At 42.9% G+C, this 68314-nt stretch overlaps 8 protein-coding genes and 1 non-coding gene across 9 annotated transcripts; all 9 read left to right on the plus strand.

Moving 5' to 3' along the window:
• Positions 1–270: 270 nt before the first annotated feature.
• On the plus strand, positions 271–5149 carry LOC128399394 (angiogenin-like). Its single transcript, XM_053360802.1, has 2 exons — positions 271–445; positions 3677–5149. Exons 1-2 carry the CDS (start codon positions 341–343, stop codon positions 4133–4135), a joined length of 564 nt encoding a protein of 187 aa, XP_053216777.1. The 5' UTR covers positions 271–340; the 3' UTR covers positions 4136–5149.
• Positions 5150–10715: 5566 nt separating this feature from the next.
• On the plus strand, positions 10716–11450 carry LOC128399402 (ribonuclease pancreatic-like). Its single transcript, XM_053360812.1, has one exon. The coding sequence runs from the start codon at positions 10837–10839 to the stop codon at positions 11266–11268; it is 432 nt and encodes a 143-aa protein (XP_053216787.1). The 5' UTR covers positions 10716–10836; the 3' UTR covers positions 11269–11450.
• A 1836-nt stretch (positions 11451–13286) lies between these two features.
• On the plus strand, positions 13287–20775 carry LOC128399392 (uncharacterized). The gene is made up of 3 exons (XM_053360800.1): positions 13287–13304; positions 14348–14429; positions 18962–20775. Exons 1-3 carry the CDS (start codon positions 13302–13304, stop codon positions 20002–20004), a joined length of 1128 nt encoding a protein of 375 aa, XP_053216775.1. The 5' UTR covers positions 13287–13301; the 3' UTR covers positions 20005–20775.
• A 2589-nt stretch (positions 20776–23364) lies between these two features.
• Positions 23365–27404, plus strand: LOC128399393 (uncharacterized). Its single transcript, XM_053360801.1, has 2 exons — positions 23365–23483; positions 25955–27404. The coding sequence occupies exon 2, from the start codon at positions 25966–25968 to the stop codon at positions 26995–26997; it is 1032 nt and encodes a 343-aa protein (XP_053216776.1). The 5' UTR covers positions 23365–23483; positions 25955–25965; the 3' UTR covers positions 26998–27404.
• A 2403-nt stretch (positions 27405–29807) lies between these two features.
• LOC128399401 (ribonuclease pancreatic-like) lies at positions 29808–34873 on the plus strand. Its single transcript, XM_053360810.1, has 2 exons — positions 29808–30000; positions 33480–34873. Exon 2 carries the CDS (start codon positions 33496–33498, stop codon positions 33928–33930), a length of 435 nt encoding a protein of 144 aa, XP_053216785.1. The 5' UTR covers positions 29808–30000; positions 33480–33495; the 3' UTR covers positions 33931–34873.
• TRNAK-UUU (transfer RNA lysine (anticodon UUU)) lies at positions 30143–30215 on the plus strand. The gene has a single exon. It is a non-coding gene; the product is annotated as a tRNA-Lys (tRNA).
• Positions 34874–38590: 3717 nt separating the features above from the next.
• LOC128399400 (ribonuclease pancreatic-like) lies at positions 38591–43003 on the plus strand. The gene is made up of 2 exons (XM_053360809.1): positions 38591–38686; positions 41200–43003. Exon 2 carries the CDS (start codon positions 41216–41218, stop codon positions 41648–41650), a length of 435 nt encoding a protein of 144 aa, XP_053216784.1. The 5' UTR covers positions 38591–38686; positions 41200–41215; the 3' UTR covers positions 41651–43003.
• A 3239-nt stretch (positions 43004–46242) lies between these two features.
• Positions 46243–46686, plus strand: LOC128398913 (ribonuclease pancreatic-like). Its single transcript, XM_053360179.1, has one exon. The coding sequence runs from the start codon at positions 46243–46245 to the stop codon at positions 46684–46686; it is 444 nt and encodes a 147-aa protein (XP_053216154.1).
• A 14719-nt stretch (positions 46687–61405) lies between these two features.
• Positions 61406–63443, plus strand: LOC128398914 (C-type lectin BpLec-like). Its single transcript, XM_053360180.1, has 5 exons — positions 61406–61433; positions 61492–61583; positions 61862–62002; positions 62230–62344; positions 63376–63443. Exons 1-5 carry the CDS (start codon positions 61406–61408, stop codon positions 63441–63443), a joined length of 444 nt encoding a protein of 147 aa, XP_053216155.1.
• Positions 63444–68314: the final 4871 nt, after the last annotated feature.

A 68314-nucleotide genomic window follows, 5' to 3' on the forward strand; every position in this document is an offset into this window, starting at 1 on the left:
ATGGCGTTTCTGTGCACTCTGGCTCCCGTCAAAAATTTATTGATTAAAATAAATCTACATTGAAATGCTGACAAATTTTCATGAGATTAAAAAGGCTAAGAAATGTGGGGAACGACATTAAAGAAGGAGAGAATGAGAACTGAAAGAACAAAAATTGGCAGATCCTTCCTTCCTTAGTTGAAACAGAGTAAAAACGGGTTTGTTATGTAAGTGTGTGTGTGTGTGTGAGAGAGAGAGAGAGAGAGCACCAAAAAAGCAATATGATAGCCAGAAGGGAGAGGCATGGTTTATATAAAACCCAGTCTGGCACAATCCATGGATTTCTTCCTAGGAAAAAGTTATGAAACTTTTGGCAAACTTTTCACTGGCTCAAAAGCACAACAGAGTGGTAAATCAGCAGCTTGATCTGTGTGGAGCTGAATCCAATACTGTCCCCCTGGAAAACGTGAGTCCTTTGCATTCCTTTCTCTCCTTCCCTCTGCTGTTTTGCCTTTTCCTCATTATCTGAAGGAACCTGATTTGCATCTTTCTTCCGTTGTCGTGTGGACCAGTTCTTGGATTCCTGTCTCCTGCCACACCCAATTGCTGCTGTTTTCTTTCCTAACTGGTGAAAGAGAAAATGGAGGATGAGGCACGGTTAGACCGCCATAAGGATTCCAGGGACAGCACTAACTTTTAACCCCTCTGCCTATTTTCATCAGAGCACCAGGAATACCATGTGATTTAAACACACCGTGTAGCAAGAAGACCAAAGTTGATTCCACTGTTTTCCAGTCCTGTTTTCCTGCAATGGACTTCAAATTCACATTCCTAACCAACAGAAACAGGTGTGGGTCAGGCATGGAGCAACCAGGATGGCGGTAGGGCTGCCAATTTTTCAACCAGCTGCTGCAGCTGTGCTTGTAAGAAATATTTGCACGTGAACTGTTTAACCCCATGCCTAAAAACACTTCATATGCAGATTTTGGCTTTTGTTCAAATGTTGAAAGAGCAGATCAATCCATTTCCACTCACTAGCCTGTCATCCTGCCCGGGGCAATTAGCGATCCTTATGGGGTGATATGCAAAACATAATTTTGGCTGCCTCCAGAATGTCAGCACAATTAAATTCATACAAGGCACGCTGCAACCATGGTGCTGCAAATCTACTTCAAACACAATAATGCACTTTTGTGCTTGTGGAAGAGAAGGGGAAATGCACCAAAAAGTGTGAAATGAGTGGGTGAGTAATGGGAAGTTGTGAATTAGGGTGGATTCAGGAGGAATGCTATTTGCCATTTAACCCCCTCCCAAATAAATCAGAACAAATGCTCAATAAAGTAATAAAGTTCAGGCATAGTGTTCCCATTACCACCTTAGAGAACAGTGAAGCTGTTTTTTTTAACTACTACATTTCACAGTCTCCCCCTTTGCTGTTCACATAGGCTGTTCATTTCTGTTTGTGTACTAACCAGGGGGTATTGATGGGGGTAGGGAGCGGGTGGCGCTATGCTCTAAACCACGGGGCCGCTTGGGCTTGCTGATTGGAAGGTCGGCAGTTCAAATCCATGCAATGGGGTGAGCTCCCTTTGCTCTGTCCCAGATCCTGCCAACCTAGCAGTTCGAAAGCACGCCAGTGCTAGTAGATAAATAGGTACCACTGCAGCGGGAAGGTAAACGGCATTTCCATGCGCTCTGGTTACTGTCATGGTGTCCCATTGTGCCAGAAGGGGTTTAGTCTTGCTGGCCACATGACCTGGAAAGCTGTCTGTGGGCAAACACCGGCTCCCTCGGCCTGAAGTGAGATGAGCAACCCCATAGTCGCCTTAACCGTCCAAGGGTCCTTTACCTTTACCTTTTTTATTATTGATGGGGGTGAGGGATGTTATTCCCTTGGCAAACATGTTCACATTTTTGCTAGAGAAAAATTAGGAGTGACTTAAGGACTCCTTTTGGCATCAAGCTGGATTGAGAAACAACACCTCAATTTATAACAAAGTGCAGGATACACACTGCATTTTGGGTAACGTCCTGTGAAAACACAATAAAAATGAGACACTGGTAACACAGTGAATGCACAGTGATTGGGAGTGTGACCACAGTCTTGGTCTAAGCATTGTGCCAGCAAATCAGGATGAATTCTCAATAAACAGGTCATCTGGAAGAGCCCATGGTGTGAGACCCCTATTCATTTCTGAAACTCAGGGCTGCCAGTGGAGCACCAGACTCCTTCCTCCTGTATCATATGCCCATCCTCCTCTGAATCACCTATAGCCTTACAGCAGGGGGAAGGGGAATGACGTGTTCAGCTATCAAAGCAGTACCCCTCTCTTCTCCATGTCTATGTTCGATTTATATGAATGCTTATTAGAATTTGCACATCTCATCTGTTCTGGGCACAGAGGGAGAGGTTGTGTTCACTGTGCAAATGCCAGGTTAGCAATTTTGTCACCGCACTGCCCTCTCGTGGCAAAAGTAAGGACACACAAATTGTCCTACTAAAAACTGTGTATACTGTATACGCTGCACTAGTGGGATGCTATATACAGGCAGTACCACTTGTGCAATTAGGACCAGAATCTCTGAGCATAGGTCCAAAATATATTACATATGTTTAGGCGCCCCATTAGTCCAGCATTTTCAGCAGGCAGCCCATACAGAGAATGATCTGAGTTTTTTTAAGTTGTGGACCTTTAAAAAACAACATTTTAGAATTGTAGATATTCGAAGAGCCTTGTTACAAAAGGAGTATAAATTAATATTTCAATTAGGAACCTTATATCCAAAGGGTTTGAATACTGAATTCGATCTGGAATGTTATGTATGAGTTAATATGTGTACTGTTGTTTGGTTGTAACAGAAAAGTGATGCTGCACCTTTAACCATGTAATCATGTGATGATTGATTCTATACTCCTGTATTGTATTTAACTGCTTGTTATGAGTCTGAACACTAGTTGTGCCTGTGAATACTTTCTTTATCCTGAGCAAACCGTTTTGTATGATTGGGTAAGGTATAGTATAAGACTGATCTTTTCTACTTTTTATGGTTTACCACACATTGTAACTGGAGTGCTATTTTGTATCATGCAGCTTTTCGGACTGATGAAGCGTGTAGCGAAACCTGTAATAAATCTGGAGAACAGGTCTCTTTTTGCCCACTTGCGTTATTCTCACCAGGGTGGTGGCTTTGATTTGATTTGATCCATGTACCCGGCTTTGTGTTTCCAACTCAAGACCCATTGAAGAACATCTCATCCAGTTCAATCTTTGAAAAACAGCTTTGAAAAACTTTTTCATATTCTCCAGTGTGCTACCCTTGCCGTTGTGGCAGTATGGGGTTGCCGTTCCATGATTGGTCTTACACTACTTGTTGAACGGTTCATTTATCCAGTCTGTATAACGTTTACTGCACATGTAACTTGTTAAGATAGAGTTGTACATTTATCCACTCCATGTTTACAGTATCTCCAGGCTTGGTCTTGCACATGACACCTTAGTATGTTTGTTTTTTGAATGGTTATAAGTCTATCTCTATTCTAGCTATTATTCTAGTAAATTTGGTTTTATGCTTATAAGCCAGTTTGTGGTGTTGTTGTTGTTTTGTTGTTTCTTTATCTGCTGCCATAACTTATTTTATGCATTATAATATGTATTATGTATTATATTATGCATTATAATTTATATTACAATCCTAGGTGCTAGGAAGAATGAGGCTGTCCGAAGACGTCTGTTGCCTATTCCTTGTGGTCCTGCTGGTTGATCTACTCCCTGAGTCATCCTGCGGCAACAACCCCCGCTATGAGAAGTTCCTGAACCAGCACCGAGACGAGCCCAGGAGCCGCTTCCACGGCCGATACTGCAACACCCTCATGGGCAGCCGTGGCCTGACCAAACCCGAGTGCAAGGAGGTGAACACTTTCATCCACGGCTCCAAGCGGCAGATCCGGGCCGTGTGTGCCGAAGGAGGGCTTCCCTCGGGGGAGCTGCGGAAGAGCCGGCAGCACTTCAGAGTCACCACTTGCACGCTCCGGGGGGGCTCCACTCGCCCACCGTGCGAATACAAGGAGAACATTTCGCCCAGGTACATCGTCATTGGCTGCGAAGGCGGCTGGCCGGTGCACTATGACGAAAGCCAGATTGTGACCTCTCTTTGAAGCACCATTGGTAGACCTGAAGGAATCTCTCTTCCCTGTGTATTCATCAAATTCTGTATCCCAGTATCCCAGTCAAAACAAAGCCCAAGTACATGAAATAGCTGTGTTCACATTAATCCATTGAAACCTTCCCTTGCCTCGACTTTTCCTTCCCTCTTTATTTCTCACCTCCCCCATTCTCAAATAGATTGTAAGCTCACTGGGGCAAGGAGTTGCCTTTAATGTTTGTTGCTCTGCAAAGCGCTGTGTATACGGATGACACTGTTTCAACGCTAATATTGTCATTGTTAATCATGGCCACCACCATGGGATCAATATTGAATCATATGCAGATTAGGCCCACTGAAATCAATAGGGCTTCACTGAGTCATCACTGGTATTCCAAACAGTAAGGAGACTACCCTAAATATGAATGAGACTGAATCTGATCCAACAAGTTTACACAGTGGTACCTCGGTTTTTGAACGTCTCCGTTGATGAACATTTCGATTTTCGAAATGCTTCACTTTTCGGATATGCCTTGGAAGTCGAACATGCAACACAGCTTCCACTGAATGCAAGATCCTGTGGCCTAGCTGTCAGCTATTGAGTTTTTGGTTTTCGAATGTTTCAGAACTCAAACCGTCTTCCGGAACAGATGACATTCGAAAACCGAGGTACCACTGTAATATCATTTTACAGAAATAAGTGACAATGTGCTGGAATATACTATATTCAGCACATGTGATTGGGAAGTATCCTGGCAGCGCTACGAGTTACCATGACATTATTGAATCGTATCGCTTTGAAGAATTTCTTGCTGCTGTTTGCTTTATTTCTGTGCTTTTGTGTTTGGTGTTATAATGATTGTGATGTTTTATTTTCAATGCTGTTGTGATTATTGTGAGCCACTGCTCACAGTATATATATGCTACACATATATTGGCTGCACATGTAAAAAGAAAAGTAAGGACTATATAAATACACATTAAAAACCTTACAAACCTTTTTTATTCATTATCTTTAAATTAGAAGTGAATAAAACATTGCATATGAACAAATTAAAGGCTCTCAAGTTTGTTTCTTAATCATTCATTTTGTGGCATATATTTTCACCCAGATCTAGTTTTTCTTAGTTGATGACATTCAGGACAGGCATTGGTCAGGTTTCCAGTCACAGAAATCTGCTATCATCAAATCCACTTTTTCTGTGCTGGAGAACTCTCGACCTTCTTCCCATCTTTCAATGTTCTTAAACACTCCTGCTCCCTCTCGGATTTAGGCATACTAGTTTAGGAAATCTTAATTTAAACATTTTTCTATAACCAGGCTTTAGGCGGATTAACATTCTATGTCCTTTTAAATGTGTTTGTGGTAAAGGGGGTTATTGTTTTGTTTTGTTTGTTTTATTAGGTATTTTGTGTTCTCATTTTGTATCTTTATGTTGTAAACCGCCCTGCGATCTTCTGATGAAGGGCGGTATACAAATAATAGTAATAGTAATAATAATAATAATAATAATAATAATAATAATAATAATAATACACAAATCCTTTTTAGCTTTTCTTTTCCATCCATTCATCTTAGTACAGATGGGACACAACTGGCCTTCCAGATATTGCAGGACTACAGCTCCCACAATCTTTGGCCATTGGTCATTCTGGCTGGGGCTGATGGGAGTTGGAGTCCAACAACATCCAAAGAGCAGCAAGTTAGGAGAAGGCTGACTTCGTGGAAAAGTGATGCAAACTTGGCAGATGGCTTGATTGCAGTCTCCTTGCTCCCAGGAAGCAGTTCTCCCTGAGGCTGACAAGCCAACAAAGCCAAACTGTGTTGGAATTCCCTATTCCTATTTGGAAGTTCCATCCAAGCATTCCAAGGAGGTTCAAAACAATTAGTCAGAGCCCTTGGGCACTGTTGCTATTGAAAGAATATTGATTCCTGGCCCCCTACTATATGAGAACATGGGACAAGCTAGCAGCACATCACTCAATGATGAATATTTGAACGAATGTGCTGCAAATTCCTCAAATTCACATCAAAGGGTTCAGAATTCCTGAATGACAGGGAGAAAGCGAGAAACCAAGAGGGATTTTGAAAAAATCCAGGGCTTAATAAGAGACAGGGCCCATCCCATAAAAAGCAACAACACAGGAAGTTGCATTAGGCTGAGTCAGAACTCTGGTCTATCTAGTTTAGTATTGTCTGCACCAAGTGGAAGTCATTCTCGAAGGTTTCTGACAAAGGTTTCTCCCATCCATATCTGGAGATGCCAGTGAATCTAAGCAATTCAGTCTCTTAAGCTTAAGCCAAGAAATAGTATTCTCTATGAAATTCAATATCAATATACGTATCAAGGCTTTGAGTTTAGACCACTGAAGAAACCCAGAAAAATACCTTGGGAGTGTGTTACCTGCAAGCCCCAGTAAAAGGGTTGGGTAGTTCGTAAGTCTCTTTGGCTTTTCATAAGTTTTTGTATTTTTCTCAGAAGATTGATAAAGAATGGGGGGCCACAGGGGGCGCATTGGAAGATGGCTGACAATAACATCTCTCCGACCCACACGAGGTAATTAAGAGGCTGCTATGGGAAGTATGCAGCCTTCCCGGGCCCCCCAAGGGGATGGGGGGGACTGCCTTGCCAGCGGTGTCCATAATTCACCCCCGGATTCGAAAGAAGGGGGTGCGGACACTTGGCACAAGCCCTCGTGTGAAGTCGGCTCTTCCTGGCTCTGTCTCCAATCAGCGCACTGGTTCGCTTTGGCTCGAAATATATAATTGGAAATACATAATTGGAAAGAAGCTAAAGCACATACATCAAGCGAAGATCGGGAGTAAAGACTGCTGATTAATGGATCTCTGTGAGCGGAGCGACGGGCGGGACAAATAAATCAAGTGATGAATCACCATTAAAAGACTGGTATGTTTGGAGTGAAACGGAAAGGGGGTGGAGGAAAAAACTTTTCTTTTCTTTTTTTGCCTTATGTGAGTATTAATAACCCTCCACCCCAGAGAGAAGAATCACAAGCAGGAATTCAAGAACTGTGTGGAGTGAATTATTGATCAAAGAGAGGATTGGTAAACATCGGAGAACGGAGGAAAATTTTATGACGCAGTTTCAAATGGCGTCTCGCCAAGACAGGCTTGCCTAAGAAGGACGGGGGGAGGAGGACCATGGTCATCGGAATGCGAATGGTTATCGGAATGTGATCTAGACCTGGCAGAGCCCTCTGAGATATGTTTGGCAAGCCTGGGGGAATCAACGGACAGACTGAGGGAAAGTTCTTTACGGAGGTGTGGAAATGGCGTCTGTCCTTATGTGATATGATTTTTGGAGAGTGTAAAACCCACACAGAGGATGTTTGTTTTCAACCCGCTTCTGAAGATTATCGGAGATCGCAAAGAAAGGAATATATTATAAGAACAAGAAGATGAGGAAAGTAACAAAGAGACTATCTGGACAGAACTGGATAGAACTGTCTAATTAAAGCAGCAATATAAGTGATGTTTGGACCCCTTTTCGGAGCTTGAAGTATGGGTACCCCCAACAAAAATTTAAAAATCTGGCTGTATAATTTGGAACTAATGTGATTTGGAAATAATGTGATTTGATTGGCCTGTTAATAAAAATTATATTAAAAAAAGAAGATTGATAAAGAATGCATAATCATTTTGGTAATTACACTGGTACCTCGGGTTACATACGCTTCAGGTTGCATACGCTTCAGGTTACAGACTCCGCTAACCCAGAAATAGTACCTCGGGTTAAGAACTTTGCTTCAGGATGAGAACAGAAATCGTGCGGCAGCGGCACAGCAGCAGCGGGAGGCCCCATTAGCTAAAGTGGTGCTTCAGGTTAAGAACAGTTTCAGGTTAAGAACGGACCTCCGGAATGAATTAAGTACGTAACCAGAGGTACCACTGTATTGTGTGTATATTAGTCACCAATGTGTTGCATGAGTCGTACTACAAAAGGGAACACAGCTCTTTCTATCTGGGGCAACAATTAAGATGAGGCCACCATCTCATTGTGTTGTTTTGGAAAACACAGCTCTAAGACAATGGGATATCACGTTTCAACATGCCCTGCTACTTTGAATATGAGACTGTCGCTTGCCAGTAATTACTGGGAAGCATTGGGATAGGAATTGATTTCGACACAAATCACTTCCTGGTCTCTTCCCTCTGCCCTCTTTGCCCTGCCTAGCTGCTTACTGTATAGAAAGCTCCTTGTTGACCAGAGTCAGAGGCAACTAGCTCCTTCCAACCGGAGTGTGATCCATTTCTTTGACGTGGAGCTGAACCCAGTGGCAGGTAAGTGAAACCTTGCCCAGTGCTACATCCAGGGCTTTTTCCAGCCATAACTCAGTTCCGGCACCTTTCAGGTGGACACCAGAGGCGTAGCATGGACAGGGTGAGACTGGCAGGGTGGCAGGAAGATGCAACAGGCATGCACCCTTCCAATCAGTCCAACTGGGCTGATTGGAAGGATGTTTGTCTGCCCTGCTGCATCCTCCTCGACTGCTGCTGGGCACCATTGCCATTGTAAGCTGATGGGCATAGCATGAAATTTGAAGGAGGCAGGAATGTAAAGGCCAGATTGTAAGGTGATATAGGGTGAGAGGTGAACTAAGGTAAAGGTAAAGGTACCCCTGCCCGTATGGGCCAGTCTTGCCAGACTCTAGGGTTGTGCGCCCATCTCACTCTATAGGCCGGGGGGCCAGTGCTGTCCGCAGACACTTCCGGGTCACGTGGCCAGCGTGACAAGCTGCATCTGGCGAGCCAGCGCAGCACACGGAACGCCGTTTACCTTCCCGCTAGTAAGCGGTCCCTATTTATATACTTGCACCCGGGGGTGCTTTCGAACTGCTAGGTTGGCAGGCGCTGGGACCGAGCAACGGGAGCGCACCCCGCCGTGGGGATTCGAACCGCTGACCTTTCGATCGACAAGTCCTAGGCGCTGAGGCTTTAACCCACAGCGCCACCCGCGTCCTGAGAGGTGAACTACATGGGGCCAAATGAGATGTGGGAGATCTGTGATCAGGACCTCCCATGCATGTTGTTGTGGCGATCACACATGGTCCCCAGATGTTTCACCGTCTATTGATCCCTGTGCCACCACTTTATTTCTCGCTGCCACCACCCAGGCCCTACCTGGTATAATACTGAGTCCAGTCAGGGTTAAATTGGAACATAAACTTCTGTTTATTTATTGCAGTTTAACAAGCGTGTGGTTTCATAAACGGTATCAGTCAATTACAAACACGGGGTGCCTAGCCAGACCTATAACTTCCACTACCTGCTCTCACTCACTAACCCACCTCTCAGATATTTACTTGTCTTCCTAGCCCCTAAATATTTCTGACTCAGCTTATTTTGCTACACTTACTCAACCTACCCACAAACTCTATCCCAATTCACTCCCACTCCAACCAACCACCCAACTCCCAACTAACTCCTCCCTTTATCCCTCCCAAAGCTGGTTTTATAGTCCCTCTGACTCCACCACTGGGTCCTGATTGGGTCACCTGTTTAACTATTTCACCTCCAGCACTCTCATATGTTAACATCACAGTTGCTCACTTGAAGGTAACAGCAATCACTGCACCACATTGGCTCTGTAATTAGCAAATAAGAATAATAATTTATTATTTATACCCCACCCATCTCGCTGGGTTTCCTCAGCCACATTGAGTGCCTCCCAACAGAATATTATTATTAATAATAATAAAAGCGATAAAACATCAAACATTAAAAACTTCCCTAAACAGGGCTGCCTTCAGATGTCTTCTAAAAGTCAGATAGTTGTTTATTTCCTTGACAGCTGATGGAAGGGTGTACCACAGGGCAGGCACCACCACCGAGAAGGCCCTCTGCCTGGTTCCCTGTAACCTCACTTCTCACAGTGAGGGAACCGCCAGAAGGGCCTCGGAGCTGGACCTCAGTGAATGATGGGGATGGAGATGCTCCTTCAGGTATGCTGGGCCGAGGCCATTTAGGGCTTTAAAAGTCAGCACCAACATTTTGAATTGAGCTCAGAATCAAGTAAATTGGTTTATAAAAATTAGGCATTGGGGGGTATCTGGACTGTGATCATGGTAGCAGGGGCAGGGGGCTCTTTATCTCTCCCTCCTCCAGTCTGGTCCTGGTCCAAATCTCGCTCACACGCATAACAGGTCAGTGTTAGAAAAAAGCAAATGTTCTGACCTCCTTTCTCTGGTCCTCGGACCCTAGTCAGCACAAAAAGTCCTTGAAAAAGAGTACTTTGCAGAATTCTGCTTTTATTCTTAAAAGTCTTTTATCTGAAAAACGACCAACCAACTGTACACACATCAACACTACCAGCTTTCTCTAACCAACCAACCCACACCCAACACTAACACTGACCACTCTATATATACAGGTACAATTATGTCAAAGGTTGCATGAGTCATTGTAGGTCGCTTACTTAGTTCTTTTCGCATTAAAGAAACAGCAGTTTCTTTTAGCCGTGACATAACACACCTGATATTTGAGTCAAAGGGGGCAGGACCTCCCATTCGTGCCAACCATATTTAATTTTGTTTCCATAGAAGCTTCCCACAAACACTCCAAATTTTACCACTACATTATCTGTAAGGTGTATAAAGGTTCTTGTCACCCCCCCTTAAGAAATAGGCATCTCTTTAACGTTTCCTTTTTTCCTTCCTCTTCCTTTTCCTCCCAGTAGATTCTTAGACGCCACCATGCTGGTCTCTCGCTGCCTGCTGGTTCGTCTGGCCATCCTTCTCAGTGTCCTCCTGGTGCAGTCCTGTGAAGGGCAGTCTTGGGCCGCTTTTCAAAAGAAGCACATCAATTACCCCAAAACCTCAGCCCCCAACCTCAATGCTTACTGCAACCTCATGATGGTGCAGAGGAAGCTGAATCCAGCGGTGTGCAAAGTCACCAATACCTTCATCAACAACCCCACGGATTCTGTCCAAGATGTCTGTGGCAATGGCGGGAAGCAGTTCAAGGATAAATTATATGACAGCAACAATCCGTTCTCCATGACCATCTGCAGGTTCATCAATGGTAAACCTCCTAATGACTGCAAATACAAAGGCACAGTTACCTCCAGACGCATTCGTGTCACCTGCGAAAACAAGAAGCCCGTTCACCTGGCAAAGCTGCTGTGATAGGCAGAAAACCACACAAGCCACGCTCTGCCCATTGAAGCCAGAATGCTCATTTGGCCATTTCTACCTGCAACACACCCACATCATTGGCTTTTCCCGGTTTAACAGTCATTTGCCCTTTCCAGGGGACCTTGGGAGCTGTGGCCCTAAGAGCAATGACGCCAAGCTTCTAACTAAGTATTCGGTTGGTTTCTCTTAATGGTTATTCTCTCAATAAAGCTCATTCTATCAGAAGCAAAAAAAGTGTGGATCTGTACCTACATTCTGTCTATGAACAGTTTACAACAGGGGTCAGCAAACTTTTTCAGCAGGGGGCTGGTCCACTGTCCCTCAGACCTTGTGGAAGGCTGGACTATATTTTGAAGGGATAAAAATCAAAGAATTCCTGTGCCCCACAAATAACCCAGAGATGCATTTTAAATAAAAGCACACATTCTACTCATGTAAAAACACCAGGCAGGCCCCACAAATAACCCAGAGATTTTAAATAAAAGAGCACATTCTACTCATGTAAAAACATGCTGATTCCCGGACCGTCCGCAGGCCGGATTTAGAAAGCAATTGGGCCAGATCCAGCCCCCAGGTCTTAGTTTCCTACTCATGGTTACAAGCTATTTACGAGTAAAAGCAGGAAATCAGAAGAGCTTGTTCTGTTGAGAGAGAATAAGCCCAATCTTTAACGGATTTCTTCATAGCAAAACATTTTTCACAAGAACCGGAATATACAAAATGATGGGTGTAATAGATGTGGCCTGTGACTAGATTTCCTTTCTTCATTTAGTAAAATGCAGCCTGGGGAGTGTGTGGGGTGTGTGTGTGTTTCCTCAGGAGACTATATCGTGTTCCTGTTGGGATTAAAGCAACAAGGCTTGCAATCTCCTCCATGATCCAATTTGAGGGGTATGTTTTATACTAAAGTTGTGTCATCTGTACTAATGCCATGCTCCACAAATATAAACCATCTAAAAAGTCCAGACTAGCACCCATCTTTACAGAGAGCCCCCCAGTGCAGGTGCTATGCGCTAAAGGAATGGCGGAGACCAAAAATCAACACCAGAATAATCATGGCAATACAAAGAAACAATGTCAGTTCTGTTTCTGGTACCAGATTTGAGTGCAGGTTTTTTGTAACTTATTTTGAGAGTGTCTTGGGACTTTGAAGTGGGGTGTAAGTGTTCTAAAGGAGTCACTAATTCTAAAGCACTACCTTTGAAGTGGGACGAGAGTTCTCTGGTGGTTTTATTCACAGTGATCCCATTCAGACACACAAGACATCACATAGAATCAAAGAATTGTAGAGTTGGGAAGGATCCCAATCGTCTGGTCCAACCCCCTGCAATGCAGGAATCTCAACTAAAGCATCCATAGTATTCAAATCATCCATGTGTGTGAACCAGCCTTGACAAGTCTTAGTTAAACTTTGACCAGTATTATTCAGGCTGGCCCCCCAAAATGTTTCTATTTGTGAGTGCTGTCATTGAGGGAGTGTAACTGGTATTTTTTATTTTAGCAGAAGGGTTTGCTGACTGATTTGAATTAGAAAGCATTTTGGAAAGCATGTATTGCTGCTAGTGCTATTAATAGCAATGAGCTCAAAGATGCAACTGAATTAAACTTCACCCAGCTTGTAAGGATGGTCTCTATTACTGGGGCATCAAGGATTACTATTACAGTGGTACCTCGGGTTAAGAACTTAATTCGTTCTGAAGGTCCGTTCTTAACCTGAAACTGTTCTTAACCTGAAGCACCACTTTAGCTAATGGGGCCTCCCGCTGCCGCTGCATGATTTCTGTTCTCATCCTGAAGCAAAGTTCTTAACCCGAGGTACTATTTCTGGGTTAGCGGAGTCTTTAACCTGAAGTGTCTGTAACCCGAGGTACCACTATACTTTGTAAAACCCATTAATGAGTGGAGCATCCAGTACTATAGATGAACCGACTTCTGCCAAAATATGGATGCTGAAACACTTTCCTTCCATAGTGGTGTTGTGAACATGCTCCCTGGAGGAATGGCTATTAGCCGAGGCCCATCTTATGGTAAGTGGAAAGCTATCAAGACCATCTCCAATGACTCCAACACTCCTTGCATAGAATAAGATCACTAAGAAAGTAGGATACAACAAGCAGAAGATGAGCAGTGTGGAGCACAACTGGAAGATTTCCGTGACTGCCTCATATGAGTCAGGTGCGCTCACTAAGGCCATTGCCAAGTACCAGTTCTCTCTCACTGCTGAGTATGGTGGGAGCAGTGTCAACACAGAGCAAGAAAACTGTAATGAAGCCACTGAGATTGAAGAGTCTCTTTATGTGACCCTGCAGCCCAGTGAGAAGATGTACATATGGTAATAGCAGCTGGGCTTGGGCAAGGAAACGGTCTTGTTCTGCCATGATATGAAATTTACAGGTGATTCTACTCCACCTACAGATATTCCTTTGCCACCTTCTAATGCATGAAATTAGAGTGAGATGAGCGCACAACCCTAGAGTCTGTCAAGACTGGCCCGTACGGGCAGGGGTACCTTTACCTTTACCTTTAATGCATGAAATACAGTGGTACCTCGGGTTAAGTACTTAATTCATTCTGGAGGTCCGTTCTTAACCTGAAACTGTTCTTAACCTGAAGCACCACTTTAGCTAATGGGGCCTCCTGCTGCTGCTGTGCCGGCAGCGCCCGATTTCTGTTCTCATCCTGAAGCAAAGTTCTTACCCGAGGTAATATTTCTGGGTTAGTGGAGTCTGTAACCCGAAGCGTATGTAACCTGAGGTACCACTGTATGGTAGGTCAACAGGAACGCTCAAAGGCTTCCCCCCCATTTAGGGATCTTTTATTAAATTTGGGTGATTATTGTGGGCTAAAGTTTAGAAAATATAGAGCTCTGACAAGACTAGAAAATGATAGATATTCTAAGTTCCGCTGATGCTATATTTTGTTCTTGGAAGACTCTGCACTCTGAGAAGGGGAGTGGGAGGGTTTTCTTGTGGTTGTGTCTCTGCTTATCAATATTTTTTTTTTAGTTCCAATGTAGGAGGAGCGGTACGTAGTTTCTCATTAACCCATAGCCTCTTCTATCCTATTTAAGCAGCAAGTGTTCACACATTTCCCTCATTCTCCACCAAGAGAAGCAGCTGCCACCTATTACAAAAGTTTTTGTGCAAATACTGGTAAGTCTTGGAGGGCTACTGGGCAGGAGTGGAGAGAGATAACTTTAGAATTTGGGGCATAAGGGAGGGAGTGCTTTTTGTGGACCTGCAGTCTAACTACCTCTTTATAATTATAAAGGTTATAATCATAAACTCTAAGGTTTTTATTTCAGCAATAACAGTACAAGTTAAATGAAGTTCCTTTTAATAATCCAACAACCAGTCTACTAAAACAGACCATGTATTCTAGCAAAAAATCTTGAATCTAAAAATGACATTAATGCATATTCAAGCAGAATCTCTCTCTGCACAGCTGAGGCAAAATCCCAGGGGGTTCCAGGTGGTGCTTCTTTGTGGACCTGTAATCTAACTACTTCTTTATAATTACTGAGTGCCAATGATATTCCCTGTGTGATATTGAAGTGACATGGGGCCTTCCCCAGTGGCGGAGGAAGGGGCCGGGCCCCCCCGGGTGCCATCTCTGAGGAGGTGTGACAAGAAGGCACACCTCAGGGAGATCGCCCTGCCACCCCCAGGCACGCACCGCCATCGTGCTGCCGCAGACTCATGCGGAGGATCCTGTGCTCACGGCTGCACTCTCCTCCGCTCGAGCGGTGCCATCGGCAAACCGACCAGTGGCGCATGCGCAGCACCGCTCAAGCGCCATACAGTGTACCCTAACCCTCCACCACCGCTGCAGCCACGAGCGAAGGATCCCACTGACTCCGCTGCAGCTGCGAGCAGAGGATCCCGCTGCCATACATATGGTGTGCACACATGCATGGTACATAGCAGCACACACGTGTTACGTAGCGGCATGTGTGCATGCGCCGATGAGCGGTTTGCCCGGCCCCCCTACCCTGGGTGCCTGTTCTCCTTCCTTCGTCACTGGCTTCCCTAAGGCTTTAGGGATTGGAATCTCTGGTCCCTCCAGCAACCAGAACTCCCTTCATTTACTCAGTCTCCTCTAAACGTCATGAAACACCTTGCAGGATGAGATCATGATGTGATCCAGAGGAAGAATCCCCATTCCTACCAGATTCTGAACTCACATGGAACATCTTGGGTTTGGAAGGGACCCATGGGTGTCTTTGAGAACGCAGATGGGACTGGAAGGGGCCTCTGGTTAGGGGAAGGATTCAGCAACTTTGTAAATAGTTTATAAAGTATATCTTATATTAGGAAAATCCATCCCTACCTCCAGAACTCGTTCAGAATGCAATCCTATACAAACTGAGTGTTTCTTGAATAGCAAGGTGTACGGCTGCATTTAGTCACCAGGAGACCATGCCTATCTCAATGCTTTGTGATAATTTATTTCATAAAGTGGTTTTGCATTGTGTGGAAATGTATCTTCATTTGCCTATCACTGACTCTGCTGTCAGGCTGAGTCCTCTTGAGCTCTTGAGCTTTAGAGTTATGGCACCAGAAGAGGGAGTGAGGAATAGCCACTTCTTTAGTGTCACGCATAATCTTATAAACTTCTATTATGCCCCTCTTTTTATATTCCTGAATCAAAAACACCCAAATGGTGGGCCTCCTTGTGCAGAGTGAGGAAGAGACCCAAGAACACAGGATGTATACCTCACTCTAAGGTTTTTATTTAAGCAATAACAGTACAAGTTAAATGAAGTTTCTTTTAATAATACAACAACCAATCTACTAAAACAAACCACGTATTCCAGCAGCTGAGTTTGAATTTAAAAATGACATTCATGCATATTCAAGAACACTTTCCTCTGCTGAGCTGCAGCAAGATCCCAAGGTGTTCCAGGGACTCACCCAGTGCTCCTTTGGAGAACTGAAGACATGGTAGAGACTTTCGTAGCTTTAAGAAATATGATTTATACACATATTTAAACCTTCAGTCTGCATGGAGGGGGTGCAGATCTTACAGCATGGCAATCCCAAGCAGGGACGCTCAGCTAGTCTTAACAATCTGCACCTCCTGGACACGTTGGTGTTAGAAGGAACAAATCAGACGCCACAAGAAAATACAAGGAGGAATAAAGAATTGGGGAATCTCTTCTCTTCCCCCACAGCCCCCATAGATGTGTACTTCCATCCTCTCCTAGCTCTGCACCTCAACAGTCTGGCACTACAGTACTATTGCTGTAGTTGCTGTACTGAGGTTGAGGGTAGGCAAGTAAGTTTATCTGTCCCTTCCAGTGCTGTATGGGAGAACGGGTGGTGTCGGTTCATGCACACAAGTTTATCTGCCCCTTCCAGTGCTGTATGGGTGAAAGGGTGGTGTCAGTTTATGCACACAATGAGATAAGCAGCTTCAGATCTGAATTTTGCTCCTCTTTCCAAGATGTTCTGAGCTGTTAGGCAGTCCCTTCCCAGCACAGCTGAGATAGGAAATTAATTAGAAGAGCAGTTACCAGCATGGCACTCATGAGTGCCTGGGTGCCCTCGTATGGTGACCACAAAATGCCTCAGTAAATATCCCCTCAAAATCCACTGGCTCTGTACAAAGTGTGTAACAAATGTTGGAAATGTAAAGAAAAAGAGGGAACATTTTATCATATGTGGTGGGAGTGTAAAAAGGTGAAATGCTTCTGGGAAATCATATATAATGAATTGAAAAGAAACCAGAGGCATTTCTGTTAGGCATGGTTGGAAGTGAAATAAATAGAACGTAAGCTTTCTTTATATGCGGTAACAGCTGCAAGGACATTATTGGCCCAAAAATGGAAACAAGAAGAGATACCAATGATGGAAGAATGGAGAATGAAATTAATGGACTATGCAGAACTCGACAAATTAACAGGAAAGATCTGAAACCGACGGAACTTAATAGGTTAAGATCAAAAGTTAAGATAAATGAAAGAAGGCTAGGATTTGCTGAATTAATTATATAAATGGGAATACAAAAAGGGGAGGTGTGAGGAAGTCAAGAAAATAAGCAAATGAGCCTACAAGTTTTGAAAACTGGATTTGTTTGGGTTTTTTTGTCTTTCTCGGTTTTTGTATGTATTTTCTATCTGTATTTCTTCTTAGTTTTTTTTATATTGGCTATGTTCTTTTTCTAATACTGTAATTCTTTGTTTGTAATTTTTTTATTTCGTAAATTTACGTGTATTTTTTGAAAAAACCTAATAAATATCTTATATAAAAAAAATGAAACCGACGGAACCATAGGTTCACCAAGGACTGGAGTAAATTTGTAGATTATTTGAAAAGTAGATGCGATGAACAAATAAATTTTGCATGAGGCTCTGTGAAGAATTAATATTAAAAATATTGTAAAAAGGGGAGTAGGGAGGAGGAAGGTTATCATTATAAGAAAATATAAAATTAGGAAATGCGTAAAAAAGAATCAAAACGGAGGATTGTCAGAAGAGCTGAGGGAAGTCCAAAAAAGAATGTATTTGTGAAAAAATGTGTGTTATGTTCTTATAATTTTGTATTGTAAAATTAATAAAATATTATAAAAAAACAAAAAAACAACAACAAAATCCACTGGCTCAGCCTCTCCATTTAATGGGGCTTGAGTACTGAAGGCCCACTCTCTCATATGTTCTGAACAAGGGAGAGGTGCAAAGAGCTTCTCTTTGTGAGCAAGCACAGCAGTGATGGATGTCGGTGTTTTTGCCACACTGAGCCTTCAAAAAAGCATTGATTTCCAGCAAAATCTGGATCTTTCATTTTTTAAAAAAAGATATTTATTAAAAGTTTAATAGTTACAGAAAGAAGAAGAAAAAAACAGTAAAAAGTTCACAACACATCAAAAATAAAGAGAAAAAACAAAAAAGAACAATACAACAAAACAACAAAAAAAGCAAAAACATTTAAAAAACACATCCAATATCTCTATATCTCTACCTTTCATTTACTTGTATCATCGACCTCCTCACACCTCCTTTTTTTGTATTCTTGTTCAATTAGCTATTTCAGCAAATCCTTTCCATCTTTCTCAATTTCTGTTCTATAATTTATCTTAACACAATCTGACCTTAAATTTTACACTTTGGCCCATTAACAATCTATTTTTACTTAGTTCTTTATAACATTTCTGCTAAAACCATGTAACTTCATTCCAGCATCCTTCTAACATTCATTAATTTTACAATATTTCTGTAAATATACTTTGAATTTTTTCCAATCTTCTTCCACCGACTCTTCTCCATGGTCTCGGATTCTGCCAGTCATTTCCGTCAGTTCCATGTAGTCCATCACAAAATCTGGATCTTTCATTTCCTAAACAGCCATTCCCTAAAATCACAAGGCAAACTACTTTTAAAACTGGCCAGCCTGTCAAACGCAATTTATATTCCTTGGAAGGGGTGGGTGGGTCTCCTATCAAATGGAGAGAGAAATAGATAGAGAAATACAATACCTCACAATTAATTAGTAATCATTTACCTTTGGAATTATATTTGGCACTGGCAGGTATATTGTGTTAAAGCATTGAGACAATCTTCCAAGACGTCAGCAAATTCTGTTAATTATTTCATTGTCATAAATAATAAAATAAGTAAATAGAGTAAATAAATGATCAATTTGTGAAATCTTCTGATCTAACTGAATACATTGCTTTCTTTTCCTAGAATCAAGCACCATGCCAGAGATAGTCCCTAAGAACAAAGCCCCAGGGGTTGATTTCTGTGGGGTAGATGAATATTACTACATTGTCCGCTCAGACTTGGGCTGCTACATGCGGTCCACCAATTTCCACGAGGGCAAAGACCTCGAAGTGTTTAGCCTGCACAGTTCCTGCACGGGAGGAGATCACTACTTAGCCCATGAGGATGACCTATTCTACATCATCAAAGGAGACAACTATCGCCGTGTCAGCAACATGAATAAAGACTTAGGTTCTGTAGTATACAGCCTCCATCCCAACTGCCGCGGAGGGGACCATTACCTCTCAGCCTTTGGATCCTTCTATATCATTTTCCAGAAAAGAGGTGTTTACCGTCGGGTCAGTAATATGCATGAAGATACAGATGCAGTTGAATACACACTTCACCCAACTTGCAAGGATGGTCTCTATTACTGGGGCATCAAGAATTACTATTACTTTGTAAAACCCCATGATGAATGGGGGGTCCAGTACTATAGATGCACCAACTTCCACGAAAATGTGGATGCTGTTACATACTCCTTCCATAGAGATGTTGTGAACATGCTCCCTGGAGGAATGGCTATTACCTATGGTCCAGCTTATGGTAGATGGGAACCTATCAAGACCATCTCCAATGAGTCCAACACTCCCATTGTATGGAATAAGAAGATCACCAAGAAAGTGGGATACAACAAGCAGAAGATGAGCAGTGTGGAGCACAACTGGAAGGTTTCCATGACTGCCTCATATCAGTCAGGTGTGCTCACTGAAGCCATTGCCAAGTATCAGTTCTCTCTCACTGCTGAGTATGGTGGGAAGAGTGTCAACACAGAGCAGGAAAACTGGAATGAAGCCACTGAGATCGAAGAAGCTATTAGTGTAACCGTGGAGCCCAATGGGAAGATGTACATATGGCAATACCAGCTGGGTTTGGGCAAGGAAACGGTCTTGTTCTGCCGTGATATGAAATTTAGGGATAATTCTACTCCACCTACAGATATTCCTTTACCACCTTCTGATAAGTGAAAAATGTTAGACCGAAAGGCACCCTCAAACACTTCCTCTCTATTATAAAATCTGATTGATTACTATGATTCATTACTATTGATTACTATATTTAGAAAATATAGAGCTCTCCTGAGCTAAGGGGGAATTCGCTGAGCATAGCTGTCAACCTTTCCCTTATTCCGAATAGGATTCCTCGCAAGAAAAGGGAAACGTTGACAGCTATGTCGCTGAGTGGTATATAGAGATGCAAAAGCTAAAGACCAAGTGAGATTAATGATTATTAGACATATTATATACTCTCATATAGACATATACATCTTGATAGGCTACATAGATATACTTGTCCAAGTTTATGCAAAACTCCTTAGGCTACAGCTAGAAAAGCATATCCTAGTTCAGGGGTCAGCAACCTTTTTCAGCCTAGGGCCAGTCCACCGTCCCTCAGACCATGTGGTGGGGGTGAACGAATTCCTATGCCCCAGAAATAACCCAGGGATGCATTTTAAATAAAAGGACACATTCTATCCTTGTAAAAACACGCTGATTCCCGGACCGTCCGCTGGCCAGATTGAGAAGGCGATAGGGTCAGATCCGGCCCCCGGGCCTTAGTTTGCCTACCCTTGTCGTAGTTTGTGCACAATGCAGGTGACCCCGGCTGAATGACTTCCAGATGAGCTACTAAGCTATAAATCCCTTTGCTAAATTTGTTCCTTCATTTTGCTTTGTATTTGCTGAACTCTGCAACCTGTCCCACTGTTGTTATACGAATCAAATAAAATAAAGAATCAATGGTTTAAAAATGTGTTCCGTGCACTTTTCACACTTGTGTACAAAATGATTTTCAACATATATTTTCCAGAAGACACAAATACCTTCTTCCTTTTCCAGAAGATTTGAGGGTTGGCCTAGGGCAGGGGAGGGTCCAGGGGCCTGATCCAGGCCCCCCTCAGCAACTTTTTATGTCCCCTTCCCAACCCAAGATCCTACTAATTCGGCGGCAGCAAAACATATCTAAAGATCAGACACAGTGTTCAGGTGGTCAGAGAGATTTATGCATGTGTCCTGTGTTCACAGGCGTGAGAGTGTGAGGTGACCACAGCCACTTTGAGTCACTCACCAATGACATGCTGGTCCTGGAAGGATGCCTAAGGTGAATGTGCCCTTATTGCTAAAAGCAATAGCTCTTTTAGCCCTACCCCCTCGCTGTCCTAGAGGCACAAGAAGGAACATTTCTCTTTACTCTGGTTGCCATTTGATTACTAGCCCTAATTCAAATGCTGGTTTTGCCTCATGTGGTTCAGAATCTCAGTACCTCAAGGACCTCTTATATCAACCTACCTGAGCTCTGCAGTGATCACTGGAAGCCCTTGTCTGTGTGCCCCCTCCAGCAGAGGTGCCGAGGGGGGCAGCAAGAGAGGAGGCCTTGCCAGTGGTAGCCCCTGGTTGTGTAGTGCTCTCCCTCATCAGGCTTGCCCACCGCTGATGTTATTAGCTTTTGAATGCCAGGCAAATACATTTTTCTCCAACTTCTGTTTCTTTGAATGGATGCAATTTTTATCTATTCCATTTATTTATTTATTTATTTATTTATTTATTTATTTATTTATAGAAATAATATCCCACTTTCCACATCATAGGTCTCAGGTTGTCTTTCACAATGAAATGTACTATATACACAATTTAAAACATCACTTTAACTTCCAAAATTTAAAACCTCAACAATTTAACATCTCTCTCTCAGAAAAGAAAAACAACCACCAGCAGTGAGCGACAGCGCAACAGCACTTTCTCAACCTCACGTTGGGCCAGCCCTCAATTAAATATAGTGTGACCACCTCAAGGTACACCAGTTACACGAATTTCTACAATTTACCTCAGATTATCTAGTGGGGGACTTGTGTGAGGTAAAACTTAATGATTTAGAGTTTTATTAAACAAAGGAAGTTTATGACACAAAGTGGGTCAGGAAACGACTTCTTTCAGGTAGAATTTAACTTATTTACTTTAACTATAAGATGTCTCAGGTTTAAACATAACACTTTAGGCACAACTCTTCTTAAACTTCAGTTACTAAACATCTGTTGGTTCACTTCAGGTAGATAAATATTCAGGTTTCTAGAGGAGATGGCAAAATGTTCAATTCAGTTTCTGTCACTTAGATAATACAGTGACCGCTCCCCACATCAACTGGGGGGGTGCCTTTTGCGTGGTCGCGCACAGCCCCCCCATCCCAGTGCGTCTCCAGGTAGTAGGGGCTGGCTTCACCCTCCCCAGCCTGGATACCTGGAGGTCTCCGCCTACTTCAGCCAATCGCCCAATCCCACCTGGGGAGGCGTTGCCAGAGGATCGGCCAGGTATGGGGAGGGACTGCCCTGCCCACAGAACAGAAGGTGAATCTTACCTGCAAAGCAGTGTCAGTTGGCTCCAGAACTTCTCCCACCCTGCCCTCCCTCAGTTAAGCCTCCTTTTGCAGGTTAACCTCTTCTCTACAGGTACGCAGGCACTGTTGAAGGACCGGAAAGGCATTTTCCTGCATTGGCAGGTTTTGCCTTTCCTTTAGTAAAACGTCACAACTTTGGTGGTTTCAGGCCTTGGGCGGAATCCTTTAGTCTAGCTTCCTAAATGGGGGGCCGGTTTTTATTTCAGCAATAACAGTACAAGTTAAATGAAGTTCCTTTTAATAATCCAGCGATCAGTCTACTAAAACAGACCATGTATTCCAGCAACAGACCTTGAATCTAAAAACGGCATTAATGCATACTCAAGCAGAATCTCTCTCAGCACAGCTGAGTAACCTCCTGATTGACCCCTGCTGCCTCAGTACATTCTGCCGCCTGAGGCAGTCACCTCACCTTGCCTCATGGGTGGACCAGCTCTGTTCTGTCTTTGTGTTCCTCTTTCACTTGGGGAAGGATAGATTTCCTTATTGCATTGTCAGTAGATGAACACTTTTACTTTTTATGTATTTTTAAATTGCATTTGGTTGATATTTAAGGTGTTTTTCAATTACCGTATTTTTCGCTGCATAGGACGCACCCGACCTTAGGATGCACCTTGTTTTATTGGAGGAGAACAAGAGGAAAAAAATCTCCCCCTCTCTGCTCAGCACCCCTTCAGCGAAGCGGCAGGAGAAATGGAGCCCCTTCCATTTCTCCTCCCACTTGTCTGAAGGGGCGCTGCACAGCTCTCCCTATCTGCTGAAGCCAGGAGAGTTTTGCTCTCCCGGCTTCACCAAAAGGAACCCGAAGCCTTCGGAGCGCAGCACGAGGTCCTGGGAGGGTTGTCTTGTGGTTGTTGTCATTGTTCATTATCTGAAAAAAATCAATAAAGCATGTACTTTGGTTCCAATGTAAGTGGAGCAGTATGTAGTTTCTCATTAACCCTTGGCCTCTTCTATCCTATATAAACAGCAACTGTTCACACATTTCCCACATTCTCCAAAAAGAGAAGCAGCTGCCACCTATTCCAAACTTTCTGTGTGAATACTGCGGAAACCGGTAAGTCTTGGAAGGCTACTGGACAGGAGCAGAGAGAGACTGCTTTAGAATTTGGGGCACAAGGGAAGGGTTGCTTCTTTGTTGACATGTAGCCTAACTTTATAATTATTGAGTGCCAATGATATTCTCTGTGTGATATAGAAGTTATGTGGGGCTTTCCAAAGGCTTTAGGGATTGGTATCTCTGGTCCCTCCAGCAATCAGAATTCCTTTCTTTACTCACTCTCCACTAAATGTCTTGAAACACCTTGCAGGGAGAGATCATGATGTGATCCAGAGGCAGAATTCTCATTTCTACCAGATTCTGAACTCATTTGCAACATCTTGGGTTTGGAAGCGGGTCATGGGTATCTGGGAGAATGCTCTCCGATTTAGTGGGTTGGCTCAAAGGAACCAGATGTAACTGGATGGGGCCTCTGGGTAGAGGAAGGATTCAGCAACAGAGAAGCTTGAGCTTCCTTGCACATTCATTCTGCAAATAGTCTATAAAGTTTATCTTATATTATGAACATCCATCCCGACCTCCAGATCACTTTCAGAATGCAATCCTATACAAACTGAGTGTTGCTAAGTTCTCAAATAGCAATGAGTAGGGCTGCATAAAGTCACCAGAAGACCATGGCTATCTTAATGCTTTGTGATCATGACTTTCATAAAGGAGTTTTCCACACTGTCTGACAGCTGAGTTAATTCCCCCCTCCCCTCACTCCCTACTCCAAGTGCAAATGTTAGTTTATAAATGTGGTAACTCCTGAGGATCTGAATGTATAATATTCAGTGTTTGAGTTGAAAGTTGTCAATCAACTAGTGGGATCATGTGATCTAATTACTGTACCCCATGCTTATATATATCTGAACAGTGAGGCTTTTGCTGCGTGTGTGGAGGGTACATTTTATGGTTCAAAAAGATTTTTGATTATGTTTTCTAATGTGCTAAGCATTCTGACGGTGCTTTTTTTTTTTAAAAAAAGAAACTATTTTCAGCATTGGGAGATGAAATAAATGACACTTAAATAAAATAAAATAAAATAGGAGTTCTGCATTGCATGAAAAAGTATGTTCTTTTGCCTGTCCACTGACTCTACTTTTAAGCTATTTTAATAGGACCTCTTGAGCTCTACAGTTATGGCAGCAGAAGAGGGAGAGAGAAATAGCCACTTCTTTAATGCCATGCACAATCTTCTATTATGACCCTCTTTTTATATTCCTGAATCAAAAACACCCAGAAGGTGGAGTTTAGTGGCTGATCAGACCACCAGCCCTAGTTTGGGGGAGGGGATTGTGCAGAGTGAGAAAGAGACCCAAGAAAATGACATTCATGCACACACTCTCCCTGCTGAGCTGGAGCAAGATCCCAGGGGGTTCCAGATATTCTCCCAGGGGCTGTGCTCCCTTTGAGAGTTGAAGACATGGTAGGGACTGTTTTAGCTTTAAGAAATATGATTTATACACATATTTAAACCTTCAGTCCACATGGAGGGAGTACAGATCTTACAGCATGGCAATCCCAAGCAGGGGTGATCATCTGGTATTAACCTCCTGAAGAACCATGAACAACGTTGGTGTTAGAGGGAACAAATTAGATGCCACAAGAAAATCCGTGGGGGAATAAAGAACTGGGAAATCTCTTCTTTCCCCTCCCCCACCAACCACAATAGATGTGTACTGTCCTCTTCTCCTAGCTCTGAACCTCAGCAGTCTGGCACTACAGTACTATTGCATTAACTACCGAGGTTGAAGGTAGGCAAGATATTCTGAGGTATTAGGCAATTTCTTCCCATCACAGCTGAGACAGGAAATTAATTAGAACAGCAGGCACCAACATAGCACTTATGGGTGCCTGAGTGACCTCGTATGGTGCCCACAAAAGATCTCAGTAAATATCCCCTCAAAATCCACTGTCTCAGCCTCTCCTTAAGATTGACCACATTTAATGGGGCTTGAGTATTGAATGCGCACTCTCTCATATGTTCTGAACAACGGAGCGGTGCAAAGAGCTTTTCTTTGTGAGCAAACACAGCAGTGATGGATACAGGTGTTTAAGCCACACTGAGCCTTCAAACGAGCATTGATTTTCAGCAAAATACCCTAAATACAGCCATACCCTAAAGTAACTGGGCAAACTGCTTTAAAAACTGTTCAGCCTGTAAAGCAATATTATATTCCTTGAAAGGGAGTGGGTCTCCTATCAAATGAAGAGAGAAATAGATAGAAAATATGTCTTGACAAGCAGAAGATTTTTGGTTTGTCTTTCAAAGCACCTCACAATTAATTAGTAATCATTTACCTTTGGAATTATATTTGGCTCTGGCAGGTATATTGTGTTAAAGCATTGAGACTGTTTTCCAAGACGTCAGCAAATTCTGTTAATTATTTCATTGTCATAAATAATAAAATAAGTAAAAAGAGTAAATAAATAATCATTTTGTGAAATCTTCTGATCTAACTGAATACATTGCTTTCTTTTCCTAGAATCAAGCACCATGCCAAAGATAGTCCCTAAGAACAAAGCCCCAGGGGTTGATTTCTGTGGGGTAGATAAATATTACTACATTGTCCGCTCAGACCTGGGCTGCTACATGAAGTCCACCAATTTCAATCACGGCTATGACCTCGAAGTGTTTAGCCTGCACAATTCCTGCCAGGGAGGAGATCACTACTTAGCCCATCAGGACGGCCTATTCTACATCATCAAAGGAGACAACTATCGCCGTGTCAGCAACATGAATAAAGACCTAAATGCTGTAGTATACAGCCTCCATCCCAACTGCCGCGGAGGGGACCATTACCTTTCAGCCTTTGGATCCTTCTATATCATTTTCCAGAAAAGAGGTGTTTACCGTCGGGTCAGTAATATGCATGAAGATACAGATGCAGTTGAATACACACTTCACCCAGCTTGCAAGGATGGTCTCTATTACTGGGGCATCAAGGATTACTATTACTTTGTAAAACCCGTTGATGAATGGGGCATCCAGTACTATAAATGCACCAACTTCCACGAAAATCTGAATGCTGAAACATTTTCCTTCCATAGTGATGTTGTGAACATGCTCCCTGGAGGAATGGCTATTAGCCGAGGCCCAGCTTATGGTAGATGGGAACCTATCAAGACCATTTCCAACGACTCCAACACTCCCATTGTATGGAATAAGAAGATCACCAAGAAAGTGGGATACAACAAGAAGGAGATGAGCAGTGTGGAGCACAACTGGAACATATCCATGACTGCCACATATCAGTCAGGCGCACTCGCTGAAGCCATTGCCAAGTACCAGTTCTCTCTCACTGCTGAGTATGGTGGGAAGAGGGTCAACACAGAGCAGGAAAACTGGAATGAAGCCACTGAGATTGAAGAATCTATTAGTGTAACCGTGCAGCCCAATGAGAAGATGTACATATGGCAATACCAGCTGGGTCTGGGCAAGGAAACGGTCTTGTTCTGCCGTGATATTAAATTTACGAGTGATTCTACTCCACCTACGGATATTCCTTTGCCACCTTCCAATAAGTGAAAAGAAAAGTGTTAGGCCAAAAGGCATCTTCAAAGCTTCCTTTCTTTTATAACATTTAATTGATTACTATGGGCTAATATTTAGACAATGTAGAGTTCTCATAAGGGGGAGTTAGCTGAGTAGGATATAAACATGCATAAGCTAAACACGAAGTGATATTAATAATTACTAGACATATTATATACTCTCATATAGACATACTAATCTCACTAGGCTACAGCTAGAAATGCATGTCCTAGTTTGTGCACGATGGAGGTGACCCAAGCTGAATGCCTTCTAGATAAGCTACTATTTCCTGGTCTCCATAAATCCCTTTGCCAAATTTGTGCCTTCATTTTGCTTTGTACCTGCTGAACTTCTAATCCTGTTCCACTGTTGTTATACAAATCAAATAAAATGAAGAATCAGTGGTTTAAAAATATGTGCAATGCGTGTTTCACACTTGTGACAAAATGATTTACAACATATATGGTTTATAGTTTAGTTTATTATTTCTACCCTGCCCATTTGGCCGGGTTTCCCCAGCCACTCTGGGTGGCTTTTAACAGCACATTAAAAACAGAATAAAACTTCAAACATTAAAAACTTCCCTAACCAGGGCTGCCTTCAGATGTCTTCTAAAGGACAGGTAGTTGTTTATTTCCTTGACATCTGATGGAAGGGCATTCCACAGGGCGGGCGCCACTACTGAGAAGGCCCTCTGCCTGGTTTCCTGTAACTTGGCTTCTCACAGTGAGGGAACTGCCAGAAGGCTTTGGCGCTGGACCTCAGTGTCTGGGCTGAACAATGCGGGTGGAGACGCTCCTTCAGGTATACTGGGCTGAGACTGTTTAGTGCATTAAAGATCAGCACCAACACTTTGAATTATGCTCGAAAACATATTGGGAGCCAATGTAGGTCTTTCAAGACTGGTGTTATATCGTCTCAGCGGCCGCTCCCAGTCACCAGTCTGGCTGCTGCATTCTGGATTAGTTGCAGTTTCTGGGTCACCTTCAAGGAAATAAACAACTATTTGCCTTTTCGAAGACATCTGAAAGCAGTCCTGTTTAGAGAAATTTTAAATGTTTGAATTTTTTTTGGTGCTTTTAATATTCTTTTGGGGGCCTGCCAGAGTGGCTGGGGAAACCCAGCCAGATGGGTGGGGTATAAATAAATAATAACTCTAACCATTGGCCATGTTGGCTGAGGGAGTTAGTATACAACTAAATCTGGAGGGCCACGTGTTTTAAGCATGCTGCTGGCCTGGCTAAGAATTGTGAGAGTAAGGCTCTTTCAGGAAGTTGGCTTGGGGGAGCAAGGAGTCAAGTGCTGTGGCCAGAGCAGAGAGAAGGAAACAGCAGAAGCCCAAAGGTTGATCGTGATAAAGGCCTTTTGTCAAAAACCACATCAAACCTTTATGCAAATACAAGGAAGAACATAGAAGTGTTTGTACTGTGTTTGAGTTGAAGGCTGGGTTTCTTTGGAAACGGAGCAGAGATTTCTGTAGAAGAAGTTTCAATGAAGCCGGCCAATCATAGGTAATAAAACAGGAGAGCACTTTTGTGCGTGTTTTTAAAAGCCCGGAACCATTGGCTCAGAAAGTACAATCCAATGGCCCTTACATTTGTTGTTGCTGCCCCTATTTTCAGACGTATCTCCCTAGTAAAATGCTGTTCCCATGGTTACTGTTTGTCATTGGGGGCACTTTCCTGATAGCTGGAGGTGCCAACATTTAACTCCTTCTTTAGCCTCTTTGGAAAATTCACCTCCTGTACATCCACTCAGAAGAAAGATCCATGAAGTTCAATGGTACTTACCCCTTGTCTACGATAGCAGGCTAATTTTTCCAGTGGCTAATGGATGCTTCTTGACTACGCCTTTTTTCCTAGGGAAGGTTGGGCAGTCTGTGGCCCTCCAGATTTTGTTTTTGCACTCCAGTTCCCATCAGCCCCAGCCAGCATAGCCAAGGATGATGGGATTTCTAGTCCAGCAACACTTGGAGGACCACAGGTTCCTCATCACTGTTCAAATGCACATGCATGTGAAGTATTCTTCATGCACACAAAGGCGCAGCTTCCAGGATACATTTTAAGCCACCTAGAACATAGTACAATTTCAATTTTTCTACTATATCTTTGGCCAAAAATTTTGTAGCATAAAAAGTAGAAGGCAGCCTTCAGCAAGGCATAACCCCATTTTCACCTGAGAAAGTCGATCTCCCGGCTATTTGCTCGCCTCTTGCCATTAAGGCTCTTAACTTGGAGGCATTAGAGTTTCAGTGTGATGTGTTGGATACAGGATCAGACTTAGATGGGGAAATGCCAACTCAAATATTCTATGCCCTAAAATACAAATAAACAAGCCTCACCACCACCACCACCACTGCTTCCATAATACTGGAAGCCCAGATCACCCAATGAAGCTGGATAGTAGGAAATTCAGGGCAGGCAAAAGCAAGCACTCTCTCACAGAGAACACACAGAAACTCTGGAATTTGCAGCCACTAACTTGGACATCTTTAAAAGGAGATGGGGCAAATTCAGGGAGGATAGGTCTGGTTGATCGCTATGGTTAACAGGATAAAGGACTACACTGGCCTTTCAACCAACCCAGCATGGGTCTTTTGTGCTTCTTATGATACTAACAATGGTTGATTTCAGTTCCACATTTCAGAGTTAAAGTTAGTTGTGGCAAGTCAGCTGTTACAAGCTTCTGGTACCTGTAGTGGGTGTTTGGGGAATGTTTGAGATGAAGTGGCTACTCAAAGAGTCTCTTGACCTAGGAATGGAGGTTCAAAAGTAAGGATTTCCTCATTCCAAACTGGGCTAGGGCACAGCTGTGTTGGAAGAGATCCATTTTGTTAGGAAGAAAGGAGTCACGGGGCCACTTGGAGGGAGATTGGGCAAGCTCTAGAATATAAAAATGATCTATCTAAGCCAAAGTGACCAGAGGAGAAGGGCAATTCCCATCCAGCAGATTGGTCTTCTTATCGTCACACCTCCATTATTATATTTTATTCTGCTGGTAAGTAGGAAATCATTATATTCTATCTTGTGCTGTGATATTTGCTTCCATGTATTCATCTTTAATGGCGAGAACCTGGCGGAGGATGGAAACCTTGTCTCCTCTTGTGCCCTTTTATAGCAACATAATTTTCAGAAAGAGCGCCTGGATAGCTCAGTCGGTAGAGCATCAGACTTTTCATCTGAGGGTCCAGGGTTCAAGTCCCTGTTCGGGCGAGTACGGTTTTTAAGGGATGATTTTAAGAGTACGGTTTTTAAGCTCCCGTTGCTCGGTCCCTGCTCCTGCCAACCTAGCAGTTCGAAAGCACATCGAAGTGCAAGTAGATAAATAGGTACAGCTCCGGCGGGAAGGTAAACGGCGTTTCCGTGCGCTGCTCTGGTTTGCCAGAAGCAGCTTAGTCATGCTGGCCACATGACCCGGAAGTTGTACGCCGGCTCCCTTGGCCAATAAAGCGAGATGAGCGCCGCAACCCCAGAGTCGGTCACGACTGGACCTAATGGTCAGGGGTCCCTTTACCTTTACCTAATTTTCAGAAATCAGCATTCCCCCATTCGTTCTACCTGCACCTCTCTTGGCAGCACAGCTTTCCCTACTTGTGGATGTATGTTCAATGGGGGCTTTGAGACCATACAGTCAGGTGTGCCATTTTTAGTTGAAACTTGTTGTGGAGATAAGGTAATGGAGATATATACCACATGTGGTGGACATGCAGGAAAATCAGAGAGTTTGGGAATCTTATTTATGATGAGCTGAAAAAGATCTTTAAGTTAACAGTCTTTTAAAAAGCCAGAGGCCTTCCTACCGGGTATTTTAGGTAAAGACATTCCAAAAAATTTAAGAGAAATCTTCCTATACGCCACGGCTACAGCCCGAACACTAGTTGCAATGAACTGGAAGGGACAGGGGGAGTTCCAACTTTATCAGATTGGCAAGGCAAATTACAGGAATATGCAGAAATGGCGCAATTGACCAACAGACTGAGAGGCAATACAAGACAATCATTTATTCAAAAATGGGATATGTATCAGAGTTATTTACAGAAATAAAATAGTGGTATAATATCTATGGCAGCATTTGAACAACCCTTGTTTAAAGTAATATTTAAGAAATAAGTTAATGAGTACAAACTGTTGTAAGAAGGTATTAGAAAATACAGAATGAGTAAGGTAATAACGTTAAGTACATTCAATACTAAAAAGAAAGTTTACATCGGGAAATGATAGGAAGTCTATTTTATGTTAGTAAAAAGATAGTTTAAATTTATGCAATCACTTTTTCCCTAAGTTTAATTTTTGTGAATCCAAAGAAGATTATTAGTATATGGTTGTTTTCATTTTTGCTGAATTAGGAGTGTGTATAGTATGTATATTATGTACATTACTTATGAATTTCAATAAAGTTATGTTAAAAGAAAAGAAAAAAGAGAGAAACTTGTTGCGACAGATTTGGGGGTCTTTTCCTCATTGGAAGGTCATGTTTTTAACACACCCCAAAAAAGAACCAGGATAGACAGTCAGCAAATAGGATAAACCTCCTCCTGTGCCTTAGTCTCTCCAGGTGCCTGGAGGTGTCAAGCCCAAATTTAGACTGGACCTCTCCTTTCAGGCCACATATAGGAAACACTTGAAGACAGGAGCTTTAGAAGTGAAGCAAGCAAGCTATTGTTAAGTTGGCTGAAAAACCTTCCTTTTCTCCAAAGTATTCCCACATTAATTTGTTTTATATTTGCAGTTTAAAAAAAAATGCTGGTGGGAGGGCAGTTTAGTTTTAATAGTATATTATGACCACTTTTATGTTTTATATTTCGTTTCTGTACAGTGGTACCTTGGTTCCCAAACTTAATCTGTTCTGGGAAGTCTGTTCCAAAACCAAAGCGTTCTAAAACCAAGGTGTGCGTTCCCACAGAAAGTAATGCAAAATGGATTAATCTGTTCCAGACTTTTAAAAACAATCCCTAAAACAGCAATTTAACATGAATTTTACTATCTAATGAGACCATTGATCCATAAAATGAAAGCAATAATCAATGTACTGAACTATAAAATAAACAGAGACAGTATTGTAGATGGTAAAAATTAAAATTATTATTTTTTCCTTACGTGCACTGATGATAGTCATTGTTTGGATGGGGGGCTTTTATCCATTTCTGAAGTCAAACAATCAATCAATCAGTAGCTGAACTGGGTTCCACGCAGTCACAAAAACAAGTAGCAAAAACGAAGTCACAAGCCACAGTCACAAAAATGAAGTCACAAGCCGCAGTCACAAGTCAGTCCCATAAAATGAAGAACAAGTCACAGCCAAAAAATCGAAAAAGCCATACAAACAAAAATGCAAAAAAATAGCAAAAACAAAAGTTATAAATATCACTGCTGTGTTGCAGTGGGACTCAACAGGAAGCCTCAACAGGAAGCCTCTGATTAGCAGCGGGGGACTCGATTTACAAATGGAGCACACTAAACAGGAATCGGAACATGTTCTGTTTCCAAAGCAAAGTTCACAAACTGGGACACCTACTTCCGGTTTTGCAGCATTCTATTTCCAAGATGTTCATAAACTAAGCTGTTCTAAAACCAAGGTACCACTGTACACCACTTAAAAGGTAAAGGGACCCCTGACCATGAAGTCCAGTTGTGACCGACTCTGGGGTTGCGGCACTCATCTCGCTTTATTGGCCGAGGGAGTCGGTGTACAGCTTCCAGGTCATGTGGCCAGCATGACTAAGCCGCTTCTGGCGAACCAGAGCAGTGCACGGAAACGCCGTTTAACTTCCCACCGGAGCGGTACATATTTATCTACTTGCACTTTTGACATGCTTTCAAACTGCTAGGTTGGCAGGAGCAGGGACCGAGCAACAGGAGCTCACCCTGTCGCGGGGATTCAAACCGCCGACCTTCTGATCAGCAAGTCCTAGGCTCTGTGGTTTAACCCACAGCGCCACCCACGTCCCTTACACCACTTAGGTACTCCTTAAATGTAGAACAGTTCATGCATTCTTAACTAAGGAAATAAACCCTACTCAGTGAGCTTTTTTGGTGTTGGGAACATTCACCATATTGAACCACCAGCACCCCACCTGCAGGCTGTCTTGACACACATCCCCAGCCACTCTGGGTGACTCCCAACAGAATTAAAAGCACAATAAAACATCAAACATTAAAAGCTTCCCTAAACAGGGCTGCCTTCAAATGTCTTCTAAAAGTCAGACAGTTGTTTATTTCCTTGACATCTGATGGGAGGGCGCTCCACGGGGCGGGCGCCACCACTGAGAAGACCCTCTGCCTGGTTCCCTGTAACATCACTTCTCACAGTGAGGGAACCGCCAGAAGGCCCTCGGAGCTGGACCTCAGTGTCTGGGCTGAATGATGGGGTGGAGATGCTCCTTCAGGTATACTGGGCCGAGGCTGTTTAGGGCTTTAAAGGTCCCTAAGAACTAGTTGTCACTTTAACATTTCCCTTTTTATTCCTCCTCTCTGTAGTTTGCAAGACCCCAGCATGCTGGTCTCCAAGGTCTCCTGCTCATTACTGGCTATACGTCTTGGGTTTCTGATGGTGCAGTCATGTGAAGGACAGTCCCGAGAAGATTTTGAGTGGAAGCACACTGATTATCCAAAAAGCTACTCAACTTCCCACCCTGACACCTACTGCAAGCGGATGATGCTTCAGAAAAGGTTGACTCGATATGTTTGCAAGGACGTAAATACCTTCATCAATGACCGCCCTGTAAATGTGGTACAAGTGTGCAGAGGCAGAGGGATTCCCCATGGTAGTGACACCGATAGCATAGACTCCTTCGATATGGTCATCTGCAGATACACAGGTGGTCCGGCTCCTTATGACTGCAGGTACAGCGGCACACCTGCACACTTGCGCATTCGTGTGACCTGCAGCGGCATTTACCCAACACACTATGTGACTCAAATGCGCTAGGCAATGTGTGGTACAACTCGCTCTCCATTTACAGAAGCCAGAAGTCTGAGGATGAGTTGGCTACAATTTTATTTTCTGTCATGCTTTCTCCTCAATGTATCTCTGCAACATGCCCACAATATAAGCTTTTACTGCTTTAATAGTTACTCACTTTCCCAGGGAATCCTGGCAATGTAGATCTTCAAGGAGCAGCTGCGGGAAATACCGTTGTATGACATTTCTTTACCCCTGTTCCATTATACCATGGGTAAGCAAACTAAGGCCTGGGGGCCGGATCCGGCCCAATCGCCTTCTAAATCTGGCCTGCAGACAGTCTGGGAATCAGTGTGTTTTTACATGAGTAGAATGTGAGCTTTTATTTAAAATGCATCTCTGGGTTATTTGTGGGGCATAGGAATTTGTTCATTTTTTTCCCCTTCAAAATATAGTCCAGCCCCCCACAAGGTCCGAGGGACAGTGAACCGGCCTCCTGCTGAAAAAGTTTGCTGGTCCCTGTATTATACCTTCCCAGTTTCTCACCTTCTCAGTTCTCCCTTTCCTAACCAGATATAGTGAACACACACACACACACACACACACACACACACACACACAATCTGAACCTCTTTTAACCTGGAGAGGCATTGCCCATGACCCCAGCCTCAACTCCAACCCCTGAAAGTGACGCAACAATTCAAGAGACTTTGAAAAAATGCTGAGCTTTTGCTGAACAAATTAAAGCAGCATAAAGATATTTATGGTTGGGTTTATGGTCCACAAGTTGAGCAAATCTGGTGCTGCCTGGTTGGGACCTGGGACACCAAATCTCCATTCAGCCATGAAGCTCACCTTGAGGCAGTCACTATCTCTCAGTCTAACCCACAGAAACCCACCTGTGAAATTACAGGCTTGCGTCGTGCCTTCAAATTGTGTAGCAGGGCATAGAATTATGTGTGCTACTTTGATATCTAATGGGGGGGCACATACAATATATTGCAGATGGGGCGGGGAGATTGATCAACTAAGATGAGCTTCATACCAGAGATATACATTAGTTTCTAGAGAAGGGAGAGAGGGTGTTGTGTGGTGGTTAGTTTAGAGGTTCAGTTAAGGATTGTGAAGACTTCAAATAATCACAGACATCCCCAGGTGAGCTTTACAAAGCATTGTTCTGAAAATATAAAGGAGGATGGGGGAACAACCAATGTCACCTTGGGCTCCCTGGAGGAAAACAGGCGATATAAATGCAATTAATAAATTAAATAAATGTGGGGTGGATATGGATGAAGCCAGCCTCCCACTCCATCTAACTTGATGGTGCAATTTTACTTCCCCTCTCTCTTGTTTTTATCTGAGGACATTGCAGAAACCCACCTGTGAAATTACAGGCTTGCGCCATGCCTTCAGTTTCCTCACCTCAATAGAACTTACCTTGCCAAACTGGAGTCCAACGTTATTACTCAACCCTCAGCCAGCATTATAGGGGGCAGTTGTGGGGAAAGCAGTTGGCAGTTAAAGGGATTGAGACATCATCATTTCTAAGGAGGCCATTGAAGGGAGGCAGGAGAAAGTTGAGGAAGTATCTCAAAAGTCTTGATTAGAAAGCTGGGCCTTTGCATTATTTCACATTTGGCACACTTACCCTTGTACCAGTGTGTGGGGGGGGGGGACAACACCACAGAGACTCTGGTTCTATGCAGCAAAAGCCACTTTTCCTGAAGAAAGTCAGCATGGTATAGTGTGTAGATATGACTTCATATCCCTGCACAGTTGTGAAGCAGACTATGATAGGGGGAGGCATCTAGATCTGGCATCTACCGGAAATCCAAAACTTCAGCCTGAATTTGGGGACGGCTTCAGTGAAACTTCTTCCTTTCTTCCTCCTTTGGGGAGCGGAGGGCTGCCATGCACACCCGCAGCCTCTTTGATGCTGTCAAAGAGCTGTGTGGTGCTCAGGTCAAGGTGATCAGCAGAGAGCCCACCAGAGTGCTGGTAAGTTTGGCCATCTCACCAAAATGCACCCCCCGCACCAAAAATATCCCAAATGTTCCCATAAAACATGTGGCCATGAAAGTGTGATGACCAGCCTTATACTAACCCTAGATCATCCTGAGACCTCATACTACCTGTCAGTTGAAGGGGCTTATGTTATGCACCAGGGGTAGGGAACCTCAGGCCCAGGGCCAAATGTGGCCATCCACACCTCTGTATTTGGCCCTTGGGGGTATCTTCACACCATCCTCTCCCCAGCAACACACACTCTGTCACAGTCCAGTTCACAGGTGATCAAAGTTCTAACAGGGGATGTCAGGACCAGGGGCAAGATGACGGGGTAGGAGCAGGAATGGGGGTCTAGAAGCCAGGATTCAGGAAGCCAAGGGTCCAAGGGTCAGGAAGCAGGGAGTCAAGAAGCCGAGGTTCAAGGATCAGAAATCAAGAAGTCAAACCCAGCAAGGCAGGAAGGGTGTTGCTGTGGCAAAGAGCTAAAGGGAAATGTTGACCTTATATCCCTTCCTGGCTCTTGCCACCAGGTGCAGTGAGTTACCTTGCCTCTTCAGAACAAACTTAGGAAGGCCCCAGTCCTGCAAAGTCCTATTGGTCACAGGGCCTGGCTCCTGCACACACACCTAACATACTCTCTCCTTATGCATACCCCATCCCCAGGTTTACTTCACACCCAACTGGCTGCAGTGGTGGATTAGGGGCTCTCAAATTTCAGCAGCGCCCTGTGCGCTGCTAAAATCGAGGGGACTCTTTGTGGGGGCACCACATTGTTTTGGTGCCCTCCTGCAGCTCAGTGCCCAGTGCAACCCTAAAACCATCTCTACTGGGTGGAATGTGCCCTCAAACTCTGACAATGCAATTTGCTTATCTGAATGGAGGCAGGCAGGAAGGATGGGTGTATGTGTGCAGAAACTAGGCTAAGGTACAAATATAAAATCCACATCTGTTGCTCTTCTGACTTTGGCCTCTGGCCTCGCCCACCACTCAGGGCCGGATTTAGGTTTGATGAGGCCCTAAGCTACTGAAGGTAATGGGGCCCTTTATATGTTCAGCTGTCCTTTGTCAACAACAAATTGTCGACCCTACATTTGCCTGGTAACACATTTGAATAGGTATCAAGTAGCACACCCCAGCAAACGCCAGTCTTTTGAGGTTCCTGGCTATTTATTCAATAAATTTGTCAGTCACTTTTTTTTTTTTTTGGCCAATGCAACCCAAGGTGACTTACATTATCTTAAAAACAACATATAAGAAAATCTAAAAGACAGCTTAATTTTTTTAAAAGCTGAATCGAGACATTCCACCCATGCAAAAAGGCCACAAATAATTAAATGCCCAGGGCCTGCTGAAAAAGTCCATTTTTGCCTGCCACCTAAAGATATGTAAGAATTGCATCTGGTGAGTGCGCTCTGTAAATGGGGACCCGCCACTGAAAAAGCCAATTGTCATGTTGCTGCCTTCTGGACCTTACATGGAGTGGGAACACAAAGAAGGTCCACAGATACCAATTGCAGAGTCCAGGTCAGTTCAGAGAGACAGACCTTGAGGTATTAAGGCCCTGAAGCACATTAGAATTTATAGGTCAGAACTAGCACTTTGAATTGAGCCCAGAAACTAATTGGTAGCCAGATGGCCAGGATTGGTATGATATACTCAGACCTCCTTGCAAAGACAGATCTAGGTGAGTGTGACCGATTCAAGGAGCTTCTGGGGTGTCACGGCAGATGCCAAAACTATGAAGTCCAACAAAAGGCAAGAAGCGGGGAACACCAGATTTTGGCATCACACAGGACACCACTGAAATTTGAGATGCCAAGGTCCGTCACTGCCATCTTGTCCCGGTTAGCAACCTGGTAGCCAAATTCTGCACCAGCTGCCATTTCTCAACCATCTTCAAAGGCAGGCCGGACCTATGTATAGTGAATTGCAGTAATCTAACCTAGAGATTAACGGAGCATAGACAACAGAAGTTAGACCATCCCTGTCCTTGATTCAGACTCTGGAGTCTTCTTCATCAATTGGGTGGCCTTGAGAAAAGTACCCTATTTCAGGTTAGCCCACTTCACTGGGTTGTCATAAACATAAAGTGACACAGCTCCATGTACACTGATGGTTGGGGACCATGTTATCTGTGGAATAGACTGCACACATATGATTGGCATATGAGGCCTACCAGTAAAAGTTGCTATCAGGAACAAAGACTTTTCAGCACCTTTAGACCTCCCTCCCCAGGTAAATATGTATAGCCCTATCAAAACTAGTTTTTTAAGAAAAAACTGCAGACTGCTTCTTATTGTTGTACCAGTCTTCAGGTAATCAGTTATTGTCCTATGCTTGAAGAATTTTTGCTGCTTCTGATTGTAAATTATTATAATTGCATTGATAGCTTACTTGCCATTGTTTTCAGCTTTATATGTGTTTAAAACATTTATTTCAGTGATGTCGCCTATCAATAATGCCCACACAGTCACCTCAACATTTTGAAGGAGAAAGAAAGAAGGAAGGAAAGAAAGAAAGAACAGTTTATTCCTCATTCCACTGTATTTCTCATTTACGGGAAGTTTTGGAAACATGCAGCCAATGGTGCAATTTTCAGATGAAAGCCCTCTGTCCTCCTTTCACCATCTATATGTTGCAAGTGCTTGATTTTCCCCCCTCTTTCCCCCTCATCCTGGCCTAACTGAAACCTATATAATAATTCAGACAGCAGCTTGAGATACACTTGCTTCCATAGAAAGTGGCATCCTGTACCTTGAGACTTCTCTGAACTTGGGTAAGTTGGAAGTGGACCTTCACAAACTTGTGCCTGCTGTTTTACCCTTTAAGGAAACTGAACTTTGACTGTCCCATATTAAGGAAGCTTTCTCTTCTTTCTTTAGTGGGTAGAGTTGAAAGGATTTCTTTCTCCCTAACGTATTCTCTCTCTCTCTCTCTCTCATTTCTAAATTGCCTTTTGTATGGACCTCAAGCCCACCATAAAAGCAACTAAAAATAATTTTTAAAACAGTCCAGAAAACAAGGAAGCATATTTACTAATGGGTATCTTTTGTTGGGGCTCCTGACAGTATCGCCAAGTTTATGACATCTGGCATCTTTATTGTGTGGTCTGTTATTTGGAAGGACTGTGGCCCGGTGGCAGACCACATGCTGTGCATGCAAAAGGTCTCAGATTCAATCACTGGCGTTTTCATCTTGGACTGGGAAAAGACTCCTGCCTGAACCTCTGGAGAGCCACTGCCAATCACTGAAAAGAATACTGACCCAAATGGACAAATAGCCTGCCTCGTTATAAAGCTGCTTTCTAATGCACTGTCTTTGAGTGGCTGCCAGCACTGTGCTTGGCTTCTCTGAGAATTACATCTTCAACATTTTCTCCTCCCCTCCTTTTTTTCTTTTTCTATATAAATATTGCATTATTGCCCAAAAAAGAGTACAGTTACACAAATAATACAAGTTACACAAATAATACAAATAATACAATAAATAAAAAGCTACTAATAGGAAGAAAAAATACAAAAAATAAGAAAATGATACATATTGAAAAGAAAAAGGAAGAGAGAAATCAAAAGGAAAATAGAAAAAGTTGACTTCCTTCGACCACTATACAGTTTATATGATCTCATATCTTTAGTTGTTTGTAATCATTTTGCATTAATGGAGAGACTATTTGTTTACTTGTGGAATTTTTAATCTCTATATTATAATTTTGGGAAATGACTTTCTTCATAAAATTTGTAAAGACATCCCATTCTCTCCTGATTTTTTGCATCTTTAATGTTTTCTAGCAGTGAAGTCCACCCACCTTAAATTAGTTGCAGAGCACACCAACACTTGTGGCGTATGTCTTGGGGTGAAGCCACCCACCTGGCGCTAGTATCAATGCTGCTGTCCTGGACAGGGCTGGGACAGGGCAGTGGCATGGTTTGATCCACACAAGCACATCAGCAGGAATACTAGATTGGTCCTGCCAGTGCCACCATGTGGCCAAAAACTCTTGCTGCCACCCTGCCCTGCTCCGAGCCCTTTCAGGTACGTAGCAGGAATGCAGGTGCCAGGAGGACAGCTCCACCCCATCACACGTGCTGTGGCTACTGCACATTGAGCTGATAAGTCCTGTCTCTGGGTTATAACAAAGCTTATAAGATAAATGTCCAGGGTATCACATGACAGTCTGTTCCTAAAGATACAGACAGACAGACAGACAGACAGACAGACACACACACACAGAGAGAGAGAGAGAGAGAGAGAGAGAGAGAGAGAGTACCAGAGCTGAAACAATGAAAACAGAATAATGTCATTTGGATTTGAGGGTGGAAGATAATGTTTGTTTATAGAAAGTGGCTTTGTAGGGTATTATATTGAAGTGGCTGAAGTGAATACTGTTTATATACAGTGGTCAGATGAAGAATCAGAAGTTCTTCCATTTCTGAACTTTATTTCCCCCCCTTCCTCCCTCTCTTTTTTACTCTCTTGTCTATTTCTTTTTCTTTATTTCTCTCTCTCTATGTCCCCTGCGTTTCTTTCTCTCTTTCCCCCCCCTATGTTATTATTGTATTTAGATCAATGTTTTAGTTTTGGACAAAAAATGAGATATTTGATATTTCTCTTTATAAATCCTAATAAAATGTATTAGGAGCAATCTGGGTGAGTCTTAACCTCTTCTGACTAGAATTTACCCATGGGGAATTTTTTTCCGGTAGTATTCAACTAAGTACCACTCAGAGTTAGTCATACTCTTTATTTTCATTGGGTCTACACTGAACAGGACAACTGTTGAATACCACCCTTTATTTGGCTTAACATACAGTATAAAGGCCAATCTGCTTAATCTGCACTTTTTAAAAGAATATGCAAATAGAAACACAGCTACCCCTTTGAAATTTATATTTCTCTGAATTTTGCAATACATTTCTCCAGCCAGAAATGCTTATATTACAGAAATGCTCATATTAGGGTGAAGTGCATATATAAAGGCATATATTCATGAAAATAACATGTAAAAATGCATTATATTAGAGAAATGTGTTTTGAAAGAAATGTGCATTTTAGGTAAAACTGCTGACAAAAATGTGTATGTTAGGAGAAATTGGTGCTAAAATGCTGCTGAATGTTCTTGAGGACTTTCTAAATAAATAAATAAATTGCAAACAAATGTGGAAATGCGGAGAATGGAACTTAAAGTTGGGGAGGGGTGAGAAACATCCCTATCAGTGCCTCTTATTTTATTCCTGAAGAAATTCGCTCCTTGCTTTAAAATATCCTCCTCTTCTTCCTTCTGCTCTATAGATTCAACAGCCCCACCATGATCACCACCAAAGGTTCTTGCTGGCTGCTGTTGCGTTTGGCCGTCCTCCTCGTGGTTCTGCTGGTGCAGTCCAGCGAAGGAGCAAGCTACCAGGATTTTGCGAGGAGACACATTGATTATCCAAAAACCGCAGCAAACAACCCCAATGCCTACTGCAACTTGATGATGGCTCGGAGAGGACTGAACAGGCCGGTCTGCAAACCCACCAACACCTTCATCAACGGCAATCCCCGCTCCGTCCAGGCAATCTGTGGCAGAGGGGGAACTCACTTCCGGGGCAATTTATATACCAGCAGGAGTCGCTTCCGTGTGGTCGTCTGTCGCAGCACAGGAAGATTCCCCAACTGTAATTATCGTGGCAGGGCGCAGTCCAAGCGAGTCCGTGTGGGCTGCAGAAATAGATTGCCTGTTCACCTTGACAGACTAGTGTGATGCAACCCACCATTCATCCACAGGAAGCAGAAGTCTGAGGACATTCTGGCAACCGTTGAATTTCCCTTTGCTTGCTGCTTTCTCTACCGCTTAACTTTGAGGGCATATCCACACTGCAGGCTTAAAGTGGATTAGCAATAGTTCCTTCCTATGAAATGTAGACCTGAGAGGAGGGGGCAGGAGTCACCAACAAATATTTATGGGAGCCACTTCTTTGCTCATTCAGTTCTTTTTCTTTGCTTTCTGCTTTTCCTACAATGTACCTCCACAGTGCAGGTTTAAACCCAGTTTAGAAATAGTTCCTTCTCCCCAGGGGCCCCTGGGGAACTGTAGGTCTGAGAAGCGGAACTAGGGGAATTAAACTGTTCCTTACTCAGATCTTTTTCTATGTGGTTTTCAGGGTTTTGCCAAAGGTGGAAAGATGCCAAAGAGGCACAACTTTTGCACTTTTAGTGGTCGGGTACTAAAAAGAATAATCGCAGAATGTGTAGCTCATCATGAAAGCTAGATCTGCTGAAATTCCCTTTTCTACACAACTGTTCAAGGTGTAGGACACCTGCCCTCTTTTACATCTGGTGACCCTGCTTTTATCTCATGATGATATCCCCTCTTCACCTCCTCCAGCATCCCTTCCTCAGACCCTCACCTGAGAAACATAATGCATTTCAAACGAGTCAATTTGTTCACTGAGAAAATGAAACAGGGGTGGAGAATCTGTGGCCCTCTAGTGGCCATTTGACCTTAACTCCCATCAGCCTAAGCTAGTATGATCAATGGTTATGGATGGTGGGAGTTGTGATCCTTCAATACCTTGAGGGCCACAAAGTTCCCCAATGGCATTAACGCTCTGCTTCACCCAGGCATGTGTATTGCTTGATTTCTGTATGCATCGTCACTCCCTAGCAGTGACTGGGAGCTGAAAGCATGACCTTCTCCTTCCATACAGATACACTAGGGAATGCTGCCTGAGAGAAGACATTCTCTGTGACAGTCCCTAAGGTGTTAAATTCCCCTTTCCCCACAGGGATGTTTCTGACACCTATATTACAAAGCTTTCACCTTTGATGAAGACTCATCTCTTTGCCCTGGTTTTCGACACCTGAGATATTTGTTTTTAGGATTGTAAATTGTTTCAAATGGTTTTAATCCTTTATTGTTACATTGTGGGTAGTGTTTTGGGACGATATGATGAATGGCAGGCAAGAAATCTATAATCAATGTTAATAAATAGCACTTTCTCCTACCTCCTCCAGTCTTAGCAAATATGTATCAACTTGTAGAGGCCTTTACTATCATAAGCACCCTTGCTTTAGCATGCAATAAAATGACTTTTTGCAAATACAAATACTGAAACGGTGTTTCTGTGTCTAAGAAGTTCTTAAGTGTGAAGGCTGTGGCAAACTCTGTCGTGTGGATAATGCACTCTGCACATGCCCAGAGAATTCCTTCTTCATTCTATGGAAGTGGTTAGCTGTGGAAGAGAAATGAGTACTTGTGTCTATGAAGTAATTCATAAGTACTGGGGCCCTGCTTTCCTTCTCCTTAAAAATCCCTGGTCCTGAATGTGATAACTGTGCCCCTAAAGGACCAGGTATGTAGCCTTGTGGTCATTTTGGACTCACAGCTGTCCATGGAGGCACAGGTCAATTCTGTGTCCAGAGCCACTTTCTACCAGCTCCATCTGGTATGCTGACTGAGACCCTACCTACCCACCCACTGTCTTGCCAGAGTGGTGCATGCTCTGGTTATCTCCCGCTTAGACTACTGCAATGCACTCTACGTGGGGCTACCTTTGAGGGTGACTCAGAAACGACAACTAATCTTGAATGCAACTTCCAGACTGGTGACTGCGAGCAGATACCGGGAACATATAACACCAGTTCTAAAAGATTTACAGTGGCTCGCAGTATATTTCCAAGCAAAATTCAAAGGGTTGGTGCTGACCTTTAAAGCCCTAAATGGCTCTGGCCCTGTATACCTGAAAGAGCATCTCCATCCCCATCATTCAGCCCAGATACCAGGTCCAGTCCTGAAGGCCTTCTGGTGGTTCCCTCGCTACAAGAAATGAAGTTACAGGGGGCCAGGGAGAGGGCCTTCTCGGTAGTGCTGCCCTCCCATCAGATGCTAAAGAGATAAATAATTATACAACTTTATAAAGACATCTGAAGTTAGCCCTATATTGGGGAGTTTCTAATGTTTGATCTTCTTCTTCTTCTTCTTCTTCTTCTTCTTCTTCTTCTTATTATTATTATTATTATTATTATTATTATTATTATTAATATTCAGTTGGAGGCCTCCCAGAGTAGCTTAGGTAGGATATATCATGATGATGATGATGATGATATTTTGGCCCATTTATCCAATCTCTTAAAGTCATATTGAATCCCAATTCTGTATTCTGTGGCATTAGCTACCCCTCCCAGATGTGATGAGCATAATCTCAATTCCTGCATCCAAGTAATTCATAAACAACGGGCCCAGGAAAGAACTGTGCAGCACCCCACTTTCTTCCAGGTTGATGAGGAACCATAAGTGAGCATTCTTTGGATTCAGTCAGTCAAATCCACCTATCCTTGTCCAGAAAAGAAAAGAAAAGAAAAGAAAAGAAAAGGATGGCGGGGGGGGGGAAGAGTTGCAGAATGGAATGGCAACAGAAAACCAGTATATCAAATTACAATCCTACATCACTAAGTATCAGATGATATTTAAATACCCCAGGCATTCTGTTGGCTTAGCTGAGAATTGCTTGTACTCTGAACTCTTGGTTGTTGTCACTGTTTTTCAGGGCTGAACATCTCTGGAAATTGGGCAGATAAGTAGATAAGAGCAGTCCCAGTGAAGCCTGCCAAGTGTGAAACCTGAACAAGCAGAGCATAGGAGTTTCTTTTTCTTTTTTCCTTTTAAAGGGCCAGGATCTTTTGCTCAAATGATGGTGCCTACAGTTGTTCCAGCTGTCAATACATTCTGACACATCATCTCACTGATAAATTATTGTCTACAGGCTTCTTTCTTTCCTTTGGAGTTGTTGTGTTGCCAGAATTAATTTCCCTCTCTAGGCTCTCTAGAAGTCAACAGTGAAAGCTTATCCATATCTACCCAGAAGAAAACATTTGCTCCATATTTTCTGACCCATCATCACCCTGGTATATCCCCCTGCCTTGGTCTCCCCCCGTCATACTTTTGGGAGTGCCTTCTGGATAGTTGGAGGTGTTGAAGTTGTTGGGAGCATTTGGTTCCCTCTCTAGGCACTCCAGAAGGCAGCCTGATGCATATCTGACCCACCAGGGCTCATCTTACATTCAACATGCAGAAATATTAAGATTAAAATTGGTTGGGGCATCAGCTGCTATTTGTCCACCGTTGCTGCACCGTTAGTTGTGGAAACTCTCCAATAAGCTTCTGAGATCTGCACTGAGTGAGATAAACATCAGGTGGATATATATACTCAAGAGTCCCTTGACCAATGAATGAAGTTGAAAAGTAAGAATTTCCCAATTCCGAGCTGGGAGAGTGCCTAACTACATTGGAAGAGATCCATATTTACAAGAAGAGAGCAGTCACATTGCCACTCAAAAGCTTGCGTGCTGGAGAGAGATTCTTCAACCTTATGGAATATAAGTGGGATCTCACTAAGCGTAAGTGATCAGAGGAGACCAGGATAAAGTCATTTCCCACCTGAAAAGTTACTCTTGTTGCTGCCATTCTTTCTTATATATACGGTAAGTAGGAAATCATCCTAATCAGTCTTGCTCTGAGTCTGTTCTTTGCATATAGAGTCCTTTGGTACCTTTCAGTAGTAACAAGATTTGCAGAAATCAGCAGGTGAAGATAAACAATATTACAGTGGTACCTCAGGTTAAGTACTTAATTCATTCTGGAGGTCCGTTCTTAACCTGAAACTGTTCTTAACCTGAAGCACCACCTTAGCTAATGAGGCCTCCAGCTGCCATTGTGCCACCGTTGTGCGATTTCTGTTCTCATCCTGAAGCAAAGTTCTTAACCCAAGGTACTATTTCTGGGTTAGCGGAGTCTGTAACTGTAACCTGAAGCGTCTGTAACCTGAAGCGTCTGTAACCTGAGGTACCACTGTACCTGCTAAGTTTTCTCCACCACTGGCTCTATCTACACCCCTCTCATTGGTGTTTCTTTCCCTGATTATGGAAATATGTTTAATGTTTGTTATTGTGGTATGTATTTTTGTGTATTTTTGTGTATGTATTGTAAACCACCCTGTGATCTTTGGATGAAGGGTGGTATAGAATTTTTACTAACAACAACAGCTGCATTGCAAATTCGGGGAAAATGTGAATTTCAAAGGACAGCAGCGTTTTTGTTTGTATTCTGTTTCAGACAGCCTAGAGTTCATGGATTCGCTTTTAAATGTGAACTGAATCTTATTTCTCCCTTATCCCTAATTTCAGCCCACCAGCACTACTACCTGAAGCCTGAAATGGTTCACTCTAGACTTCTACCACCTCATTTTGTATATAGCCTTGTTTTCATCTTACACAAATAGGCATCACTTTAACATTCCCCCATTTATTCCTCCTCCTCCTCCTCCTCCTCCTCTCTGTAGATTCCAAGCCCCCACCATGTGGTCCTCCAAGGTCTCCTGCTCATTGCTGGTGCATCTGGCCATCCTTCTTGGGCTTCTGCTTGTGCGGTCTGGTGAAGGACAGTCCCGAGAAGCTTTTGTTTGGAAGCACATAGATTACCCCAAAAGCTACCCAACTTCCCACCCTGACACCTACTGCACGCTGATGATGATGCAGAGAGGGATGACTCGATATGTTTGCAAAGAGACAAGTACCTTCATCAACGACTTCCCCATAAGTGTGGTGCAAGTGTGCAGAGGGAGAGGGACTCCTTCAAGTAACTACTTTGACAGCACAGACACCTTTGATATGGTCCTCTGCAGATACACAGGTGGCCCACCTCCTTATAACTGCAGGTACAGTGGCAAACCCGCACACTTACGCATTCGTGTGACCTGCACCGGCAACCATCCGACTCACTATGTGACTCAAAGGACATAGGCAAATGGTGATGCAACTCACCCTCCATCTACAAAAGCCAGAAGCTGTTGGACATTTTGGCCCAAACTCAGTTCTATTATCCTGCATGCTTTCACCTCGATGTATCTCTGTAACATATCCACAATACAAACTTTTGCTTCTCCAAGAGTCATTTGCTTTCCCAGGGAACCCTGGGAACTGTAGCTCTTCAAGAAGCAGTTATGGGAAATACCTTTGGGTGACATTTCTTCATCCCTTTTCCTTTTGGCCTCTATGGGTATCTTTTCCCTCTTTCCACCATGATAATGAAAGCATCACCTGCTGCGCCCCTCTCCTCAGCATTTTCACCAAACAGCATCAGATTTATAAGCAGAAGTATAAACATGCCATGTTTGTTCCACCAAGGGATGGATGACAAATTCATTTTGATTCACATTTTAATGTGGCACTACCTAATTCACATCTTCCAAAACTGCATGGGAACCAAAACATTCGAAATACATACTTCTCTGAATTTTGCAATACAGCTCTTCATCTGAGTTATGCTGACCAAAATGAGTATACAGTGGTACCTCAGGTTAAGTACTTAATTCGTTCTGGAGGTCCGTACTTAACCTGAAACTGTTCTTAACCTGAAGCACCACTTTAGCTAATGGGGCCTCCTGCTGCTGCCGCGCCATTGGAGCACGATTTCTGTTCTCATCCTGAAGCAAAGTTCTTAACTTGAAGCACTATTTCTGGGTTAGCGGAGTCTGTAACCTGAAGCGTATGTAACCTGAAGCATATGTAACCCGAGGTACCACTGTACTAAGGGAATGTGAGCATAAAAATGCACATATTTGTGAAAATTATATACAGAAATGTATTGTATTCGGGGGGTACTGCTTGGAAAAATGTGTATATTGAGGAAATATGTACTAAAATGCTGATTAACTGGAAATAATAATAATAAACTGGAGCAGGATTTAAGACTGGAAGAATGAGAACCTGGGAGAAATTTATATGAACAGATTTGTCCATCCCTATTTGCGCCTTGGCACTAATTTTAATAGCTAGATAAAGAAAGTGTTGCCTCCCTCCTTTCCTTACACTCCCTTCCTAGCCTAATCTGTCTTTTGTCCTTTTGAGCTGACAGGAATAAAAAACCAAAAAAATAAAAATCTCAGTACTGGAATGTTCATAACTTTCCATAGCATTTCAGCAGCTGAGTCAACGGACTATAGTGACCTCATTGGTACCAGCTGAACCCAGATGTGGAGCATATTTGCAAACAAATACATGCTCTTTGGGTGGCATATTATAATCTGATATTCCATATGCTTTAATTTGATACAATAGTTTCTCTACAATTATCACATTTCCGAGGTCAATTGCTTAAAAATTGCTTTAACTTTGAAAGGAGGATATATTGGTAGCTACACCTCTCACATAGGTGGCCCACTGCTGCTCTCTAGTGTTCACTATGTGGCATCATACTCCTCTTCTGTTCTCATAGGTAACAAGCAATAAGCTTAGTAAACATCATATGGCATACACCAGATGGGGCATATGAAGGGGGGCGGAGGGGGCGGATTGCCTGGGCACCACTCTGGGGTGTGTGACAAGATGGGCCGCTGCCCCCCCCAGCTGTAGAGTAGCCGAGGGCGCACGCACAGTTAATATGGGTGCCGCTCGAGTTGCGTCCGTATGGGCTGCCATGCATGCGCAGTCCGTACGGGGTGCTGCTCACACAGTAGCCTTACGGGCTGCCGCTCACACGGCGACCGTATGGGCTGCAGCACGTGTGTAGTCTGTACGGACATTGCGTGTGCACCGCCAGGCAGTTTGCCCCGCCCCTCGGTGCCCCCGGGTGCCGGACGGGGTTCCTCCGCCACTGACACCAGGCATGTCCCAAGTCCGTTTCGAGGGCCTAGTCACGATGAATTAATCCAGCCCCTGTGGCAGTATATGTCCTGGGGTAAAATCCTTTAAAAAGCTCACCAATTAATCAAAAAATTTAAAAGCTCACGAATTAATCCGGCCCCTGTGGTAATATATGTCCTGGGGTAAAATCCTTTAAAAAGCTCACCAACTTTGGGGTAAAAACTTCAATCCTCAAAAAAGCTTCATCAAATCTGGCCCTCTTTGAAATAAGTTTGGGCACCCCTGGCATACACAGATCAAGTATCTACACTACTGTGAAGGGGGGTGACAAATGTACTGAAAAAAGTGGTTTTAAGGAGGAGGCTGCTGATTGGCAACCACTTGCAGAATTGTTAAATCATGTGCTACATGCTAAATCATGTGCTATCCATGCTTTCACAGAGAAGACAGTGGTTTTTAACATGGAGAATGCATACCTTGCAAATGTCCTGGAAAAACCGGGGCATCCTGTTTTTTTTATCACGAGAGAATGGCGGCCATTTTGGTTACCATGATCTCACAAGATTTTGTAGCACGATTTCCACCAATCTTGTGTGGCTCCTCAAAATGCACATTTTTTGGGAGCCATGGGTGAAAAAAGGGCAGCAACTGTGGCATGGAAATGTGAGAGATTGCAGCAATCAAAATGGCCATCGTGCTTCTGCGATTAAAAAATGGGAAGATGGTGTCTGGGAAAATGGCACCCCAGATTTTGGCTTCCAAGTGCTGGAGGGCTGTGAAGTTGCCAATCACTTTTAGTACTGCTAAATCAAGTGCCGGTGAGTACTATACACATTTCCACTTTCTCATTTTTGATGGCTGACACCTACCGCTTTTCAATTGGTTACATATTTGTTGTGCCATTTAAAAGGAAGTTCTGTTCTGCAGAATAATTGTGTGTACATAGGTAATAAACAAATAAGGAAGTTTGCACTAAAAATTAAATTGATTTGCATGCAAACGCAAATTATTAACGACACAGAACTGCATACCTAAACTGCTCATAGTGCTGTTATAGAAGTTGTTTGCTTTCAGTAAATCTAAGAAAGGAACAAATGAGACTGTCAACATGCAAAAACATTAGTAAAAATTACATAACATAAATTCAACGGTAAAAGGTAAAAAGGTAAAGGACCCCTGGACAGTTAAGTCCAGTCAAAAGCGGCTATGGGGTTGTGGCGCTCATCTTGCTTTCAGGCCGAGGGAGCCAGTGTTTGTCCACAGATAGCTTTCCGGGTCATGTGGCCAGTATGACTAAACTGCTTCTGGTGCAACTGGACACTGTGTTGGAAGCCAGAGTGCATGGAAACGCTGTTTACCTTCCCGCCGTAGCAGTACCTATTTATCTACTTGCACTGGTGTGCTTTCAAACTGCTAGGTTGTCAGGAACTGGGACGGAGCAACTGGAACTCTCTCCATCAGGGAGATTCAAACTGCCAACCTTCTGATCAGCAAGCCCAAGAGGCTCAGTGGTTTAGACCACAGTGCAGGAACACACCCACCCTAAAATGAACTGTATTAAATGTATTTTCTAATTGCAGTGCTCATCTCGCTTTATTGGCCGAGGGAGCCAGCATACAGCTTTCAGGTCACATGGCCAGCATGACTAAGCCACTTCTGGTGAACCAGAGCTGCACATGGAAATGCCGTTTACCTTCCTGCCAGAGGTATTTATCTACTTGCACTTCGATGTGCTTTCGACTGCTAGGTTGGCAGGAGCAGGGACTGAGCAACAGGAGCTCACCCCATCGCAGGGATTCGAACCGCCGACCTTCTGATCGGCAAACCCTAGACTCCGTGGTTTAACCCACAACTCCACCCACGTCCCAAAAAGTGAGAAGTATAGACCTACAAATAAAAAGAACATATATATGCACATAATGGCAGCCAGTGGCATTCTGCAATACAGCAATGACCAAACATTTGCCAGCACATTTCAAAACTACATTTGGTTGATGGACATTTGAGACACACTGAGGAAGTATTTCAGTTGTACTGTTGCACAGCTGCAGTTCCCACCAGTGTTTGTGTGTGTGTATATCTCCATTCCAGGACCAGACCACCCAAGAAGCAGCTGCCTCAGGTGGCAGAATGCCAAGAGGTGGCACCACTGCAGGTGCCCTGTTGCCCCAGCCCTGGTGGAAATTGGTAGCGGTAGCAGTGGCAGCTTCCGCTTCTTCACAGGTGCTGCTTCATAATATTTATATTTCATTAAGGTGATTTCAGTTAAAAGAAATAAAGTAATTGGGGGGGGGAGAGAAGGAAAAGTGAGAGGAAGAAAAACAACAACAAAGATACATATACAAATGAAAATATACCCCCCCAAAAAAGAGCAATAAACGATATTCCCATGTATTATTGTATTATTTGGTATAGTGTTATTGTCCTAGTGCTTATGTAAATGCTAATAGCCTACTACATTTTGTATAATTGTATCATTGTATCATTGTATCATTCCAAATGTCATCGTATTTATCCATACAGAGTCTGTGCCTGTAAGCAGTCAGTTCATAAATCACCAGTGATGTCATATTGTCAGTTCATCGATAGAAGGGTATCAGATCTTTATTTTTCAAATTCCTCAATATTCCTCCTCTTGGCCACCATCAGGGCACGGAAAATCTATTTCCATTGTCCCATTGATCGTTGCCATACTGCAGGTATATAGTTCAATAAAATATTCTCCACTGAACGATTTAACTTTTTCTGCACAGTCATAGTTACACAGTCCAGCACTTTCTTCCAAAACTTGTTAAGTAAATAATACTGTACAAACATGTGTTTCAGAGAGGCATTGTCCTTGCCACATCTCCAACACGGAGCTATCTTAGCTAACCCTTTTTTTATACAACCGTAAAGGGGTCCAATAAACTCTAGATATTATTTTATGTTGTATTAGTCTTAATTTTAAATCTAATGACACCTTAGGTATTGAAGCTAGTACATTTTCCCACTCTTGGTAATAATGGAAGTTCCAATTCTTTATTCCAATCATCTTTTACAGTCTGCATATCAAACTTGTGTATTGCTATCTATAAAAAGTAATTGCTGGCTTTTTATTTTTGAATGAGCTGTCCAATTGCTCCAAGATCTCAGGTATCTTGGAAGCTGAAAGTGCTGACGGCCCAAACACACATGTTAGGAGATGTTGTAATTTAAGATATTGTCATTGGGCTACATCTGATACATGATATTTTTGTCTTAAAATAGCAAAAGTATAAAATTCATCTTCCCCATCTATCAGTTGGTCCAATGTCAATACACCTGCTTCCATCCAATTTTTACCATATCACCATATGTTTCACAATTCGTAGTGTGGGGTTTCCCCACAGAGTAAGTTTAGAATGTGAAAATGGATAAAAATTGTTTTTATTAGCCAATATATTCCATATTCTTTTAAGTTAAGGTTACCAGACGTCCTCGATTCCCGGGGACAGTCCCTGGATTTACAAATCAGTCCCCATACGAAATCCATTGACAATGAAAAGTGTCCCTGGATTCACTGAAAAAAATCTGGTAACCTTATTCTAAGTGATTTGTTTCCAGAGTCACCTGAGATTTCAGATATTTTGATCCTAATATTGTCCAACCAGCCCAAGGTGCTATGTACATATATTCTAGGGTTGCTCACATTGGAAAATTAGGGCCAACAGTGGGATTCAAATATTTAGAATACTTAGAATCTCGCGATGTTGTCTAAAGGCGTGAGCCAGGGGCTCTAAACAAATATTAAAAAGCAAAGGTGAGTCTGGTTCCTTGATCCAACGGCTGCCAACCACAGAATGCAAACACAGCATGCATATATATATATGGGTCTGGTGACTTCTGTTTCAGTGTATCTGAAGAATGTGCATGCACACGAAAGCTCATACCAATAACTAACTTAGTTGGTCTTTAAGGTGCTACTGGAAGGATTTTTATTTTTTTATTTTATTTTATTTTATTTATTTTGTTTCGACTACGGCGGACCGACAGAGCTACCTGTCGCAAATTCCTCGCGGCACTTTTTAGCGAAACGCTCAGAGTCCCAGGTTTCTTTTCAGTGCAGTCTTTTTAATGTGAGCTATATACAAGTATTTACAAAAACAGTCCATACAGAGTACCTGCTCCTTAAGGCAAACGAATACTCTCCACCACAGCACCACCACACCATAGCACAACCACCACAGTTACTGTTGAACAGGCTTTCCTTTTTAAAACAGGTGATAGCCAATCACATTAATCACACTCCTGCTGAGTCACTCTGACCCAGCACTTCACAGAGTATTGCATCATCCTGTTGAAGACTGCAGACTTACTCAGTATCCTGCGAATCCCAACACTACCTACCTGTAACTACAGCTATTATGTATCTTCTTAAGGTGCATAGTGATAAGGCACATAGCAACAGCCTTTCTTAGCAAGGGAGACTCCCAACAGAATATTAAAACCACGATAAAACATCAAACGTTAAAAACTTCCCTAAACAGGGCTGCCTTCAGATGTCTTCTAAAAGTCAGATAGTTGTTTATTTCCTTGACATCTAATGGGAGGGCATTCCACAAAGGCAAACCAATAATCCCCCTCCCACCAAAAAACATTTTAAAATCTATTGAATGTTAAGCAGCCAACATGTTGTTGAAATAGGACTGATACAAAGCCCTAATATTATGCAACTGAAATAAATTTATGGGTCTAAAATATTCCTACATGGTAGCTAGAAAACTTCATTTGCTGTAGAATGTGGCTGCCCGAGTCCTAATGAAGTGAGTCAATTGGATTCTAGGACACCATCAGCAATCTGATATTGGCAATTTTTTGGGAAAAATAATATTAGCATATTTAAATACTATGGTGGGGAAAGAGCTAAAATTTTCAGAAGATAACATAATCTTAAACTATATACCTAATATGTGGGGCTTGACAATCGGTCAGCATAAATGGATTCTCCATGCTCTCACATCTGCAAAAAGACTGATATATTGGAAGGACAAAAATATGCCTCCCTTTGATCAATTGATAGATGACATGAGAACTCTTGAAACCCATGAAGGGATCGTCCTCAGACAAAGATTATGCATGGAGAAATTGAATGATATTTGGAATGTATTTGTCAAAACCATGGTGACACATGGGTTAACACAGACTTTAGGAAAACAAAAAGTTTATCCATCTACATATATACTATATAGTTTTGTAGCTTTAATTATCTTTTATGGTTATTTTGTTTAAAAAATAAAATTAAAACATAGTTGGTCAAGCGGGCATACACAGAACTGTAAATACCCAATATTTGACATCCAGTATCTGATATCAGATGGTAGTTAGCCTCCTGCAAATATTAACCTTGCAGAGGTAAATTTTTTACTTTGGTATTTTTATACTCCATATTTGATACTTTTGGCCCAAATCCAGTGAGGATTATAAACTGATTTTGGGCAATAGCTATTTCAGAGTGCAGGCAGAGGGACCAGAAGACTGAAAGTTCCCCAGTCTCTAAGAAAAAAGTGACAATAACAAAAAAGCACCCCATTTCTCCCCCTTGATGCAGAGGAAACTCTGGGATCTGAGCTAACAATGCAGAACTGCCCAAATATGGGGCTAGTCCTATGGATGAGGGCAAAACAATATTTTCCTCCTAGAAAAAGCAAACAGAATACATATTTATTTGATTCATTTATAATCCATTTGCATTTGACTTCCGCCCCCTTCTTACTTTACTTGGGTCCTCAGTTTTACATAGTTAACTGTCCCTTCTAACACATCCATGTATTCAATAACCTAATTCCATTATATTTTACTATTTTTTTCCTTACAAGAGTTATTCTAAACCGGTCAACATTTTTAATTCTCTATGATAATTTTTCAAATATTCTTTGAATATATTCCAGTCATTTTTAAATTGTTAACAATCTCTCAACTTGACCTGACCCAGGGCAGGGAGTACTCAGGGCCGGTTTTGGGTTTGATGAGGTCCTAAGCTACTGAAGGTAATGGGGCCCTCTATATGTCCAGCTGTCCTTTGTCAACAACAAATTGTCACTGTTTTTTGTGTTGAATGTATGCTATATGGTAATTTATGGACATAATAGGTATGTAAAGCCATTTGCACATAACAAAATATTTATTTTATCAAAGTAATTGTTGAACTGAAATACAATTAAGAAGAAGTATATCAATAGTGAAATACAATTAAGATGAAGTATATTAATAGTGAAATAATTATTAAGCTCTAACTTAAAATGATTTTTTATTCATAACAAACTTAAAACAGTGGACCCTCCGGTTACGAACTTAATTTGTTCAGGGGGTCCGTTTGCACCCCGAAAATAATGTAAATAGAGGCATGCTTCTGCGCCCGCACACAGCTTGATTGAGTGCTTCTGAGCATGCACACACACCAAAACGTTTGCCGTGGCCGTAACCCGAAGATTCCATATCCAGAAGGGGATACATAAGTAGAGGTACGACTGTAATGCAAACACATGGGCATTTGGCAATAACAAAAGTTCCTTTAGAATCATAGAATCATAGAATCATAGAGTTGGAAGAGACCACAAGGGCCATCGAGTCCAACCCCCTGCCAAGCAGGAAACACCATCAGAGCACTCCTGACATATGGTTGTCAAGCCTCTGCTTAAAGACCTCCAAAGAAGGAGACTCCACCACACTCCTTGGCAGCAAATTCCACTGTCGAACAGCTCTTACTGTCAGGAAGTTCTTCCTAATGTTTAGGTGGAATCTTCTTTCTTGTAGTTTGGAACCATTGCTCCGTGTCCGCTTCTCTGGAGCAGCAGAAAACAACCTTTCTCCCTCCTCTATGTGACATCCTTTTATATATTTGAACATGGCTATCATATCACCCCTTAACCTCCTCTTCTCCAGGCTAAACATGCCCAGCTCCCTTAGCCGTTCCTCATAAGGCATCGTTTCCAGGCCTTTGACCATTTTGGTTGCCCTCCTCTGGACACGTTCCAGTTTGTCAGTGTCCTTCTTGAACTGTGGTGCCCAGAATTGGACACAGTACTCCAGGTGAGGTCTGACCAGAGCAGAATACAGTGGCACTATTACTTCCCTTGATCTAGATGCTATACTCCTATTGATGCAGCCCAGAATTGCATTGGCTTTTTTAGCTGCCGCGTCACACTGTTGGCTCATGTCAAGTTTGTGGTCAACCAAGACTCCTAGATCCTTTTCACATGTACTGCTCTCAAGCCAGGTGTCACCCATCTTGTATTTGTGCCTCTCATTTTTTTTGCCCAAGTGCAATACTTTACATTTCTCCCTGTTAAAATTCATCTTGTTTGTTTTGGCCCAGTTCTCTAATCTGTCAAGGTCGTTTTGAAGTGTGATCCTGTCCTCTGGGGTGTTAGCCACCCCTCCCAGTTTGGTGTCATCTGCAAATTTGATCAGGATGCCCTTGAGTTCATCATCCAAGTCATTGATAAAGATGTTGAATAAGACCGGGCCCAAGACAGAACCCTGTAGCATCCCACTAGTCACTCTTCTCCAGGATGAAGATGAACCATTGATGAGCACCCTTTGGGTTCGGTCAGTCAGCCAGTTACAAATCCACTGAGTGGTAGCATAGTCAAGACCGCATTTTACCAGCTTTTTTACAAGAATATCATGGGGCACCTTGTCAAATGCCTTGCTGAAATCAAGGTAGGCTACATCCACTGCGTTCCCTTCATCTACCAGGCTTGTAATTCTGTCAAAAAACGAGATCAGGTTAGTCTGACATGACTTATTTTTCAGAAATCCATGCTGATTATTGGTGATCACAGCATTCCTTTCTAGGTGCTCACAGACTGTTTGCTTAATGATCTGCTCCAGAATCTTCCCTGGTATTGATGTCAGACTGACTGGGCGGTAATTATTTGGGTCCTCTCTTTTCCCTTTTTGAAAATAGGGACAACATTTGCCCTCCTCCAGTCTGCCGGGACTTCGCCTGTTCTCCAGGAATTCTCAAAGATGACTGCCAGTGGTTCTGAGATCACATCTGCCAGTTCTTTTAATACTCTTGGATGCAGTTCATCTGGCCCTGGAGACTTGAATACATCTAAACTAGCCAAGTATTCTTGTACTATCTCCTTAGTTATTCTGGGCTGTGTTTCCTCTGCTGAATCATTTGCTCCAAATTCTTCAGGTCGGGCATTGTTTTCTTTATCGGAGAAGACTGAGGCAAAGAAGGCATTGAGGAGTTCAGCCCTTTCTGTGTCCCCTGTTTGCATTTCACCATCTTCTCCTCTGAGTGACCCCACTGTTTCTTTGTTCTTCCTTTTGCTACGAACATACCCATAAAAGCCTTTTTTGTTGCTTTTAACCTCTCTAGCAAGCCTGAGTTCATTCTGTGCTTTAGCTTTTCTGACTTTGTGTCTACACGTGCTGGCTATTTGTTTGAATTCCTCTTTGGTGGTTTCCCCCCCCCTTTTCCATTTTTTGTACACATCCTTTTTTAATCTTAACTCAGTTAAAAGTTCTTTAGATAGCCACCCTGGCTTCTTTAGGCACCTTCCATGTTTCCGTCTCATTGGTATTGCCTGAAGTTGTGCTTTTACTATCTCCCTCTTAACAAACTCCCAGCCATCATGAACTCCCTTTCCTTTTAGTATTACTGTCCATGGGATCTCACCCAGCACTTCCCTAAGTTTTATGAAGTCAGCTTTCTTAAAGTCAAGAAATTGAGTCCTAGTATGCTTGGCTGCTCCTTTCCGCTGTATAGTAAACTTCAGAAGAGCATGATCACTCGCGCCTAATGATCCTTCCACTTCTACCCCACTAACCAGGTCATCAACATTGGTTAGGACCAGATCTAAAATGGCTGTTCCTCTTGTTGCTTCTCCCACTTTCTGGACAATGAAGTTGTCTGCAAGGCCAGTGAGGAATTTGTTTGACCTTATGCTCTACTGACTGTAGAAGAATGGAGAACAAAATTGTTAGATTATGCTGAGTTGGATAAATTGACAGGAAAGATCAGATATTTAAGAGACCAAAAATTCATCGAGGACTGGGGGAAATTCGTGGAATATCTGGAATGTATAAGTAATGGTCAGATAACGCTAAGGGGATTTAAAGAAGCACTGTGAAAAATTAAGGAATATTGGCTAAAGGGAATAAATAGAAAGATACAAAGAATGTCAATATAAAACTAAGAAATGCGTAACTTATATGATAGCTACGAATGATTTATGGAAAAACTGAAGGAAGTCTAGAATAAGAGTAAGATGTGAAACAATTGATGTGAACTAATTTGTTTATTGTTTTTGATGTAAATTAATAAAAATTATTCCAAAAAAATGAAGTTGTCTGCAAGGCCAGTGAGGAATCTGTTTGACCTTATGCTCTTGGCTGAGTTTGACATCCAACAAATATCTGGGTAATTGAAGTCCCCCATTACTACTATCTCCCTTCCTTTTGCATGCTTGGCCATCTGTTCCAGGAAGGCATCATCTATGCCCTCCGTTTGGCTTGTAAACACAGTTTACAAAGACTTATAATCTAGTCTCTAGAAACTTGCTATAACATGAAATAATAATAGGTGTAAATATATATAATAATGAGCAAACCAGTGATATTTTAGGGAGCAGACTAGCAGGCGGGGGCCATTACTTACATCATAGGAGCCTACACAACACAAAACACTGTTGCTGTATGTAGGTTTTATTTTATTGGTTTTTAATCTTATATTTTGGAAATGTACATCCAGTTGTTGTTTTTCCTTTAATTTTTTGGGGGGCCCCCCAAGAGAGTGGGGCCCTAAGCTATAGCTTGTTTAGCTTATACGTAAATCCTGCACTGGGAGTACCTGAAGAACATTGGTAGGTAAAGAAGGTGAAGTACTCAGCTCTTCCCATTTTCATGTAAATATGACACATCATCAAACATCTGAATAACAAATGTGTTCAGCTTTACAGAAGTGATCTTCACAAAGGTAGCTTCCCAGAATTTGTGCCACATGGAGTCACCTGCCACAGATCCCTCAAATATGGCTGAGGGTTCTCAAAAGCATTCCAAGGCACACACACTATACATGAAAGATTCAGGTAAGTCTTGTCGAGTGTCATCCTTGCAGCTCGTGAAATAAGGGTGCAACTTTGAGGATGTAGCACTGCACCTGGGAACTGTAGTGTGATGGCTTTTCAAGGCTCACAAACACATTAGTTGGAGAAATAGAAAGTAAGATTTATTACTGACAGCAACAGGCATGGCGGAGTATTCTCACAAAGGCTGGGTCCTGAGCTATGGAGCCCAGGGCTTTTATACCTTTTTCCTTAAGCATTACATATTCATATATTGTGCCAGAAATCAGCCGATTAGCCTGGACAGCACCCTTCCTTTGCCCATTAATGGTTACTTCTGCTTTTTCTTGCTAAAGCTCAGCATTTCTGTTACCTTTCCATATTAGGCATTTCCTAGACAATATGCTATAGGCAAGCAAAAAAACCTTTTGCAAAACATCCTGGGTTGACAAATCTGGTGACTTCTGTTTCAGTGTACAGTGGTACCTCGCAAGACGAATGCCTCGCAAGACGGAAAACTCGCAAGACGAAAGGGTTTTTGGTTTTTTGAGTTGCTTCGCAAGACGAATTTCCCTATGGGCTTGCTTCGCAAGACGGAAACGTCTTGCAAGTTTGTTTCCTTTTTCTTAAAACCGTTAATACAGTTGCGACTTGACTTCGAAGAGCAACTCATAGCACGCGGTGTGGTAGCCTTTTTTGAGGTTTTTGAAGACTTTGGTGATTTTTGAAGCTTTTCCAAAACTTTTCCGAAACCGTGCTTCGCAAGACGAAAAAATCGCAAGACGAAAAAACTCGCGGAATGAATTAATTTCGTCTTGCGAGGCACCACTGTATCTGAAGAACGTGCATGCACACGAAAGCTCATACTAATAACTAACTTAGTTGGTCTCTAAGGTGCTACTGGAAGGATTTTTAAAATTTTTTAATTTTATTTATCTTATTTTGTTTCGACTATGGCAGACCAACATAGCTACCTACCTGTAACTACAGCTATTATGCATCTTCTTAAGGCACATAGTGATAAGGCACATAGCAACAGCCTTTCTTAGCAATGAGGAACTACAACACAGCAATGAGGCACTGCAATATGCTTTCCCGGAGCATGGTTACCACAAGCAAACCCATTCCACTGGCATTTCCTTTATATACCTTATATAAAGACCTATTTTCTCATGCTGTTTATGTATGTTGATCATATCTAGAGTATTTACTTTCCTAGCACCTGACAGAAAGAAATCCTTTGGATGCTAATATGCAAATTTTGTGGTTTTCAGGGGACTTGGTAATAACCCTTTTCTCTATTTATCCGTATTCCATAGAAGGACAACTGCCCCACCCTTCAAGGGCTATATAAGAATGTAGGCAGCAGTTGGGGAGAGAGCCTTGCTTGTGCAGAAATATCCATCACTTGAAGGGAACGGAACTTGGGTAAGTTGGATGTGACCACAAATTCACTTTTGACACTGTGGTCACTGATTTATATTTTGTTTGGGGGCTATCACTAGCAGTACACCCACCCGTCTACACCTTTCTGCCAGCAAAGTCCCCCCGAGTCCCCCCAGGGGATTTCCCTCTTCTAGTTCAATCCTAAATGGGATGGGGTGGTGCAAATTAGTGAGTTGTCTTCCACCTCCAAACATGGCTCCAGCCATGGCAGAAGTTATTTGTGGTTGAGGTGACTTACTAGTCATTGGCTCCATTGGGATGGGGGTATTCAATACACCATCTCTAGGCAGGTGTTGAAGAGGACCAAATCCTGGCACCTCTTTGACAAACAGTGAAACCTTTGATCCAGTGGATTGAAAGCCATCTTCATCCTGAGGACGTTCACTTTGGGGAATGAACAGTGGAAGTCTACCTCAGCTCACCAAACTATCCAAGCCCTTCTGCCATTAAAGTTCTAATTTGCCAGAAGATAGGCAACTCTGTTTCTTCTAAACCTCCTGCATGCACAGCAGAGATGAAACTGTTAGTATTACTCTGCTCATAATATAAAAGTGGATCAATATAAGTTCCCACAGATACCATTCGCTTCAAGCAACTCTAGAAAGGTGGGTATTGAGGTAATATTATGCACACATAAGGTAAAGAGACCCCTGACCATTAGGTCCAGTCATGGCCGACTCTGGGGTTGCAGCTCTCATCTTGCTTTATTGGCCGAGGGAGCTGGCGTACAGCTTCCGGGTCATGTGGCCAGCATGACTAAGCCACTTCTGGCGAACCAGAGCAGCGCACGGAAACGCTGTTTACCTTCCCGCCAGAGCGCTACCTATTTATCTACTTGCACTTTGACGTGCTTTTGAACTGCTAGGTTGGCAGGAGCAGTGACCGAGCAATGGGAGCTCACCCCGTCGCAGGGATTGGAACCGCCGACCTTCTGATTGGCAAGTCCTAGGCTCTGTAGTTTAACCCACAGTGCCACCCGCTTTTCTTTCTCTTTCCCTCTTCTTCCTCTAATCTTTCCACTTTTTGGAAGCTCAAATAAAGAAGAATTGTGATTTTAAATATAGAAAATATTTAAAACCCCTTCCTTCCATCATCACTTTGAATGAATGACCATCAACAAATAGACCAGCTGCACTTATGGTATGTTCCTTTTTCCCAAAGGTCAACAGGATGATGGGATTCACCATTAAGTTCAGCTTTTACCTTGGAATTCTGGTCTCCAGTTGTTTCTCAGGAGGTGAGCATAATACCAAATTACCCAGAAGTCTGCTTGGAGTTAAGCAGTCATTAAAAAGTACTTCTTATATTTTCAACAGAGAGTAGCCCAGCTCATGCTATTAAGACAAAGGAGCAGGATTTTCAAAACAGTACCTTTGAGTTTAAAATATTCAATGGAATCCCCAATTGTATTCACAAAGAGCAAGCTTCTTACTGCTTTGGTCCTCCCTTTCTACTTCTTTCTCCTCTCACCTTACAGCCAAGGCCAGCTCCTGCCCCAGGGACTGGATGCAAAACCAGGGCAACTGCTATGCATATTTCGATTATAAGATGTCATGGTATGAAGCTGAGGTAAGAAGCATGCCTCACCTACCAAACAATAATTGTATGTATGTTTGTGAGATTCCTATCCGATTTCTGGTTCCCTTGGAGCTGCGGTTTCCAATTAGCTAAGTACTGTGGACCCCCTGTTTTTCAAAAGTCAAGTCATGGACACCCTACTTTTGAAAAAATTGATATCTCTATTGTCGTTTCTGTTATGGGATTTCTGTATTGAATTTCTCCCTGATCTGTACTGGTGGAATATGATAATGCTGGCAAATCATCTTTAATTTCTTCTCCATTCTTAGATTGAGTGCCAAAGTTATGGCCGTGGGACTCATCTTGCCTCCATTCTCACTGAGAAAGAGGCAGCCTTGGTGGCCAAGCACATTGCCACATACCAGAAAAAACCAAGTCATGTCTGGATTGGGCTTCATGATCCCCGTGAGGTGAGTTGCCTTCACTTACTCAGGTCATTGTCACAGAGAAGTGAGCTCTTAGAATCATCATTCCATACGTATCTTGAAAATCACCCAGGATGAATCTCATACACTGCTTTTTTATTCTTTTCTATGGGGTTCCTTCTCTAATATTTCAACCATAACTGGCAATACCCATGATCTTCGCACTCCTCATTACAAATGATTGCACAATCTATTCCATCTCTTTCATGCAGAATGGGCGTTGGAGGTGGGCTGATGAATCAACCTACAATTACCAAAACTGGTATCCAAATCAGCCAGACAACTCAGACAACAAAGAGTATTGTGTGGAACTGCTATTTAGCACAGGTAAGGAAGCCATTTGCAGGGACTAATATAAAGAATTGACTATATTCTGTTCTCTTCATCAATTTCCAGGATTTCTACGGGGGGAATTGCTCAGTGGGTTAGAGCATGGTGCTGATAACCCCAAAGTTGCAGATTCAATCCCCGTATGGGACAGCTGCATATTCTTGTATTGCAGGGGGTTGGACTAGATGATCCACAGGGACCTTTCCAGCTCTACAGTTCTATGATCTCACTTTAAAACTAGAACCATCAAAATCAATGCAATCTGGGTAGACTCTAGCAGCTCAAAAGCATACCAGTGCAAGTAGATAAACAGGTACCACTGTGATGGGAAGCTAAATGGCATTTCTGTGCACTCTGGCTTCCATCACAGTGTCCCGTTGTGCCAGAAGCAGTTTAGACATGCTGCCTACATGACCCGGAAAGCTGTCTGTAGACAAACGTCGGCTCCCTCGGCCTGAAGAGAGATAAGCGCCACACCCCATAGTCACCTTTGACTGGGCTTAACCATCCAGGAGTCCTTTACCTTTACCTTTTACCTTTTGACTCCAAGTATGAGTTGGGTGGATGCAACCCTCAGCCTGGTGCTTCTCTGTTTCAAGGTTCACAATTCAATATATCTGTAGACCAGGCCAGCAGAGGTCCCATTGCCAGTCATTTAGGGTCACTTTCAATCACACCACAAGGTGAATGGTTTTTCTACAGTCAGTCTTCATACTTTGACTGCATGTGATTATCATCACTTGCATATTTTATCCAGAAAACAGTGGTTGCCTCACACACTATGGTTTGGATCATCCCATCGTTTTTCTGCTATGTTTCTTTAAGAAATGCTTAGGCTTAAAGAGCACGTGACACTTTGAAGTGTTGTAGGTGAATGACCTATAAATTATTGGTCGGCTAGGAATCAAGCCTGCAATCTTAGTTCCAATTCCTTATTCCTACTCTAAACTACATGCATTGGGGCAATAAATAATGGGGCAAGTAATTTTTGTTATGTCTTCAATTATAACTTTTGTCTTGAATTTTAGGTTTTCAGCAGTGGAATAATAGAGCCTGCAAGACTCCGAACAACTTCGTCTGCAAACAAGAACTCTGAAGGAGATGGTACTTCAGAACTATGTCTGCTAGGAAGTTGCCTTGACATCAGATGCCTTTCTGATATCATTCCCTCCTCCCCCATCCCTCAACATAAATGTCCAGTTGTCAATCATCACTTTCAAAATAAACTTCCGTATAGAGATTATCTTCAGTTTTCCCCTTTCCTTTGAAATATTTGTACAGATGCAGCACAGCATAACCTCAATAAACTTGCTTCCATGCATGTATTTCCTGGTGCACTGCTGTCCTTCTCTGTCCATCCATGCTTACAGCTCCCCCTCCAAGGCCACTAATCTCAAACAGTGGCCAGTGGCGTTGCAAGGGGGGGCAGGGAGCGGTGCATCCTGGGTGCCATGTCTGGGGGGGGCAGAGTTCTTGGTGTGCTTTTTTCTTGGTATATGTCGGGGGGTGACAAGAAGGCACCCCGTGGGGTGCTCGACCCGCTGCCCCTGGGCGCGGCTGTGCAAGCAGCCATTGCGCCGCTGCAGCCGCATGTGGAGGATCCTCCATTCACGGCTGCAGCTGTGAGTAGAGGATCCCGCCACCGTCCATACGGCGTTCGAGCGGCGCCAGCAGCAAACCGCTACGTACAACGCATGTGCTGTACGTAGCGACGCCACACATGCGCTGTACATAGTGGTTTGCCGCCGGCGCCACCCGAGCACTGTACAGACAGCACTGGGATCCCTCCGTTGCTGCTACAGCCGCAAGCAGAGAATCCCACCACCGTCCGTACAGCACTCAGGCAGCACCGGCGGCAAACTGCTACGTACAACGCATGTGCGGTGTTGCATGCATGCACTGTACGTAGTGACGCCGCACATGTGCCTTATGAAGCGACGCCATGCGTACGTCGTACATAGCGGTGCAACGCGTGCCCAGCCAGCGGTTTCCCCCGCCCCGGGTGTTGATTAGCCTTCATTCGCCCCTGGTGGGGGCAATCCTTAAAATTCCTCCCCAGGGAAGGGAGAGAACTATACCCAAACAGGGGCATCCTAGCACTAAAAATTGCAAGATCACATGCTACCTAACCCCTGCAATGTTGTGGGATGCTAGACCAATTTCCAGCATGCCAAAAGAAGGCTCAAGACAACAAGATGGGTAACAGCTAATCAATGTAATTAAACCAAATTAATAGAACCAATTAGTTCTGGCCAGATGACCTGGATTAATGGATCTAAACACTCCCATTTCTTGAGCCAACTGCCAGAGTCATGCTTTGGTCACGCAGCAAGGTTCAGGGAAACTTCTCCGTCCCCCATGTGCCACTATGTGCACCCAGTGTATGGGCCCAGCATTCACACTGTGGCTCAGCTGGCTGACATTCATCCCAGTGTGCCTTGCAAGAAAGAATCCTGGTCCAATTTCTCAACCCTCATCTCTATATTTGTCTTTTTAACTACCCAAGAGTTCAGAGTCTCTCCCTTTGTTTCCTTAATGGACCATTACCTAACCTGGTAATTCCAAAAATCTGCCTGGAACAAATTTAAGAATTTGCTTAAAAATTAACTCTAGTATATTAGATCTGTGTGTCTTCTGTTCACCTATTCAAATCCACTATCTGCAGTGACCATGTTCTGTCCCAATAGCTCTGATGGCATTGTACATCATACCTTTAGCTCAGGTTTGGTATCCTGAAATGAAAACAAGTAGAAGGTCCCAGGACAGTAGTATCCATGGAACAGATCATTGTTCTTCACCGTTTGTCCCCAGAAGTTGTTGGAATACAATGCTCTTCATCCCCAGAAAGCATTGGCAGCAGCCAGAGATGATGGGAGTTGCCGTCCAATAATATCAGGAGACCTAATGCAAAAGATCCCTAGGCCGCTGTGGGGACAGACAAAAATCACATGTGGGGTAGCATTGAGGGAGGCAGAAGAAGAAAAGAGATATCTGGTCTGCTGTTATGACGGAGTGTTTAACCATCCAGGTTACAGTGAAGGGATATTGCTCAGTAGCAAAGCGCACAATAATAATAATTTATTATTTATATGACGCCCATCTGACTGGATTGCCCCAACCACTCTCAGCTTCAGATACATAAGGACAAAGTTTAATTACAGTGGTACCTCTAGTTATGAACTTAATTCATTCTGGAGGTCCGTTCTTAACCTGAAACTGTTCTTAACTAGAGGCGTGCTTTCGCTAATGGGGCCTCTTGCTGCTTCTGTGCTGCTGGCACATGATTTCTGTTCTCACCCTGGGGGAAAGTTCTCAATTCGAGGTAACTCTTCCAGGTTAGCAGAGTTTGTAACCTGAAGCATTTGTAACCTGAGGCATTTGTAACTCAAAGTATGACTGTACTAACATCTGAAGTTAATGAAGCTCAAGTTGCATGGGAGAAAGACCCCTTTGGTGTGCCATGGAGCATAAATGCTATTCAGAGTAGACAGTTGTTGGATAGAAGGGCGAATGGTCTGAATCAGAAGAAGGGATATGTACATTATTTTATTATTTTTATTTATTGAGTTTATATACCACCCTATACCCAGAGGTCTCAGGGTGGTTCACAGAAAACAAGCCTCTTTTTTACCCTGCACTTGTGTCAAATTCTCTCCATACAGAAAGTTATGCCCACTGTCCAAGGCACTGCTTCACAAGGGAGAAGATCTTGGGCTATAGCAGAAATCTCATTAGCATAATAACTTTGCTTGTTCTGAGACCTGAGGACCTAAGCAAAACAAATATCTCACCCTGTAATTTTTATAATTATTGATCAGCATCACTACTTTTAAATGTCCCATGGCAAATCAGATGCCAGGCACAATATAAGCCACAGAAACAGCCCTTTCCAAATGTGACGGTCCTGTGTTGTAGTCTATATAGGTGCCTGTCCTATCAACTTACATGAATCCAGTTAGGGAGGTAGATTTGAGGCAGGTACATGCCTCCATGGAGCCAAGTTTCCTTATAACTTCAGCCAAGACTGAAATGCTGTTAGTGACTATAGGTAAACATGATGGCTTCCAGTTCAGCCCAAGAATGGTTAGTGCGCCACCTGCTTTTCCTGCTGTTGCTGATGCATTGTTCTTCTAGCAAGATTTTGAGCTATTGCAGATTGGAAAAAACAATTCAAACCAATTCATATGGTCCTCCAGCAGACATGATCATCGGTGAATTCATATCCATTACCCTAGCAAACTTCAAAATGCAGAAATTTATGGAGAACCCACAATCCTCTGCATTATCTGCTCAGTAAGTAGTTACTTAGTAAGTCATTCTCAGTAAGTAGTTAGGGACGCAGTGGTGCTGTGGTCTACACCACTGAGCCTAGGGCTTGCCGATTGGAAGGTCAGTCCCGTTGCTCCGTCCCAGCTCCTGCCAACCTAGCAGTTCGAAAGCATGTCAACGTGCAAGTAGATAATAGGTAACACTCCGGCGGGAAGGTAAATGGTGTTTCCATGTGCTGCTCTGGTTTCGCCAGAAGCAGCTTAGTCATGCTGGCCACATGACCCGCAAAAACTGTCTGTGGACAAACGCCAGCCCCGTCGGCCAGTAAAGCGAGATAAGCGCTGCAACCCCAGAGTCGTTCACGACTGGACTTAACTGTCAGGGGTCCTTTATCTTTACTTTTTTAAGTAGTTACTTATTGATTGGGAAATTTTCTGTTGGGTCCACTGATTACTCATGACGTGATGAAATAAACGACTTTATCGGCTTCTGTCTTGGTTCTCCTGTCAGCCTTCACAGGGCACATTCAGATTTTTGTCCCACCACTTGAGTTAGCAGAAATAAACATCATCAGTCTAAGGCACCATATGCAACCTAATCAAATCCCTCTACACCACAATGTTAACAATATTTTTCAGAGTTGTCTTTCAGGTAGGATATTCATTCTTGTGAAAAGAATTAAGAAGTACATATTCATAGTCCTACAATACAAATTTGGACTTGCTTGAAATGCTATTCTACTCCCCCCCCCTGCAGTTAATTGTGGTGTTTCTGTATTGCTACACTGAAGTGGAACTACCTACAACTTGATATTCTTTTAGATGATACCAAAAAATCACCTTTTCATTTTGAGTCTGATAAACTGCAATTCCCTCCTTTTCCCTCAAAGAGCAAAGCCCAGCAGTAGGGACACATTAACTTGAAAACAAGTTCCTTCATTGTGTTCAGTGGGAACAGGGCCAGAATCCTGTAGAAATCCATGGGGATTCCAAAGTGCTTAAGTGTGGCTACTAGATTGCCCCTGCTTTTTGCCCATATGAGCCCCATCCACAACCCAGCTGAAGTTTTCAAACTACTTCAACCCATAGATGTTGCAGCCCATCCCTGTGCCAAAATTTTCTTGCAAGTAAGCCTTGTTCAGTTCCATGGGCTTTGCTCCACACCCCAAACATGCATCAGCTTTTAGCCTGACAGGGCAAATCTAGGCTTACCTACTCGAAGTAATCACCACTGAGGTTAGTGATGTTTATTCCCAGGTAAGTGGCTGCAGCCATATTGCAGCTTAAATCAGATTTGCGTGAAAGGCAGTTCCACAGAGCCCAATGGGATGCTTCCTCTCAAATATTTGGGATCAAGGAGAGCTTTCCTTAACACATGTTTACATGGGAATAAGCAATTTCCGATGGAAGGTTGTGTGATCACACCCTATAATCCCTTGCACGATTATATGGGAAGCGAATCCCTTTGAATAAAAAAAGAAGAGGAAGGTTTTGCTTCCCAAGTTGTTTTTAGGGTTTTTTAAAAAAGGAAAGCATATCTATAAGGCTTAGATCCAAGGGCTGCTAAAAAGGCATTGTGTGTTAAAGCACACTGTTATACTAAAGAGTTGTTTCCCAGGTCGAATTGAGAACACATTCCCATGAATACTTCATGGTTCAGAAATGGAAGGGAGGTGGTGGACAAAGCAAAGCAAAGGGA

This window comes from Podarcis raffonei, chromosome 13, assembly GCF_027172205.1.
Source record: "Podarcis raffonei isolate rPodRaf1 chromosome 13, rPodRaf1.pri, whole genome shotgun sequence".
In the NCBI taxonomy this organism is placed as follows: domain Eukaryota; kingdom Metazoa; phylum Chordata; class Lepidosauria; order Squamata; family Lacertidae; genus Podarcis; species Podarcis raffonei.

Coding starts and splice junctions, on each gene's coding strand:
- LOC128399394 (XM_053360802.1), top strand. CDS start 341: ATGAAACTTTTGGCAAACTTTTCACTGGCTCAAAAGCACAACAGAGTG. Junction 446..3,676: donor ATACTGTCCCCCTGGAAAAC/GTGAGTCCTTTG, acceptor TTACAATCCTAG/GTGCTAGGAAGAATGAGGCT.
- LOC128399401 (XM_053360810.1), top strand. CDS start 33,496: ATGCTGGTCTCCAAGGTCTCCTGCTCATTACTGGCTATACGTCTTGGG.
- LOC128398913 (XM_053360179.1), top strand. CDS start 46,243: ATGTGGTCCTCCAAGGTCTCCTGCTCATTGCTGGTGCATCTGGCCATC.
- LOC128399393 (XM_053360801.1), top strand. CDS start 25,966: ATGCCAAAGATAGTCCCTAAGAACAAAGCCCCAGGGGTTGATTTCTGT.
- LOC128399402 (XM_053360812.1), top strand. CDS start 10,837: ATGCTGGTCTCTCGCTGCCTGCTGGTTCGTCTGGCCATCCTTCTCAGT.
- LOC128399392 (XM_053360800.1), top strand. Junction 14,430..18,961: donor AAGTTTTTGTGCAAATACTG/GTAAGTCTTGGA, acceptor TTCTTTTCCTAG/AATCAAGCACCATGCCAGAG.
- LOC128398914 (XM_053360180.1), top strand. CDS start 61,406: ATGGAATCCCCAATTGTATTCACAAAGA. Junction 61,434..61,491: donor CCCAATTGTATTCACAAAGA/GCAAGCTTCTTA, acceptor CTCACCTTACAG/CCAAGGCCAGCTCCTGCCCC. Junction 62,003..62,229: donor GGCTTCATGATCCCCGTGAG/GTGAGTTGCCTT, acceptor TCTTTCATGCAG/AATGGGCGTTGGAGGTGGGC.
- LOC128399400 (XM_053360809.1), top strand. CDS start 41,216: ATGATCACCACCAAAGGTTCTTGCTGGCTGCTGTTGCGTTTGGCCGTC.